Here is a 51,827-nt window from a genome sequence, read left to right on the forward strand (position 1 = left end):
CTTGGATTGTAATAATTGAAAGTCAATAGGGTTTAAGGTAATTTTATAAAATGGCAGGGCTAAGAAATTACATATATTATAAGTTATAGTGCTCTAGTTGTCAGGCTAATAGAAGTAGAACATCTGATGTCATTAAAGAATAGTATTGGTTGTCTTCACTTCCTCCCCCGGATCTTGGGCAGAAATAAGATTCAGGAGAGGGTGTGACAGCTCTATCGCTGAATAACGTTCCCAGAGTTAAACGATCATTTAGCAACCATCGTGAATTTTTTACTAAGCGATGAAGCCCGAGGTACGCGATCGCCTAACGCGCTCTACACAATGCACGCCTTACGCGATCGTCTAAATGATTTCACGATGCGACAAAGCCTCATCACTTAAATGATCGCTTAGTGGACGCCTTAGTATCGTATACCACGTGATCGTGTAAGTAGTAACTAAGCAATGAGGCTTGCTAACTACATGATCGTCTAGCGCATGCCTTTTACTAAACGATGAGCATTACATGCTCCTACTACAATCGTCTATCTCCAGCGCCTACGCGATCGGGCAACCAACGCTACGCGATAGAGTAAACGATTTACCCCATCGCTTAGCATTAGTTAAACTATCGTTTAGTAAATACTACAAAATCGTATAGAAAAATCTACACGATCTCTTAGATAAATCCCAACGATCGTTTACCTTAGGCTACATGATACGACCAACTCTTGATCTTCTTCCTCGTTGAGAATTGCATCTCCATGCTTCAAAACTTCATCACGAATGACTCAACTAACTCACTCTTTGAATTACAGACTCGATTGCAAGTTAATTACATCCAAAAAACACAGGGGCCCTTACAAATTAACACTTTGTAATAAAAGAAACCTTTAACCAAAGGCAATTAAACCCGAACACATTCATCAACTCCATCCACAAATGCATTTAACAATTAAACACAAATGCAGAAAACCCACCAAGAATGTAAAAGAAGTTCAAAATAGAATTGAAATTTGGAATATCAGAACAACCTAGTTCTGATACCAATTGAAGGAAATAGAACACGAGGATTTCCATGAGCAACAGAAAGATCATTCCAAATTACAATCATAAACAGAAATATATGGTTATGCATTAAATACAGAAATTACAGCATGTCATACATAAGATCAAGGACAAGAGTAACACACTTTTGTCAACTCATCATAAAGCTCCTTGATCACAAACGCCCAATCACAACAACATCTGAACGCTCGTCCAACACAACCGCTACATGCATGAACACCGCGCACTCGAACTAAGCGATCGCCAAGGTAACGAACACCCTAGATACCACGAATGGCCTCCACAGAACCTCGACAGTGTTGAGTTGAGTATGACATCACCAAGAGGGCTACCTTGGTATTCTCTGTGTGAGAATCCAGAAGGTGGGCTCTATGTGAACTTGGTTTGAGGCAGAAGACTGGAGGAAACATAATCGTGTAAACGATTGAGCAAGTGGGAGATAGAAGAACCTATCGTATAGATTAATGCCCAATTGTTTAGGAAAAACTAAGCAATCGTCTAGCAAAAACTATGCAATCATTTAGCTCATCGCTTAGCTGAGTGGCTGTCACCTACTAACACTCCACGATCATTTAACTAACTCCAAGTTGTTACTTAGTAAATCCTATTTACTTGACAACTTTTCGTGAGAATTTTTCGAGAGAGGAAATCTCAAAAACACAATTTTCAACCTTACTAAAATTAGGAAAACATTTTTCCTTTTATCTCATAGTTACCATGAAACTACAATAACCTCCCACTCAATTGGTTATTAGAGAAAAAGAGATAATTATCTAATAATTAATATTATTATAAATATAAATGATAACCAACTTATCATACTATATTTATAACCTATAGTTTTAATATTTCATCTCATGAAACATACAAACCATAGCTCTTTTTTCTATTACATGGCACTTAATGTAAATCACATTTACATTAATCCTCCATTAGATGTATCTCACACACCATACCGATCATATCATATATAATCGAATTACCTCTTTTCAATTTGAACATTTTAAATCAACACCAAGAACTGATCCTCAACTTGAATCCATTGATCTACCAAGGGGACCTTATGAGCCTGTATCTCGAATCTCTAACGATACGTGAATAACTGACTAACTCTTTAGTCAAGGAATCCACCATCCGTTAACTACCAGACACTCTACTAAAGATCGACGACTGAACTCTCCTTACCACATATATATTATGTGTCCATCTTAACCAATCAGCAGTGCGACAATCCTTCACAGATCGCTCGTAAGTACAGCTCGGCCAATAACCGTTATGCCCTGTAGTTACATCTAACTCCTTAAGTACCACTGAATCCTCTAATGAACATAAGTCATAGTTCTACTATAACTGAGTCCTTTCTTCCAAAGAGCAGTTGTGGCCACTATGTTCAAGCCCCAGAATCAGCCCTTAAGGGAGAAATTTGTCTACTTATCCCTGCTTCGGGAAATGAGTGAATTCCATCTTGTGTAATGAATTCCCAGTTCCTAGATTAGACAAGTCCCCAAAAAGGTAAGCATGTTGAGTTGGCAATTTGGCCACTCTCACCCATACTAATCAAAGGACCACCCTCAAAGGCTGAAGTTCCCAAAACACTCAGGATTAAGGTCGTGTCACTTATGGTCGTTTAGGTGAGATGTAAGTCTCAAGTATCAATGGCATTATATACAAAGTCTAGACATCTTGTGGTCCGATATTGTATAACTCTTTGTATAGGACACCCCTGCTCGCATGTCTCCACATAATGGTCAGGATCTACCATCTGTAGTAGTTTACAACACTTGCAAACCTCTATAAAGTGGGTCGTATCTATAATGTCACCAGGATCAAATATCTCACCTTAATCCTTATACTACAAACCTATTTAGGTTATCACTTAAGGCATGATTCACTTGTATATCACATATGCATGCTTAAGTTTACATAAGATAACCATGGAGCTTTGTTTATTGGATATGAGTAAATGTCAAAATACAGTTATTTTATTCATAAAACAATGTGTATCATTACAACGAGACTCTCGGAGAATTAGGATACCAATCCCAACAATCACCAAGGAGTGGGGAGAAAATTTGAGAGAGAGTCGAGTTTGAGAAGAGGGGATCAAGTTTTGGCCTTTTTCGAATGATAAAAACTGGTTTAAAATTGTGTTTCTATCTCATAGCGTCGCGACGCTACTTACACAACGTTGCGACGCTGTGGCCCCCCTTTTTTTTAAAATAGAAACAAAGACTATCCTAGGAACAAAGAAGTAGAAATCAAATCTACAACTAAAACTAATTCTAAAAAAAACGTGTTTTATTTTCTACGTCTGGCTACTTCTAGGAAGGGCAAATTTTTAACGTCGATTGCTCGACGCGACCCGTCTCTTATGCCTTTCAAGGTACATAAAAATTTTCATATTTCTCTGATCCTCTCTTGGATGAATCTATATAGCCGGGAAGGGCTATAAGAAAACTCATCCTCTCTCGAGAACCAAATAGGTCGAATTTGACTTTTCTAATATTTGGTAAAAAAAAAAAAAAAAAAAAAAAGAGAGAGAAAAGGAAAGAATTAAAAGACTTAAATGACCCAAAAGAGTCAAAAGAAAGAAAAGACTCAACAATAGATTCTGACTCTAAAGGAAAATACGAGCAATAATCGAAGATGCAAGAAATTCCAGGAAAAACTACGGTTCTAGGCTTGGAAGTCTCTAACTATTTTACTTGAGATTTCTTAAGATGTGGTGAGGGCTCATACTTATCCCTACTTACTTGTTCTAAAAATGACATGGAATAAACATCATCTGTACTGTCAATCCAAGGAAACTCCTCAATTAGATCGACTTCAGTGCCATAGACGATGGAAGGCTCTGAATGGTTTTCCAATGTAAGCATAGAGTGTGTAAGCTTAGGTGTTTGATGGACCTCAACTGGCATATGGGCTTGAGTTTCCGGGTGAAACTCAATTGAATCCTGCTCAAAATCAGAAAATCCATTAGCAAATTCATACATTACTAAATCCAATGTCTTACCTTGATAGGAATTTCGAAGAATCGACGACTCTACTGGATTATCGATGTGAATTCTTCCACCGCTTAACTCAGTATTCTTAGAAAATATATCTTCCCAAGACTCCTCGATTCTCCTAACCGAATAGGTAATCTGGGCGACGAGGTCACAAAGATTTTGAATGTTGGCTCTGATTTCGTGTCTAGAATAAAACCCATTCTACTAGAAACTTGTTGGTTCTTGAGAAAGATAAGAATGTTCCTGCACAAACTCACAAGAGTAGTTAGAAAGTTCATCAACTAAATTTTCTGAGAAATTACTTAAATTGGTAGAAAAATACGGCATTGATGATGGAGTTCGGTCGGACTCGTCCCAAGTCGGGTAGTACTCGTGTTCAGGACCACGCGAAACTTGTATCTGTTCAGCAAGCACAACTCAAACAAGAGAGGTTAGTTCATTTACTTCACTTTTAAGCTCACTAAATTCTCTTACCTCTTGTTCTCTTCAATGGGCTGTATACATCGCTTGAAGCACGTAATAGATGTTCATGTTCGCCATATTAAGATAAGTAGACACAAAAAGAAGAAAATATTTTTGGTGTTTTAAAGTTTGCTAGTTAAGTTTAGCTAAGAAAAAGATTAAATGGTTAGTCATTTCCCCGGCAACGACACCATTTTGTTCAATGTAAAGTAGGTGTCGTTAGTTCTACCTAACCTGAAACAAACAATATTTATAAAGCTCAAACAACAACCTAACTAACTTGTAGTTAAAGTGGAAGTAAGAGGTCGATCCGCAGGTAAATTTTATTTAATCTTTTCTTTGACCAAGATTAACTATGAAAACTATAAAACGGGGGTTTTTTTATTAAAACAAGAAACATGCTAAAAATCAAGAGATAAAGGATAGTTGTAATCAAGTTTAGAACAATCGTGCTTCTAATCCAAGTTAGACATTCATTATAATTCTTATCATTAAATTCTAAAAATTTAATTCACAATCGGATTAAGCACGCAACTACTTACTTAATCTAGATTAAACTAGTCTCTACAAAGGCAGACAAATAGCACAACCTGGTCAAGAAAGCGTCCTAATCAACGATTAAGGTAGGATAGCCCTAACCTTATTCTATCTACATGTTTCTAGCTCTATAGGGTTCTTTAGCGGTCAAATAGAAGAGAAAACACGTGTATTAAGTTCTAAGATTCAATTGCGTCAATTAATTGTTAAGATAGCTTTCTCAATTAACCAAATTTTCTCCAAATCTAATAATTAGTGCATCCTAGGTAAGTCAGCCATTAAACACACAATTATTATTGCCTCTTGGAGATCTTGGCTAGACATTCTATCGAACACATTAAAAACAAAGTATTCAATCATGAGTGAATGTGACAAAACCAAGCATCTAGGCTAAACATGCTCAAGATAGAGATCATTCAACATGTTTTAAGAATTAAAATCATATTCAAGAATGCTCAAACTCAGAATGCTAATGATAAAGAAAGTAGAAAAACTCAAAAGAATTTGCATGAACTCTTGAAATAGAAACAAGATTGAATTACTTCACAAATCTATAGAGAAATTCATGAAGAATTACAAGTTATTGATTACAATTAAAAAAAAAAATCAAAATCTAACCTAAATAGGAAAGAAAATTAACATAGAAACTAATTGATACAGAGAGAAATTCCAACCACCGTTGAAACTGTGCTCCCCCTCCTTTGCAAAAATGAAAGAGAAACAATTTATACTTGTAGGGTAGCATCATGACACTGAAGCAAGCGTTGCAATGCTAAATCGCAAAAATCCAAGAAACATTGTACTTGAGACATGACGTTGGTGCTTGACGTTGCATTACGTGAAGTGCGCTCGCGTATGATGAATCGCGCCAAAATTCAAAAATTGCAATGCTATGGGGAGCGTTGCAACGTAATGACATGCAGAAATGTATGTCATCTAACGCCTTTTTCTTAGAATTATGAAGGTCGTTAAGCAGAATATGCGACAATCATGATAGGAATTCACGAAAACATGAGCTTGCGGCGATCAGCATGTTGAATCTCAACTAACCCATTATTTTGCATTATTATGCGTTCAATGTTCTATTTTTATAGCTAAAACAAGAAGTGGACGCAAACGCGGAAACCAAACCACCGCATAGACGATTGCATGCAGAGAAACTCTCCATCACAAAGGCAAATGCGTCGATCAACGCATGGATGTTATGGTAATCAGTCGTATGCGTCCATCGCATGAGAGTTGCGTTCGTCAAGCGATTGCGGTCATCGTGTAGAATTGCGGTATTAAGCGAATGCGGTCATTGAATGATTGTGGCTATGCGATAACGCATACTAATGGGATCAATGCAAGGTTGGTGGAATGAACGCATCAATGCATCTACTTCGAGAAAATCAAAAGATGATGTTGACCTTTCACCTACCACGCCGTTAGCGGTAGAGGTTCAGAAAAAGACTAACGTGTCGAATGTCAGACTCAGAGTAGTCCATTAATGTCGATCCAAGCTTTACAAATAGAAGCCGATGAGCAGAAATTCAAGTTATCTGGGGATTTTCCTCGTGATCCAGACAAAATGTGTGAGAAGACGCTTGAGAGTTCTTCACCTCCTTCATCCAATCAGAGCCTTCGATCGAAGCTAGATCTCGGAAGATTCAGCTCCACTGCCCATCCACGGCACCACTGGCAGCCTTGACACACATCCGTTGGAAGCAAGTCTTTGCTTCCAGCCGGTCATTTCATTTTCTTTCTTTTTTTATATTGTATTGTATGACATTTTGTGATTAAGGAATTAATACAATTTGTTTTTCAATGCATTTCTCTGTTTCCTTCGACTCCATCTCCATCTTCTTTGCTTAGCATCTTTACTTTCATTGCAACACTTAGTGGGATTGCTTGGGTATTGCATACTTAGTCATGTGGATTAAGGATATGAAGCATGTAGCGACCCACCGAGAGGTGTGCGTTGTGTGAGTGTGTGAGTAACCTTATTTGCTTAGTGTGAAGCTGCGACAATGCCTGTCTATAGGCTAATGCATTGCTTGTCTATGAATAAAGTCAGCAACAACTAACTGCCCGGGAGGGTAAGTGGTTGATCGCATTAAGTAATGTATGCATTGTTCACTAGGGATAGGAACAATCTTAGGTCAGCAAAGTTCATGCGGTTACCTTGTCCTATGAGTGCTTCATTCATCATTTAGGCATACTTGGGAGAGTAGTCTAAAACATAAATCTAAGACTTGGGAGAGCGGATTGGAACGCATTAGCAAGAATGGGATCTTAGAGATAAGCTCTGTTTGCATCACACAGTGTATGCACCCTACAGATTAGATATTACATGCGTCCAAGAAGTAGGATAAGGGGTTATGCGGCAACCATGCTCATGCGGCGGGAGCTAGTGAGCTGGTTATGGAGGTCTAGGCAGGCATAGGCTTCTCGGCAATATCGCAGATACACTGCATATGTCCTAGAGTTAGGTTCGTGTGTGTGTAGCATGATTGCATGGCTTGCATTGACTAAGGTTGCCCTTGCGGTCATTCTTAAGGGTTGCAATGAAATCATCTCCACATTTTATCTATTTTCCCATTCATCTATTTCATGCCAAGAGTTGTCGTATCTCTACCTCTCATGCATATTCTCATTGCGTTGTCTGTTAGATAGGAGTAGGAGTAGGGTTAACTTAGCAACCTCCCTTCCATTCTTTTATTTAAACCGCCGCATGCACATCACCGCATACATATAGCTACAAGTCCCTATGTTCGACCTCGGATTACTCGAGAAACTTGCGTTCACGTTATACTTGGCATGAGAGCAAGAAAACTTGTGACAGGATGCATGGTCATCGCATACATTTGTTGGCGCATATTCATTCCAATGCATGACCATCGACGCATGACTAACAACGCATATCTTAAAAACGTCCATCGCATACCGAGTCCAAAGGATTTTAGTTGTCGAGTAAATTTGACTTCTAATTTCCCGTCACCACAACGATGCCCTGTTTTGCAACAGAAGTGAACGTTATGTCTTCAAGCGTTGCTCGACGCTTCTCCTAGGGTCGTGATGCTGAAACTCGATGGTGAAACTTGATACATGATAGCATTTTGGTAATTTTTTGATTCTTTTCAATTTGTTGATTTTGGTTGTCATTTTTTTATCCTTTTGGCCCAATTTTCTCTTAATGACTTCTAAACGCCTCGGGGACCGTTTTACCTACAAAATTAGCATTTAAAGCAAAAAATAACACTATTTTGGGAAAATTAACATAGAAAATATACATCCTTTAAAAACCTAACACTGTACTTACGAGCAATTTGTGAAGGGTCCATGTATTGTTGATTGATTATATCCAATGGACATAGAAATATATCTATAGTGCGAAAAGTGCAGCCGTTGATCTTTAGTAGAGTGATCAGCAGTTAATGAAGGTTGATTAGTTTAATTAAAGAGTTTAATTAATTAATCAAGTATCATTGGAGCTTCAATCTATAAGTCCATAAGGTCCCATTGTTAGCTCAATAAGAATTAATGAGAATCAAATTAATTTTCGATTAATTTGAATTGTTCAAATTAATTATATAAGATATAATATATATAATGTATATGATACATTATAAAATAAAGTTTTAAGGAGAGAAATAAATATTTGAATATGATTCAAATTATATAAATATGATTCATATGAAAACTATAGATTAAAATAATTATGAATATGATTCGTATTAATACTATAGGTTATATGAGAGAGTAATAAATTATAGATTATATTATATATCATATAATATAAATATAGGTTATATGTTATATATGATATATCATATAGTTTAATGTTTATATATATATTAAGTTAGTTAATATATATATTATGATTATGAAATTAAAATTCAAAATTTTGAAAAAATAAAAAGGGGAGGGAGTTATTTTTTAATAACTCCCTCAACCCCCCTCTATCATATACGTGAAACATAAATTGTAAAGAGATGAACTTCAACTGCTTCATCTTCATCCTTTATCTTTCTACAAGATTTCTTTCTGTATTTTTTTCTCTCAATTAAAATTTCCTCTGTCACAAAATTAAAATGCAAACCCACGTAACTCTATGTGGTTCTCACTTTGAGAATAACGAGGATGAACTTATGGTGGTACCTAAAGGAGATCTTATTGTGTTCGAGGACTTGCTACGAAGTTCCATTCGTGTTAGGGAGAAGAAGTTCAGTTCGTAATACTTAGTTGTGGCAAAGAAAAACAAAGAAGAAAAAATCTTCAAGGGTAACCCTCTCGATCGTTTTTCCCTCCCTGAATTTCACAACAAAAAAGCATGTTTAATGTAAAATATTCATTGTTGTTTTGCGTCATCTGTAATTTCATGTTCTGTAAATTGAAAACGGGACACTACGCATTCATTTGCTTCTGCTTTAGGGTATTCCAAACCCTTCATTATTAAATATAAAAAGTGATAATTTGAGGGGACACGTGGGCGGCCCCTATGTAATCAGTTGGTGCAAATACGGACTTCTTAACTTAGATAAAACCATTCAAATATGAACTTTACAAACATATGAACTCCAAACTTATAAACTCTCCCAAATAGACTTTCTACTTTCATATTTGAATAAAAAAAGGGTATACTTGGATACATCCCAATATGCACCTATCTCAATGCTTTCCCTTCCCATCACTCACACTAAAAATGTAATTAAAATGTTTTAAAAAATAAATAAGAATAGTTTGTCACATGTCACATAATGATAGGACAATTTAGTGGAAGGCACAAGATGCATTAATTATTTTCTGAAAAAAGAGTTTTAGATTTCATACTTTCAAAATTTCTCTTCATGTAGCTGGGCTCCACGCTCAAAATCTCTTACCACCAGCGGCGAAAACTTTAAACTTTCTATCGGAGAGTACCCACTGATTGTCGCAAAAGGGTATCACTTTTTTTCTTCACCATCGACGACAGCAAGTCATTTCAACGGGAAATTTGTACGAATGAGCCACAAATTGGGTCGAAAATGTCAAATGACCCGATTTTTGAAAAAAAAAGTTGAGTGACCCTTTGCTGACGTCAAATTCGGATGAAATTACCAAAATATACACGTGCATGTGGAAAAGAATTCGCTCTCGCCCACTCTCGCTCTCGCTCTCCCCCTCACTGATGATCCATTTACAAATATCCATGGAACAATGGATCGTCTTCTTCCCCCTTTCGTCGATCTCACTCTCGTCAGTCTTGCTCTCTCCGGTCTCACTGATGATTCATTTTTGAACATCCATGGAATAATAGGCCGTCTTCTTCTCTTTCTCACCAGTCTCGCTCTCGCCTATCTCGCTCTCGTCAGTCTCGCTTTCACCAGTCTCACTCTCGTCGGTATCGCTCTTTCTTTCCTCACTCACAAAATCAATCTTCTCTCTCGCTCTTATTGTTGTTCATCGAAGTTGGTCGCATTAGAGCTGTCATGTGAACTCGCCGTGTCGAAGAAGAAGAAGAAAATGCATAGAGGAAAGAGATCGAAGAAGAAGAGATAACGCGTAGAGAGAGAGAAATGAAAAGGAAACAAAAAAGAAAAGAAAAGGAAAAAAAAAAAAAGAAACCGGAGAAGAAAAAAGAAACAAAAAAATTCAAGAAAGGAAGGACCATATTGTAAATTCACATCATCATGACAAGAGGACATTTCACATTTTTTTTCTCGTTTGCCATTCTCGGCCTTTTAAATGGGAAAAATTAAATAATATGGTAGTTTTAAAAACAATTTATAAAAAATTATACTTTTGAAATTATTTAGAAAAATATTGTTGTTGTTTTTTTTAAATAGGTCGATGGTTCAAAATTCGACCTCCCTCGATCTTTGTTTTCTTTTTTCTTTTTTTTTTATCTTTTTTACTTTTTCAACGTTTGACCTTTGTGTTTCTTTTTTTTTTTTTTTTTGAATTTTCCATTTTATAAAATAATTTCTAAAAATATTTTATTATTTTATTATTTTATTTAAACTCTAAAAAGAATAAATTTAAAAAAATAATATCTCATCAAAATAAAAAAGTGTAAATTAAAATATCTCATTTATATAAAAATAATTACAAAAATCAATGTGTCCCACAAGATGGACGTCGTCGATTTTGAGCTGGTTTTCGTCATCGACTTCGAATTTGAGGTTACTCTGGTTCTTCTTGATGTTGCTCTGGTACCTCTGCAGACACTTCAAGATATAAATATTCATTATGCTCTCCACGACCCCGACCGTGTCCATGCATGTATGAAGACGAAGGACCAGCCTTTAAGTCATAATGTCCTGAACCAAATGTTGGCATCATCATCATCGAACTAACATAATCAGTTTGACTCTGCGTCTGCATCACAGGAGGCAACTCTTCCACATTATGGGCAACCTCATCAAACTCATCCTCTTCCCGTATAGGTCCTCTATGTCTAGGAGCTGGTGGAGGAACAATAGGTATATCGTACATATAATGTATCTCCTCCATATAGCTTTGGTTGTCACTACATATAGCAAGAACCTAGTTCAAATCATTCGCAACATCACGGAGTCTACTGTTGTTCGATCTCTGTGAATTATAAAACAATTAGATAATACTTAAAATAAATTTAAATTAAAAATAATTAGATAATATTCATTCATTTACCAGATGACCCATGTCTGCTCCCAGACGAGTGACATAGTGTCTTGTGATATTATTATACCAATGAATGTAGTCTTGAATGACATCCCTGTCAAACTGTTCAATAGAAACCTCCACTGCAATAAACCTTGCATGATAGTGCCATCGTACTACTAAATGTGCAACTTTTTCGGACCAATTTACAATCCTTAAATCGATATCATGCAGCAGGGGTTCAATATTACAAGGCGATGGGACATCTTGCTGAAAACCGAATTGTCTCATCACCTTGTCAGGAAGATGCCATTCACCAATGTGAAAACATATGAGAGGACTCATCGTCCGCCATATGTTTTGACCATTCGTACAGAAATGGAGCAAAGTATGCATAATAATTTTGTACGACTCCCAAATAACCTGAAACACAAAATATTATATTGGAGAACATTAAAGACAAATACAATAAAAATGTGTATAAAATAATCAATTGGGTTCAGTGTAATGTACCTGATTAGGTTGAAGCAGATCAAACATGTATCTGTACTGGCTGACTACATGTGTGGTTGTCCTAGTCATACAAAATTTGTCTCTCCACCTAAATTTTTAAATTGATAATTTAGAATCTAAATTAACTAGATCGGTAATATAAAAATTAAATTGAATTAAAACAACATATCGAGAACCGTAGGCTTGTTCAACTAACTGAGCGTCATTAACATGTTGTAGTTGTAGAGCCATTGTTGGAAATCGCTCCCAAGCCTATGTTGTAGTATATATGCCCGCGCATATCTTATGATGGTTTCCTCGTCTGCATCATCTGTAAGCTCACGGAATTGTGTTCCTAACCATATCAAACATAACCTCGATCCTTTAATTTTATCGGCAGGTGGGGTCACACCAAGATACAGTTGACAAACTTGTGACCAGTCATCATACATCATTCCGGTGACTGGCTCACCATCAACTGGTAACCCCAACAACACTTCTATGTCTTGTAGAGTGATAGTGCACACTCCAACAAATATATGAAATGTATGCGTCTCAGGCCTCCATCTCTCGATCAAGGTTGTGATCAAATGCCAGTCCAATTGAATAGATCCCAATATGGTAACCCCATAGAATCCAGATGTGTGCAGTAACGGTAGTATTCAAGGGTGGAGTGGGATAGTGCGCTGGAGAACTGCCTCTCGACGCCTGCAAGATATTTCTCCAATAGTACGATCTCGCCATACAATAGATGATCGATGAATGAACTGGTCGTACAAAACATCGGGATCAACAGGTCCTGGGTTTAAAGCCATGATCTGAAAGAAAAAAATATTTATTTCTCAATTAAAAAAAAATTATTTCTCAGTTAGAAGAATAATGTACAACTTAATTAACTTAATTAAATAATGTACAACTTAATTAAAAGAATAATGTACAACGTCTATTGTCTAGCACCCAATGTCTATCGTCTAGCATTCAACGTCTATCATCTAGTGCTCAACATCTATCATCTAGTACCCAACGTCCATCGTCTAATGCCCAACGTCTATCGTCTAGCTCAATCGTTTAGCAAATGATCTTGCTGATCTCGCTCTCAACAATCTCGCGCAAGCCTATCGCTTAGCTATTGTGAGCATCGTTTACCTCTGCGCAATTACTACACAATCACCCAGTGCCCGCCTACACGATCGCCTACCTCATCGTGTAGTGTCGTTCACTTACTAGACGATCACATACCCAATTGTAGAGTGCCGCTCATCTGCTACACGATCGTCTAGCGCCTTTGCTCGCACACACTTGAGGCTGCCGCAAGCCTTAGAGGAATGGACTCAAGCACATGATGGAGGATTCAGATATGGGTGGATGACGACAAATCTATCAGAGTGCATAAATGGAGTCCTCAAAGGAGCTCGAATGTTGTCTATAAATGCTCTTGCTCAGATAACATTCTTCAAAATGAGCGACACTATACGATTGAGTATGTGATAATGGACAGAAATGCACGTTATCATAGTGCTAAGTTCTTAAACAATGCTGGATTGTGTTGATGAAATATGTTAAATTGCGTCCATTAGGCATACATTCTATAATATTGTGGTCGCATGTGTTCAACGCATTAGAACTATTGATTTTTGTATTTTTTGTGCAGAATATGCGTTAACGTAATGCAAGATTGTGATCATAGGAAATTATCGGTCAAGTGCAACTTCACCGCAAGACTTTGTGTTGATTATGCTCGTAAACATTCGCCCAAGAAGGATCGCCGCAACTTGGTTAGTGCAACATGGTAGGCGCATCTAAGTGAAAGGCCAATTAAGAGCGATGAGATAGAAAGCTGATGACAGTCGAATCCAAATTAAGTTGACAGTCGATAACGATCACAAAGTACATTCAGCTTTATCGGCAACAATCATTCAGCACGTCAATCAAGAATTAAAGCTGTCCCATCTGTACAACCGGGAGAGATAAGCCACCTTTCACCATTGATGCCCTATAAATACCAAGTATATTCTTCAGAAAAGGGGTTGATTGGTTGATTGTTCACAATATAACCAGCTCACCGTCTTTTGTTCATAGTTTTTCTTTCATTTTTAAGGCGGAGCACGAGAAGAGTGGTGGCGCCAGAGATCGCCCAGGGCAACTCGAAAGAGAACTTTGGGGTGTAAGGGCAGAGAGCGGGCCGACTCTCACGAGAGCGAGAATATCTTTAGAGCACGAGTAGAAACAGTGTAAAACGCCTGGCAGCAAGAAATTGCTACCAGGCTCTTTATTATACTTGCATTGTTATTTGTACTTCATCTTCGTATCTCTTCAATGGAAGTCCTATTTCTACATCTGCTCACTCTCTTAATATGCATGAGTAGCTAAACCAGTTGATGGGTTGAGAAGAACTAAGCTAACATGACCTAGAAAGTTCATTGCTTGCGATTGTCTTGTTTTATGCTGTGCAAATTACCCTTTAGAGTTACTCGAGAGAGAGTCTAAAGAAAGAACCTAATGTCTCGAGAGAGCTAGGTTAGAATCTGGACTCGAAAGAGCAATATGGCTTGCATAAATAAGAGATAGGGACTTAGAGATAAGCTTTGTTTGTCAACTTGCATCGCATGCATCCCAGGAATGGAATGATATTATGTGGTCGCATATTTATGTGAATGTCATGTTGTCATCGCATAAATAGAGATGGAGGTTTATGTGTAAACCCTGTAGACTTATTGCATAATTATCGCATGCGTTCTAGCCTTAGAAGCTGTGGTATTCGCACCGAGAGGTGGTTTACTGTTGTATGCATATTACATGATCCAAAGCATGAACGCATTCTAGGGAGTGTTAGCCGAAATCTTTCTCAATCCATTCACCGCATATTCATCGCATTTCCCGTTTATCAACTCCTTTCAAACTGTGCCCCATTTGTTATTTCTTTTTAATCAACACAATCAAAAACCAAACACTTTATTTATTTTCCCGGTTACCGCAAAGTTTTCATAAAAAAAAATTATCAACGCAATCTATTTTCACAAGTTCCTGTGTTCGACCCTGGACTTACTAGGAAACTTAGAGGAATTTACACTTGAATTCCGCTGGGGAAACTTGAGTGCACAACGCAATCCATCAACGCATATCATCCATATTTCCACTTAATAAAATAACTCATCAATTTTTTGGGTATGCGATCATCTAGTAAGTGAACGACACTACATAATGAGGTAAGCGATCATGTAGGCGTGCGCTGGGCGATTGTGTAGTAATTGCGCGGAGGTAAACAATGCTCGCAGTAGCTAAGCGATAGGCTATGCGTGAGATCGTTGAGAGCGAGATCAGCAAGATCGCTGAGAAAGAGATCGTTGAGAGCAAAATCGACGAGATCGTTGAGAGCGAGATCAGCGAGATTGCTGAGAGCGAAATCGTTTGCTAGACGATAGACGTTGGGCACTAGACGATGGACGTTGGGTGCTAGACGATAGACGTTGGGCACTAGACGATGGACGTTGGGTGTTAGACGATAGACATTGGGAGCTAGACGATAGACGTTGAATGCTAGACGATAGACGCTGGAAGCTAGACGATAAGCGCTAATTTTTCAGAGGTCGAGAGTTGCAAATTTTCTCATCTTCCCTTACAGATCTTCTTTAGTTTTCGACAGGTCGAGGGTTGAACCCTTATCCTCTTCTCAGGTCGAGGGTCAAACTCTCGATCTCTTCTTTAATTTTTTATAGGTCGAGGGTTGAACCCTCGACAAAATATTTTAAACTAAATCCCTGCCTCGAAATCTCCAAAACAACCATAGATTTCTAAATAGTTTCAAAACCACTATATTTCCCTAAATAATTTTCCTAATCACGATATTAAAAAAAAGGTCCTTTTAAATGGGTCTTCTTTGTCCAATTTTCCTTCGTTTCAACGGCTGCTGATAAATTGGAAGTTCCATCTGACCCACATCAACGAACACCCGATCAACACAGAGATTGAATTCCTTTGTCACTCCCACACCGCGACGAGACGGTCTTTCGTTGCTCAGCTTGGATTAAGAGCTCCAATTTTGAGCACCACTGCGAAATTTTGCGAGCCTAATGGAGGAACCTAATCTTATAGGAGAAGAAGAAGAAAAGCCATGTTCAATGGAGAATCTATGCAGGAAGGAGAAGAGGAAAGCGTTGAAGAAGATTAAACGGAAGCAATTAAGAAAAGAGGTGGCACTGAAAATGCTACAGGAAGAGGAGGCGCGGTTGAACGATCCTGAAGAGCAGAGGAGGATTCGGTTGATGGAGTTGGAGGAGGAGGAGAGGTCGGAGAGGGAGAGGAAGCTATTCGAGGAAAGTGAAAGGGCGTGGATGGAGGCTATGGAGTTGAAGAAGAAGAAAATGGCTGAGGAGGAAGAAGAAGAGCAGCAAAGGAGAGCGCTGGAAGAAGAATCGACGGCGCGGCAGGTTTTTCTTTCCCTTCTAGTGATTCTGTGGTGGCTATCTGTTATTTTATTTTATTCCAATTTTGGCTTTGTTGTTGAACAGTACTCGTAGCCTGTTGATAGATTTCTAGTTAGCTTTCAGCTTTATAGTCTATGATTGATTACTGAGTCAGTTTCCTCCATACATAAAAAACATCATGAAATTCTTGTAACAGAAACTGCAATCGCTTTCTATTACTATGCCGTGGGTCACATGTCTCCTTGTCACTCCACCAGTTTGAAACCTTCTTTTGTAGGCTGAAAATGAAAATGAGTTTAATGAGGAAGATGGTTGGGAATACATTGAAGGGCCTGCAGAAGTAATCTGGAAAGGAGAAGAGATAATTTTGAAGAAGAAACTAATTAAGGTTCCTAAGAAGGGTGTTCAACCTGAGAAAAGCCTTGAGGTATTCATTCTGCAACTAGGCTATTATTGTTGTCTAGATCATCATTGTTTATGTTAACCTGGGACATGTTGGAAAGAAAATTCTTATGATCATAGATATTTATATATTATTATTTCTGTAGGATGCTCATAGGCCTACATCAAACCCTCTTCCTCCGCAATCTGAAGCTTTTACAGATTATATGAATGCACCAATTTCAACTAGACAAGTGATTGAGGATGTTGCAAGCCAAGTGCCAAACTTTGGAACTGAACAGGCATTTCTCCTTCTCTTCCTTTGTATACCTACTATCTGTACATACCTATTCCTTCTCTAGTAGTTTTATATCTATTCAATTGTCATCGTAATAAATAACCTTTACCTATTGTTATATTTTTGTTCCAACAGGATAAATCACATTGTCCATTCCATCTTAAAACTGGAGCTTGTCGATTTGGTCAACGTTGTAGCAGAATTCACTTCTATCCTGACAAATCGTGTACATTGCTTATCAAGAACATGTATAATGGTCCTGGCCTTGCTTGGGAGCAAGACGAGGGCCTGGAGGTCTGTTAATGATGCTCATACAATTATTGTATCCTCAAAATGACTTTGAAGTATTGCTATTGCATCAATTATCTCTGAAATTGTTTTGAAACATCTCTTTTAGGAGACACCTGAATTTTTACCTCTATATATGCCCATTTAGGTATAAATTCGTTGGCAAAAATCTATATAAATTATTTTTATGGTTTAATCAGTAAGCACTAATTATTAGAATTAGATTAACTTGTTTTGGTACATTTTATGACTAGAGAATTCATCAGACTAGATATAATGCTGTTATTTTTTGGTCTTCACACGTTCAGTTTGAGTGGAAGGGAAGAGAACATGAGACCTGAGCTATCATTGTTTTGCTGGTGTTCTTGGGTTAATATATTGTTCCTTTATCAAGACATTATGATTAAAGCTGTTAAAATTAAGAATGGATTTATCAGGTTATTGTAATTTCACCTTGCATCCTAAATGGATTATACTTTGGGTACAAGGGCTGATCTTTGACAAAATAATATATGAAGCTTAGTTCTTGCCAATCTGGCGACTGGAAAAAATTATCCTTAAGAGTCGATCTCTTCCTTAGATGCCTAATGCAACCATTATACTGAGATTCATTGTGTTGGGATTGTTGATGGTATTAATAATTAATATCCTGGATTTATTTTTATATTGAAGTTCTTGACCTACTTTATATCAGAGACTTACTGCAAGAATTGTGTCAAGTTGTCATGGAGGGTTACAGTATTGCTCTTGAGTCCCTTTGGAGTTGATAATACGAAAACAAATTTTGTATCCTACTTGCATTGTCTTTGCAACTATCATATAGTTTTTTACTTGCATGCTTGTTGTTAGTAATAGTATATTGCATTCTTTTTCCTATTTATCCCATTCTTTCTCTGTTGAAGGAGTGGTTTTCGTTATTTATTTTTATTATTTTTGTGAAATATATATTTATATATCTTTTCTGCATGCAGTCTGACATTTAATTGTAATAGCCGTTAATTTTTTTATTAACCATAACAAATTCCTACTTTAGTTTTTCTCCGTAGCACTTGTTTTGTTGAACCAAATTAAAAAGGAGCTCCCACCCATACTATGGCTATAATCTCTAATGTGGGGTGGCTAATGGCTTACTGGTGTAGAACCAATTCTTGGAGAATCATAGAAAATAGGAATTTTATTATATCTTTCAAATGACAGTCTTCCCTCTTTAAATAGATCCAAAGAGGAAGGGTTTGTTCACACCTAAACTGAAACTAATTTTAATCAAAACTTAATAAACTAAAAACAGTAGAAATAAGAATACAAAGGAAAGCATAAAAACATCTTATACAAATGGTAAACTAGCCGAAGGTCCCTACATCACTTACAATTTATTTATTATTTATTTATTTTTATTTTTGGAGCTGGTGTCAGCTGGTATCACTTTCAGAACTCTAAGGCTAGTACTAACCCATGGTTGTGTGGTCATTCTTCAAGAGGAAAGCTAAGTTTGGGTGTGCTGTAAGAGCCATCTTATGGGTTCTTTGGAAGGAATGAAAAGTTAGCGTTTTAAAGATGAACATAGTACCTTTGAGGGCATGTGGTCGTGGTATTCGTATTACATCTTGTTGGCCACTCCTGGCGTTCTTTAACCAGGTTGTTATGTAGGTTGTTACATCTTTAACCAGTCACTCCTGGCCAACTGAAGCAGTTATTATGTAAACTCCATAGGTGTGAGTTGGATGATGACTCATCTCCCCATCATTTGGACATTTTTGTGTTTGGTTCCGTGTTAGTTTCCTGAAAGAACAGCCTAGAAATAAAGCTCGACTGAAGTGGCAGTGGAGAACTCACTTTGAGATGAAAAGCTCATTGCATAATCCTTCTTTTTTTAAAAAAATGAAAACAACAAATTTCATTGAGAAAAAAAAGAAAAAAAGAAAAAGAAAGAATACACGGGCATATAAAAAACAAGCCCACAAAAGAGAGAACTCCCTTTTATCAAGGGAGGAAAGTGGGTGGATCCTCCGTTGTTCAATGGGAAATTTACTCTGGCCAACAGTAGAGCGTGAAGTAGGATCAACAGGTTCTAGTGTCTTTGGATTGGATTAAGATGTTTAGGGAGCTGCAATGGGTGGTAGGTCCGAGAGTTACCTTGGATCATTGGCCTTTAATCCTTACTTTGAGAAGTCAGAATTGGGGATCTCGTCCTTTTCGATTTGAGAATATGTAGCTCCAACATCCCTATTTAAAATCCCAGTTTCCCAGGTGGTGGAGTGAGCCTGTGCAGGGTAGATGGAAAGGCTTTTAGTTTATGGGTAAGTTGAGGGCTTTCCAAGGGAAGCTCAAGATTTGGAATAGAGAGGTTTTTGATGATGTTAAATTATAGAAACAGGAGATCTTGGCCAAGCATAAAGGGATTGATGAGTTGGATGTGGAGTTGGAGGGTCTTATGGATGGCTCTTTGAAGGCTGAAAGAATTCCCTTAAGACCCGGTTTGAGGAGGTTGGAGACAAAAAGTGAAGGTGGATTGGGCTAAGGATGGTGATTGCAATACCTCTTTCTTTCACAAGATGGCTAGTGGGCGAAAAAGCAAGAACTAATGAGGTTGAGGAGGTTATTAGAGATGAGAAGGGGATAGAGGAAGAGGTTATCTCATTCTTCTCGAGCCTTTACGGGCCGTAGTTGGTCACAAACCTTTTGTCGAAGGAATTGATTGGAATCCCATCGGGGGGGGGGGGGGGGGTAGTGACGGTTTATCTAAACCTTTTACTTTAGAGGAGATTAAATAGGCAGTCTTTGGGAGTGATAGGCCTAAGTCCCCGGCCGGGATGGGGTCTCTTTGGCATTTTATTAAGAAAATTGGACTTTGATCGAAGAGGATCTAGTTAAAGCTTTTTGGTAATTTTTTGAAAGGGGTATCTTAAATAACTCCATTTTTTATACGTTCATCTATTTGATTCCGAAGGAGTCCGTGACCAGACCGTTTAGTCTGATTACGAGTGTGTATAAAATTCTTGCTAAAGCGTTGGTTAATCGGCTGAAGAAAGTGCTCCTGTCAACTATTTCGAAGTTTCAAGGGGCTTTTGTAGCGGGTAGACAAATTTTGGATCAAGTCCTCGAGACAGATGAGGAATATAGATCTAGAAAGAAGGAAGGTGTCCTCCTTAAGATTGACTTTGAGAAAGCTTATGTCCATGCAGACTGGAATTTTTTGGACCAAGGTCTTGGAGAAGACGGGTTTTGGTTACAAATGGAGGATGTGGATGTGGGGTTATTTGTGAGACGTGAGTTACTCCTCCTTTATTAATGGGAGGCCAAGAGGAAAAGTGGTGGTGACTAGGGGTCTTAAGACAAGGAGACCCTCTTTCCTTGATTCCTTCTACCTAGCACCAAGACGCTCCACCTACCTAATTAAGAACAATCTTCCATTTCTTTCCTACCAAAGAGCCCATAGGAAAGCTCTACAAGCATTACCCACAAGATTCTTGGATTTCCTTTGAGCCACCATCTGGATAACCATTCAAAAAGGTCATGTTCCACTTTCTTAGGAGGGTACCAAACAAATTAAACCGTTTGATAATGTGCATCCAGCTTTTATAAGTAAACTTGCAGTGAAGGAAAAGGTGATTGTTGGATTCTTTGCTATTGTAACAAAAAAAGGCAGATGTTTGGATTCCTTCTTTGCTAGGAAACATGGACACCGACACGTGACATGGCGACAATGACATGATGGCACGTCGATTTTAAAAAAAGTAGGACCACGACACGTCGGGAACACATTATTTATTTATTTATTTTTAAATTAAGTATATGTCGTACATATAAACATATTGTGAAATATTCCATTTAAAAACATCAGGATAATAAGTTAACAACCATACAATTCATGAAAATGATGACAATAGATAAAATGACTAACGGTTCATTGTCATAAGTCATAACAAGTTTTAGTAATTAGTTCAACTCAACAAAAGTTACAAAACCACAAAATAGAATAAAAGAAGCCAAGCCTTCTACATATTTTCTTCATTCTTGTCCAATGTCCTCTTGGCAATTTTGAGCTTCATTCTCATCACCATCATCAGTAAAAACTATAGCTTTCAATTCTGGTTCATCCAAAGATAAACTAGCTACTTTAAGCATTCCCGCATCTTCAAATGAATCAAATGAATCTCCAGCAATGTCCCACATTTTCGTCTCTCCTTTGAAGTATTCAAGAGTTCTTGATAAAAAAATGGAGATTGCAGTGGATGTACACCAAGTCTTTTGCACATTGAGGTGTCATCTTGTTCCTTCTCATGGAGTATACAAATGAATATGTACTTCAATTTCTCTCCCAACTCAAGGAAGATGAAGGTTGAACAAGTAACTCCATAGCTAGTTACTATAAATTGGAGTAAAGGCACCATGGATGGCGCACCTAAATCTTCAGAGACATATTATATCTATTATGTATGGAATCATGTTCAACAAACTCTGTAGACATTGTAGGGAAATTGACAAATTCAATGTTCATTCTTGTTCCCTCATCCTCTGAACTAAAATATCTCTTGATACACTTCATCCTCTCTCTTGATACTTCTAAGTCTTTATGTGGTGGGACTCGAGTCTTGTCTTCTTCAAGCCATTGTGCGCTATAATACCTAAATAAAATTTTAAAATATACCTTGGATTTAGAGAATACACTTTATGTGGTGCTTAGGAATGTTCTTCAAAGTGAGAGTGTGAACTACACATGGCATCCAAACTATGGGAAACTATGATTCAATAATTTGTCTTGCACTTTTACAATTTGCAACATTGTCAGTGATTATTTGAATCACATTCTCATGTCGCACTCACTTATGACTTCTTTCATCATATTTACTATGAAGTATTTTCTTTATTCTCGCCTGAGAAATCTACAACTTTACATTGGTCCTCTTTCTGTGATTGTCATAAAGTTAATTAATGGTCTCCTCTACAAATCGCTCCATCCATCATTGACAATACTTGTCCCAGACAACCTACTTTTAATAGATTGCAACAATCTCTCTACATTTGCTTTTTCTTTTTGGAGAAGAGTTGCTCTCAACTTATTATACCCCGGAGGTAAATAACCTAACAAAGCATTATTTGCAACCAAAGTAAATGCGTTCACATAATGTGGATTCTAGCCAAATGAAAAGGCAAACCTGAGGAATAAAGCATTCCAACTATCTCTAAATCCACTTGATCACGAATTGCCAAGTTAAACGACTTCTCAAGTGCACAAACATTTCCTTTCCTTTTCTTTTGTTGAATAAGAATATGAATAGCTACCCATACTTGAGATTCAGTTTGTATATGTTGTGAAGGTGGTAAAGGAACTTCTTTAGGAGCATTCCTTGCAGTATGAGCTTTAGCTTCATCTTCTAACTTTTGTATGTCAGCCAGATCTTTAGGGGTGACCTTTTTACATACTCCAATCCCAAATCCTCCAAATTTTAGTAGGTGTGCCTTAACTCTTGTATAAGAACCTTTATATTTTTTTTACAAAAATTTCATTACCAAGCAATATTCAGGGTCCATTCAATCTTTCATTTTTGTCACATATTGCCATAATGGTTTCATTTCATCTTCGGTAGTCATTTTCTAATTAATTTCAGTATGACTTAAGATGACTCTGCCATACTAGTTTTTAAATAAAACAAAAAGAACAAAATAAAAATGGGATGTTCATAAAAGGGAGAAAAAAACAAAAAGAAAAAATAGATATGGGGGAGAAAGAAACCAAAGTGTTGTGAGGGTTGGTTGGGCTTTAAGTCGGCCTTTGAGAAAGGAGGGAGATCGTTCATGACTTCGTGGTGGACGTCTGTCTTTGAGAAACAAAAAAGGACGGACAATAACCCCAAAAACATATCATAAATTGTTGGGCTGGGTTTTTGGGCTTCAAATGCCCGTTTTAATTGTTTTTTTTTTTTTTTTTTTCAATTTTGCAGGCCCTGTGTCCCTTTACGTGTCTCAGCCATGTCCTTCTGGGCATGTCAGAAATTAAAATAATAATAATAAAATAATTGACATGCTAGCTGGTGTGTCCAACACGTGTCGGGGCATGTCGGTGTCCGACACGTGTCCAACACAGACATTTGGCCATCTTAGGAGTATTGGTGCTTTATAGCTTCTTTGAATTCTTTCCATAGTGTTTAGACGGCCATGCGGCAAGACACCATAGAAAAGTTTTTACTTTCTTGGGACTTTTACGTTCCATTTGCTAAAAAAAATCCCAGTCGACTCAGGAGCCTAACAGATTGTCTTTCTCTGAGTTTGGTTTTGTCCCTCAAGGACGTCGATGAACTTTTCCCATTCAGCCAATTCACAGTCAAAAAGCCCCCTTCTAATATCCAAATTCCACACTTCTCTCTGAGAGGACCAAACATTTTGGATCATATAATATCTGGAATTTGCTATGCAGTAAATGGCAGGGATTTTTAATGCAGAAAGGCCTCGAAGAATCCCATTTATCCTCCCAGAATTTGACCATATCACCAATCCCAACCTTATAAGTTTGCTCCTGTAAAAAAAATCTTTATTTTTTCAAATATTTTTCCGGGGGCTGCAAGTAATCTTTTAATTTCTAATGCAAGGAATCCATCGACTCTGAGTAGCCAAATTTGGTTTCTATCACCTTCTTCCAGAGGGTATTCTCAGGCTGAGAATATCTCGACACTCGCTTAGCTAGAAAAGCACTATTCTTCTTCAATCACCCACACCCAGGCCCCTGAGATTTGAAGCAGTGACCGTTTTCCAATTATCTAAGTGACTTCCTTTTTGTTCGCTCCTTTCCAGTCGAAGTCCCTGATAATTTTGTCAATGATGGAGCTCACTTTGCTAGGGATTCTGAAAACGGAGAGAAAGTAGCGATTGAAGCCATTAGCAACACTTGGTTTTTTACCATTATAAGGGAAAGTGAAAAATGATGAAAGAAGCCTACTTTGTTTTTTTTTTGGTTTGGTTTTGTTTTGTTTTTTTTGCATATATATTTTTTATTTGTTCCATTTCCTCCCACCGAGGAATTTAAACAATTCTGTTCATAGGAAAAGTCTTCAATAACTCTCGATTTGTCATGCCACTCTTGTTTCTCATTTTTATGAATAAAACTAAAGACATCCTATTTTTTTGAACAGTCTGGACGGACTGTTTAAATTTCTATTTCCCCTAGATATCTAAACTTTACGTTACCTTAATTACATCTAGACTTTACTAAGCTCAGGTAGTGGGACAGCATAATTTTGACCTATTTGGAGTGATCATGGATGGCACCTGGATTTGACATAGCATGTTTCGTTTGGAGTTGTAGGGGGTTCTGAAATGGAAATTGATGGACTAAGATTTGACCTTTTCCCTTTCAATTATCTAATTGGAATTTCTTATGGTGAAGTGCATTCTTGATTGATCTTCCTCTACCTTTTTTTCAGTTTACAGATGAGGAAATTGAACGCTGCTATGAAGAATTTTATGACGATGTGCATACTGAGTTTTTGAAGTACGGGGAAATTGTTAATTTCAAGGTCTCCTGCATTTGGTACCTTGTTTGTATGGTTTGTTTATGCTTTTGTTTTGTTGTCATTTCTTTATCTTAGCAGTGAGAAAATTCTTTTTAAGTTCCATTGCCATTTTAAGTTTTGGGTCCTTGCCGTTTTAAGTTTCAGATGTTTGGTTTTCTTCAATTAAATCCTCACTTGTTTAATTTTGTTTTGAGGAGTTTCAAAGAGTTTTCAAGTCAAGTCTTTTGAGTGAGAAGATCTCTTCAAAGTTGCTTGGATTATTGCTTACCCTTGGTGTTTTATGCTCATTGCACCTTCAGCATCCATGCTTTTTTTTAATTTGGTTATTTTAGAATGATTCTGTTCTTTCAGCCTTGTCATTAAGTCTTTTGTCTTGCATTTGACTTTTTCTTTGTATCTTGTGCATTAGTCTCCTTTTATTATTTCAATGAAAACTTCATTTCCTTTTCAAAAAAACTAGAAAAAAAAAGTGAGAAAATTCTTTCACTGGGTTTGGTTTTTGATATTTAACCTCAAAATTGCATTTGCTTACAGCGAAATATGGTATTTTTGTTCAGGTGTGTAGAAATGGCTCTTTCCACTTAAGGGGAAACCTTTACGTGCACTATAAGTCGGTGGACTCAGCTGTGCTTGCTTATAATGCCAACAATGGTCGTTTCTATGCAGGGAAACAGGTACTGATTTCTCCAATTATCCTCATTAGGACTAAGAGTAAGTGACTAGACGAAAGATATCTGTTCATCATCCTAAACCTCCTTGTGCTTATACAGAGCAAGATATTTTGAACTTTTGAATTTTGTTCATGTTATGAAGCTTCCCACTAACCTCAGTTTAGGTCATAACAAAGAAAGGAAGTTCTCTTGAGAGATTTGGACTCTTAAAAAGGAATGAGCTTGACTTCTCCCCTTCTCTTGCTGTTCTCAATCCAAAGCTTTTGCTAATTATTTCATTCAAGACATTTGTTTGAATTGGAATGCTTTTATTTCTTTAGTTTAGTTAATGTATTACTCTCTTTGTATCTTCCTTTGTTATGGTGTCTTGTATTTTTGAACATTAGACTCCTTTCATTATATCAATGAAAATTAATGAAAGGTTTTCTTTCTTAAATAAAAGAATGAACTCTAGAACCCATGGCTGTAATACCAAGAATAGAAAGAAAATATAGTCACGAGCTTAAATTGATCCAGATCCCCTATGATGTCATTGATTCAAAGAATTATGCCTTGAACGTGGGGTGCAATAAGCTTTATTTGGCCGAGAAGATTATTAAGCTTGGTCTGTCTTCTTAAGTGTATGCAAACTAAAATTTCATGTACAAATAAAGAAAACAATAATTTCCAATTCGTGTTTATGGTGCTCCCAAGGCCAAAATTATAAAAACTGTTCTTGCATGTATCATTTTTTTATGGTATTGCGCATAGCTCAGCTAGTAATTTCTCCTCCATACTTCTACAATCTACAATCTTTTTATTATGGTTATTATTATTTAATTTTAAGAATTCAGGAACTGTTGGTTTTTTGTTTGATTTCTTTCCTAAGTGCATTGCTCTCTCCGCTTCTCTCCCTTTTTTCCCCCTTGCTTGGCTTTGAATCATCTGTGGATTTTTTTTATGACAGGTAATATGTGAATTTGTAAATGTTACCAGATGGAAGATAGCTATATGTGGGGAATTTATGAAGACAAGGTACAAGGTATGGAACTACAACCTTTTCCTTTTATTTAAAACTAATTATCTTCATTGAAGTTCTTTCACCGTGCTGTTGTTGATGGTTTCCATTGCTTCCTTTCAGACGTGTTCTCATGGAACAGCTTGTAATTTCATTCATTGTTTTCGAAATCCTGGTGGGGACTACGAATGGGCCGACAGTGACAAACCTCCTCCACGATATTGGTTGAAAAAAATGGCTTTTCTGTTTGGTTATTTAGATGAATCCGAGAATGAAAAACATACTGAGCTTGACCACTGGGACAAGTTCGGAAAATCCAGCAAGTCAATGTCAACAGATGTCGACAGGTATTCATCTGGATTGACTATGATTTACAATGTCTCTTCTTTTCATTGCCCCTTTGTTTTCTTAATTCTCGATTTCTTAAAATCCCATCATTCGGTATCATTTATTTTGATAATGTTTGAATGACTAAGTTTTCGTATTAGCAAAAGTTTGTCCAGGCGATATCTTCCCTTATAGCTTGTTTGAACTTTAAAAGGGGATAGCTTTCTGGCCGTTCATTGTCTGAGCTAACTTTTATATGCGATCTAGTGTCTAGTTAATACCAGGGATGTCCTTTTTCTTCACAAGCTCAGACATTTTATATTAACTAGAATGCTTGAGTTTGGGATTGAGGATGAGCTGTCTTTGGCTGGACTTTATTCATATCCGTGGGATAAAAAATATAATGTACGTTTGTATTTCTAAATAGTTTGTCACCACCACCAATGATTTCATTTAGGAGCCGTTTGGTTTGCGGGTTTTCTGCATGGGAATTGCCTTAGGTATCCAATTCCTATGTTTGTTTCACAGTTTTCAACTCTTTAGCTATTCCCAAGCATCCTCATTTCCCACGGATAATGGTTTCTATTCCCTTCTAAATCTGTGGGTTCTCTTTTCCTCTATATATTTGTATTTCATTTTACATATATTTCACTTTGAATATAGTTAACCAATTAATTAATTAATATTAATTTAATAAAAATAGTATAAATATTTATTTTAATAAATCAATAATGATCTATTAAAATATTTACTTAACTTTTTTTATAATAAAAAATTATTAAATGAATGAAATTATTTTTTTGCATAAATTATTAATTTATTAACTAATAATAACTTAAATACATTTAATTAGTAAACTGAGATTAGTTAAATTTAGTTAGTATTTAATTTTATTTTTCAATAATAGTAATTTATTACTTTTTTTTTAATAATCAAGTAATTTATGAAGATTAATTTTGATTTGATCATTTATTATGAATATATAATCATCACTGATTATTTATAAGAAGTTAATTATTTATTGTGATTAATTTTTATTACTCCATTTATTAACATATCATATTTGCAAAACACGTTTTAGTAATTTTTTTTTTTTATTAATATATCATATTTTTATCTCATTTTCTTCACATTTTATATAATATATTATCCATTAAATATATTTTCTTATATTATTTAATCAAAAGTAAAATTACTTATGTTGAACTTAATTAATAATAAAAATGATTAAGTGTTAAATTATAATTAGTATGACATTCATTAAATGCATTAATTGGTTACTTTTAATTATAAATTACTCCATCTTCAAATATTTATAATTAAAATTATTATTGATTCATAATTAATTAACTTTTTATTAATATACTGAATATTATTTATTCTTTAAATTATTAGTCTATTGCAATTATAATAAGATTTTCATACTTAATTTCATAAATTAAACACAATTTTTGTTCACAAAATTGTGATAGCATTTCCATACACAACCAAACACGGTCATCTTTGATTCTTAGACATCTTATTCCCAAATATTTTATTCCCAATCAGACATTTAGAAAGTCTTAAACCAAACGACCCCGTAGAATACCATTATTGGATCCATCTCTTATCACTTCAATCTCTGATTCTTCATGATAGATATCGTTCAAGAAGATCTAAATCTAGAAGTCTGGACCATGGGTCTAGAAGAAGTAACAACAGTGAAAATGACTATAAATGGATCAGGCACTCTCGTGGGGAAAAAGTTTATGAGAAGCAGCAAAGTTTGGATGAAGAAGAATATGAGAAGGCAAAATATGACCAACGGAGAAAAAACAGATCTAATGATGCAGATTCTGACGAATCAGTGGATAAGTTTGAGGAGAGAAGCAAAGATAGAGATCGTGGTAGGAGATCAAGACAGCCTAGAAAACAGGATAGCAAATGGGGAACTGGTATTCGAGATGCAGATCGTGATGGCAATAAGGACACATCAAATGATACTGATGAAGGCTGGTCAAGTGGTGATGGGGACAAAGATGGGCATCAACACAAAAGAAGGAAAAGCAATGGGCGTGTTTCTGGGACTTTTAAATCCACAGATGGTTCTCCAAGCAAGAGCGTAATTAAGGATTATGATACACGCCGAATTTCTTCTTCTGATAGAAACAAGGAGAGGCGTCTAACATATGGTGGGAAACCCAAGAAAGCAAGAAGTCCAAGTGCAGGAAAATCGGGTAGTCATTACTTTGAGTCAAGTTCTAGGGACTTGAACACTGAGGATGGTTACAGCATCGATTCCTTACATAATGATGTCCTATCAGATGACAGTTGGGAGGCATCTATTTCAGATCGATATGTTGAGAGATTCAAACCACTGGATCTCGACAAAGAATATTGTAGCAACGAGCGAATCGACAAGAAAAACCGATGGGATCCTGAAAGAAGTTACGATGAATTTGAGAAATGTAGGGAGACTACAAGTGCTATGTGCTGTGAATCGGGAAGCCCTGTTTGCGAAGGTGAAAGAAGTAAATCAGATGTTCTAGATACAGTGGACTGCCACGGTTACAAAGTTAACAAGCGAAATCATAGGGAACTCGAAAGTAGTAACTCATATAAACCCCGAAGGTCTCAAAAGAAATCTTCTCGGCATGATGATGATCAGTATTTCAGTGATTTGAAATCAGAGAATACGAATTCTGATGGCTATTATCTTAGTAAACGTCCTAGGAGCACCAGTCATTCTAGGACAAAGAAGCACAAACATAGCTAAGAGAAGGAAACCACCAGGAAAAATCCCAGACGATCAATTTGGAACTTTCATATCATACAACTTATGCTTACAAAGAAGTCAATTTTAACCCGCACGAGGCTCAAAAAAGAATTTAACTTGAAGTGCTATGCATATTATCTATATGCTTATTGTAAAGAAGAGAACTTGCTTCTGCATTTCCTTGAAAAGAAATGAAAAATTCTAGGGATATGTTCACTTTTGAAATTTTATTTTAAGGAATGGTTGATGCCAATGACATAGAAAAGGATGACATGAAGAGAATGCGGATTTGCTGCTAGGAACTTGAACCAACCTTTTGTTTGCCCCTTTCATATTGTCAAGTATTTGTCGAAAGTCTATTTTTGCCCTATGTACATTCTTTGTTAGGCTCGGGTTTGCAATGCTTTTGGGTCGGATTTTAAGCATTTATAAGCATAGTTCTAGTTTCAAAACGTTCGATAAAATCTAATTGATTGGAATTTTTTCTTACTTACCTTAGAAGGGTAAAAAAAAAAAAAAACCTAAAATGTTATGACACATGGAAGTTTCATACATCAAATTTCCATACAACTTTGACCATTGGAGATGTAGGTGATAGAAAGTGATAGACTATTAAGGGTGTTCATGGGTTGAGTTTGGTTGGGTTGAGTTGAAGGACTTTTTGGACCTAACCCAATTGTTCGGGTTATAAATTTTTTTAACCCAAATAACTCTCACTAAAAAATGAACCCAACCCAACCATGAAATATTTGGGTTGGGTTGGGTTGGATTACTCGGGTCATTTATTTAAAATTCTTTTATAAAAGTAAATAAAATGTTAATATGTAAAAATTCAACTTAACTATTTTCATATATGAATTAAGATTAACAACTCAATTTCAATTTATAAAATATACAATTTTTTTCAAAGTGCAAAAAAAAACTATTTTTAAGAATTGTTGAAGAATAAATTATCAAAAAAATCGATAAAATTAAAAAAAAAACTAAAATAAATATATGTATATCTAATTGTACATAGGCAAAAAAAAAAAAATATTATATTTTAAAGTTAATAAGTTTGGGTTGGTGCGGGTTGATTTGGGTTATTTTAGGTGACCCATAAACCAACTCAACCCAAAAAAATTTTATTTATTTGAACCCAACCCAACCAAAAAAAAAAATTCATAACCAAACCCTAACCAAATGGGACCAAATGGGTTGGGTTGGGGATTGATTTTTTCGGGTCATTGGATTTTTTAAACACCCCTAGATTATTATCTGTGTCTATCATGACATAGATACATACAAACGGTAGTATATCGCGGTCTATCATACATAGATTGTGATATATGTTATATTTGTAAATATTTTCAGCAGTTTTGTCATTTAAAATAATTTTTCTATAATATAAATAATAATAGGACAAATTGTTTTAAATGGTAAAGCTGCTAAAAATATTTTTAAATATAGCTAAATCAGTGATAGAACTTAGACATCCATCAGTGAGTGATGGATGATAGAAAGTGACATTTCATTATATTTGTAAATATTTTGATTTATTTTTTTATATTTTTCTTCTCCTTTATCGTCGTTGGTCCTTTTTTTTTTTTTTTTTTTTTTTTTTACATAAATATCCCTAAAAACATATTTAAAAATTACAAAATGTCTATTTATTAATTTAAATTTATTTATTGATTTTTTTTTTGTAATTTTTTCAAATATATTAATCGACATCAAAATTTTATCTATATTTATATTGACATTTCCATAAAATTAAGATCTCAATATATCTGTTGACATTGACATTTTACACCTTGCCTAAATCAAATCGATTGAAAATGACTTAAAAGGAAATTAGTCATCATGGTCCTTTTTTAAAAATTTTAAATTAAATTTGATGGATGTATGTAGCTTAAAAGAGGGCCTTACTAGGCATTAGCTTCAAACCAAAACTTACAATATTTTGTTTATCTATGAACATTTCTAGCATTCAATTTACACTCTACTTGAGTTTGAGAGACCAAAGCTATTGTAAGCTAAATTCTTGCACATAGGCTTAAAAGTATGTATGTGTATGTGTGTGAAATCGTATGCTCATATATTACATGTTTTAGAAAGTCAAATTTTAGGAATTGGGTAAAAGGGTCTTTATAGCAAGTAATCTTGAGAGGGACAAACCATTTTCAAAGCAAAAATAGAGCTATTCCATGAGGAATAATAACCCAATAGAAAAGTGATGTGAGTTTTATGAAAAAAAAAAAAGAAAAAAAGAAAAGAGGACTAATTTGGCCTCATTTCATGGGCTATAATAATAGAGCCAAGTTTTTGGCAGTCATTTCAAAGGGTCAATTTACCCAAATTAGTGTTATCAAATCCCAAAATTCTAAAGGAGAATGTATAATAATTCAATGGTTTTGTCTAAAAGACGAAAACAAAAAAAGGAAAAGAAAGAAGAAGAAAAAAGCATTGGCAGAGCGTAGTTTGGGCTAAGAGGGATTGATGATTAAACCTTAAAAAAGAAAAAGAATTAAAAGGTCAATTTATTTGAAAAGTTTGAGAGAGTGGTGCGTGGGCAATGGCATACGTTATCAACCACCAACTCATTCCCTTCCTTTCACTAACTTAAAACAACTCTCAATCATTTTAAATTTCGGTGCGTTGTACGAATCTCACCTCCTCTTTCATCATTGTTTCGTTTCTAGAAATTTTATTTTTGTTTTTTCGCTCTCTTTACAAACTAAGTATTTGAATTCATAGATAAATTCAAACAATTGAAATATACTTTTTGAAACTACGTTTTAGTTTTCAAAACTGACCAGAAAACAAAGAAATCAAAGGGTAGAATTTTCAAAAAATGAAAAAAAATTTAAAACCAAATAGTTATCTAAGTAACTCTAATACAATTTCTTTTCATTGTAAGTTGCATAGCACGTAAGGGGCGTTTGGGTCCCTAACTTCAAGTGGGTGGAGTGCGCTCATTCCATATTTGGGGTTTCAATTATAAAAGTTGGTGTTTTCAACTATTGTAACCTTAAAGTTAAGTACAATATTACTATTTTACATCTCTCTTTATTACTGTATTTATTATTTGTTATAATATATACTATTTTCTACTAATCTTTTTTTTTTCCTCTATGTTACCACGTTTACTTTCTTTTAGACTAAAATAATATGCATCCAAAACACGAGACTCAAGTAGTTTGCATCCCAAACAAAGACTATTATAACCTACATATTATAATAACCAATTTAGTACCTTAAACACCTCAATAATGTTTATTATTGATGTCTTTCTTGAAATTCATATGACGTGATTGAGACGCCTTGGTTCATATCAAGAAAGTTTCATGAAAGTTCATTGAATCATCTTTTTTTATCAACTCAAACCCTTAAACCATTAGCCAATTTAACTTTTGTATACTTTCCACCGATTGCCAAACACAACACATCTTTTTGTCATGTAGGTAAGAAATGTGTTATCTAAGGTTCCATGTTCAAGATTCGAATTTGACACATGAAAATTCCAACATCCGTGCGATCTACTAATCCCATCCTTACTTATATTGAACTGTTTTTTAGAGTGAGACTATCCCACAAACCAACCGTGAGTTCTTTCAGCACGCTTTATCCTCTCTTGAACCTTTTTTAACCCTCTTTGTTCACATTATCATGATTCCTCTCATTTGGATATAATATCGGTTCATTCATATATCCCTTTTAAACTCGAACGTTACTACCACATAAGAAAAATGTTAATATCTACAAATTAACACTTATTTAGCCCATGAAATGGGGTAGGAAGATTCAAACCTCTTACTTCTTGATTGAAAAGAAATACTTTAATTAGTGGCATCTACGAATTAATATAACTCGAACATTTTGAAACATTGACCTAAATTATAAGAACTATAATGAAATGACAACATATAATCAATAGAAATAAAACAAAAAAGAACAAAGTAGCTTTTAAATTAGTTCATAATCTCTCATTATCTTTTCTCTAAGGTTGAAATTTGTGAAATGAAAAATGGAAATCCAAGTGTATACTTTGTCTATTATTGAAGACTCTCAAATCTCTCACCCATGTGTATGTGCATGGATGATGATGATGATGAGGCCATATCTTTAGGAAAATGGTCATATGGAAGGAATTGAAGAGCATATAATAGCACTAGGAAGCCCTGGGCTATTGTAACCATTCAAGTAGCCCAATGTGGACATGTCATCTCCACCATATATAAAACACACACACACACACAAAATAAAACATAAAACCCTATTTGAAACCATCTTTATTTGTTCACAAAAGACCTATTCATTACTCACACTCACTATTCAAGTATAGGCCAACAATCCTACTAGACCTTGTGAGCTATAATTGGAGAAGATTGATTTTGAAGCTTTTAACATTTTTTTATTTATTTATTTTAATGTTTGAATTTGTCCTAACATCTAAACTTGGTTTTTTGGATCATTAAAATTGATTTTGAATGGTTAAAAACCATATTTTGGAGTGATTTTACAAATGATAAAAATGATTTTAATTATTTCAACGTTACTCCAAATATATGTTCAAAAAGTGCTTACTTAAATTACAAATCTAGTTTTCAGCTAATCTTGGTATGATTGTATTTAATATAATATCTAAATTTTAAAATGTTTTGATCGCATTTCTTACCGTTTAACTTGTGGTTCTATTTAGCTAAGGTTATTAGTTAAACAATGATAATGCGACATATTTATAAGATAAATGCTAATAAATTTGATGTAACATCATGTGGTAGAGATATAACAATAAAAGCTTATTAGTAGATCTATACGCCATTATCGAAACTGATATAGTGTTGCTTGTTTTTTTTAAAGGAAAAAAAAGTCATTGATCATTAAATTATTATCATATCAACATATCTAAACATATAAATTTGTCATCTGAATGCTACTTAGAATACATTAAATTGAACTCATTCATCCTCAAAATTCGATTCACCCATCAACATAATTAACTAAGTTACATGTCCAAATTAGTATCTTTGCTGAAAAGCACTTAAAAGTGCTTTCTATACCTTTAATCAAAGATGATTATCTGAAAAATGATATGGATTGATGTCTTTTATCAGTAAATTTTAGGAATCAAGTCGGAGAGAGAATTAAAGCTTAATGATATAAAATTTATCGAAATATGCATAACAATGGTCTCTAAGGTCATTTCTATAAATAAAGGAGGAATAAAATGTCATTATACTAAAGTGAGAGCATTGTAAGGCTCTGATCATAATGATAATAACGATGAAAACTCGAGAGGATAATTAAGAGTAGCGTCATGATGCTAATCGCTATAGCCTGCTAAGTTATAATCACTATTTTTTTTTCGTCTCTATAAAATCAAAGTCTTTTTTTCATCTCCATTTCTTTTATCCTATAAACAAATTAAATTGCTAGAAAATTTATTTTTTATCTTATAAAAAACAAAGAACGTTTGATATTTTAGTATTTCATTCATGTATTTCTAAAACTATATCAATAAAAATAATTACTATTATTATTTAAGATATGTGGACAATTTCTAACCTCAAAGTCGATAAGACAAATTTTATATCCGTTAAAAATGTTAACTTTTAACACTAAAGATACAAAATTATAATCCATTCCATTGGTAAAGTCATCCATTTAGTTTGAACCTAAAATTTGAAAACTCATCACCAAACTATTGAATAGCTTATAATTTGAGCTAAGAATAAATATTTGAAAATGAAACAAAAGAGTTTAGGTATTAGTCACCAATTCTTCAAAAGTGGTCTATTTGGGGCTTAGTAAAGTAGATCTTGGAATAGTCCACATCCAATCAAATATATCTATTTCATTATTCCTAGTAGATCTCAATGTCTCACTCCAATCCCTCATTCTCTCTCACATTCAATTCCCTATAACTTGGTACAATATAATTTTTATTATTATTTATTTCTGTGTTGTCTACATCAACAAAATATTTTAAATAGTTTCCTATGCCTATGGGAAAGATTTCATAAATGGCTCTCTCTTACCCTTTGTTTTTATTTATTTACATTCATTTTTCTATGGGTAAATATTTTAAAATTTCACACATTGAAGACCCACTTGGATTCACTAGACTGGAAAATATTTTTTTAAAAAAACCTATTTTTATTTAAACATTTTTGATAAAACGTATTTAAACTATATTTTGAATATATTTCGTGAGTGATTGTCAAACACTCAAATTTATTCCAAAATGATTTTTTAAAATTAAACATTTGAAAACATACTACAAACACACCATAAATAAGATTTTAATAGATCTCTCTCTTTTCATTATTTATTTATTGATAGTGTTCTATTTTCTCTTTCTATATATATATATATATGTTTTGAAATTTAAAATCTAATATTTCATCTAATCACACATGAGATTCTTTCATAAGCTAAACTTTAATTTGGCAAAATAATATGCACACGATTGTATAAACTCACACATAACGAACCACACTTATAACTTAGGATTGTCAAATCCTTTTATATGATGGTTATTGGTCGACATACAATAATACTTTCTTTATCTCATATATTTTCTTCAATGAACGATGTACAAACATTAAGTCATGCATGAATCATATTTGGTGGCCTTTCCACTCATTTGATTGTTCTCCTAGATAGATAAGATTGACATGTCTCATGAAAATCTAAACAAAATTCATCTCAATCTTTTAATATTGGATGACATGCATATACAAACAAACATATGTATTTTATTTTATAGGCATACATTCACTTATGTATATGTATGTATTTATGTTCGAGTATAGTCCAGGCTGCATTTAATCCACGCTTTCATTTTCTTTACCTACACAAAAAAGAATTTAAAAATTATTTTTTAAAAAATAAAAATATTTGCCACATAGCAATTTTTTAAGAATAAGTTAGGCAACACTTACATTTTTCTTTATGTTCAAATACCTCTCGAGTTAGAATAGGATTGGATGTCCCGTTTTGATCATTATGTGAATATCTCTATTAGCTATCGAATTAGAGTAGGAGGTAAGCATAATATAATAGATAGTACTTCAAAAGACAAAAAAGAAGCAAAATGGGGTTGCTCAAAGAAATCTATAGAAGGTAGACTACAAAGGAGAATGTTTACTTTCCTCTTTTGCCTACATTTTGAGTATTTTACCTTTCAATATTTGGAACACAAAATTTTTAAGTTTAAGTATCCATTGAGAGATGTTAGAATAATAAAAGTGCAATTTTTGAATCTGGGACATGACTTTGGGGTACAGGTAGTTACAGATTGAATCAGTCCATACGTTCATGTATGGATACAATCTATGTATAAAAATGTGACTTTTTAAATTTAGGTGTACGTTGATGCCCTTCACTTTTTGGGACACGACACTTAAATTTGTACCGATGGGACATGACTATTTGTATGTAGCTAGTTGTACACATGAGTGCTTTCTTTTATGTATGGATGAGTTCTTTATATAAAAAAACGGCTTTTCAAGTTAAGGAGAAAGATGAATTAAAGAAAAATAAAATTTCCAACATTTAAATTTGTGATTAATAGAAAACATTGCCAAAATAAATTAGCATGATCCGATCCACAATTAAAGAAAAATAAAACTTTTGTAAAGAGAGATAATAAATAATTTATCTCAAGGGTTATTGAAAAATATTTTTAGACTGCATTGCTCATTTAAATTTCTTTTAATTACATTTATGTCCTTTTTATAGAAATTTTACCAAATTTATTTGGTCTAAAATATAGTCTTTTTTTTAAAAAAAAAAAATGAATGTAGATTACCGTTTACTTACTATTATTATCTAATATTATTACTATTATTATTAATAATATTAAATTTTTTACATTGGTTAATAATTAATTAAACATCAAAATTTGTAACTCCTACCTTCTACTACTATACCACTCCTTTTCACCAATCCCTCTAAACTTTTTTCTCTTTTTAGAAACTCTAAACTTCATTATATCTTCAATTTTTTTTTCATCATTTTAAAAGTCATCTTAATCTTCAAGATATCTCAAAGATATGATATACATTCGTCCGTAAAGAAAGATATAAGTGTCATATTTAGCTATATCGTAAACTGTAGGCTTGTAGTTTTTTTTATTACGATATGGCGGTGAGGGATTCATATTTTTTGTTGTAACATATAATTTATGTTTGTCAATTAAACTATCTTGCTTTATCCTAACTTTTTGATGTTACAATTCAACTTTGATGAAATTGAATAAGATTTCTTCTCATCCTTTGTTCTATGAACAATTTTGTTTGTAGGAATAATATGAGTGTATAACTACAGTTATTTTTTTTTCTTTTATAATCAATGTATTTTTTTTATAATATTTTTTGACAGAATATAAAATTTAATGATCTATTATAAATTTATGTTCTTCATTGAGAAAATAATTTTCTAACCTAGTATTTCACAAAATTTTTAATATTTAATTACCAATTCTTAGATTATGGAGAATTTCATTGAACACTACTAAAAATTATTTATGACAAATGTACACTTTCCTCTTACCAATTTGTGCATACTCTTTTTTTTTTTTTTTTAAGAAACAAGAAAATTTTAATTCAACATTAAAAACTTTGAAGAATCCTATCAACTATAAAATATTAGTTAAAGAAATAACTTTAATTGAAAAAAATGTAACTTATAATAGAAGCACACAATAAAAAAGAAAAGTAGTGAGTTAATAAATATAACCACAAAATATGATTAGTTGTTTATATTAATTAATTTTGAAATTAATATTTTATTTATATTAATTTATGTGGTGATATAAGTTAATGGCTCATATTTGTTCTTTCTAATTCTTTTATACTTTTTTTTGATTAATTTTAATTTTTTCAAAAAAGTACAATTGAGACAATTTTTGCCTTTCCATTTACTAAAATAATATACTTAAAACTTGTTTTTAATTATAATTACTTATATAACTTTAATGATTTAAAATTTCAAGAGTTTTTGTAACTTCATCACCCCAACTATAAAATTTGGGTTCTTTTTCACCATTTTTATCACTTGCTAAAAGAGTTTTTCAAGAGTTTTTTTTTTCCTTTCATTTTTTCAACTATAAAATGCTCATTTAATGTTGGGGTGAAAGTGTAACTAATTTATTACTTTGTAATTTTAAAATTTAACACATTTGTTTATTATTAGAAAATGGTCATAATTTTAATGTTTAAAATTTATTAACTTTGTAAGTTTGAACGTTGGTAATTATTAGCCAATGGTTTACAATTTTAGTTTTTAAAGATCACCAACATCCACATGTAATAGGTGAGATAACTAACAATAAAGAAAAATTGAGTTAAAGGTGTTGGTGGAAAAAATAATAATAATAATAATAATAATGGACTAAAAGAATTACTAATTAATTATTTGAAAATCTAAAAGTTCTTAAATTATATTATTCATTAATATTAGTAAAATAATACATGTTTAGAAATGAAATTACAAAAGATTAATGTAATTCAACATAAAAAAATTTGACGAAGCCAATCAAAAGTTTGTAAGTCTAAAATTCAACACATTTGTTAATTATTAGGAATGGGTTATAAATTTAATGTTTAAAATATACTATTTTTTAAGTTTCAACATTGGTAATTATTAGAAAATTAGTAAATTAGTAAATGATTGCAAATTTAGTTTTTAAAGATCATCAACATCCATATGTAGTAGTGAGATAACTAACAACAAAGTAAAATTGAGTTCAAGGTGTTGGTGGAAAAATAGTGAAAGAAAACATTTTTTTTTAGTAATAATAGAATATTAAAAAGATACAAATGATCAAATTCTAAAAGTTACTAAATTATATTATTCACTAAAATTAGTGAAATCATACAATTTTAGAAATTAAATAACAATATCTTTTCATAGTCCAACTTTTTAAAATTTATTCATCTTATTACAGTTAATATCAATTCATTAATCATTTAAAATTGAATTATTTTAAAATAAAATATATATTACACGTGATAATACATAAGTAAATTTTCAAAACTACTTCTCAAAAAACAGTTTTGCACCTCAAATCTATAATTGAGTAGTAACATAATCTATTAAATCAACACTATATATTAAAAGATAAAATAATACTCATACATAAGTTTAATATACAACATACAATAATAATAATAACAATACATTTATAATGAATGGAAAAATAGCAATTATTATAATTATTATAATAATAACTATTATTGTTATTATTATATTCAAAACACATTATTTTTCCATTTATTGTATATGTTTAACATAAACTATTATAACATAAATATATATAAAAACCAATCTTAATTAAAATTTAAAAATAACTTACTTTTACTTTAAAAAAGTATACTTAATTTTACATAATTTGTATAATACTTAATTTTTTTCTTTTTCTTCTTTTAAAAAAAGAATACATGTGCATTTGCGCATGGTAAGACACTAATTTTTAAAAAATAGTAAATAATCACTATAGGCGCTAAATTATACAAAATACCTCTAAACTTTGTACTTTGTGTCTTACTTTTAAATTTTTATAAGTTTCAAAAATAAACTTAGACTTCCAAAATGAGTTTAAAAATACCCTTATGATTAGTTTTGAATAGAAATCGTTCGTTAGTATTTTGTATAAAAAATAGTTTTAAATTTTCAAAAGTTTAGAAAATACTCTTAAACTAAAAAAAGTTTAAAATATTGTTATTGTTATATGAATAAAAACCGTTAATATCATCTTATTTCTCTATCTTTTACATTTTTTCCTCTCATCTTTTCTTTGATATCTTCAGGTATTACTTCAAGTATTCATTAATTAATGTATAATATACTCATGTCTTAAATCTGATGTAAAATGAAGAATGCATACTTTGTATCAAAATAAGTTATTGATTGAATGTTGATTACTGTCAGATATATTATTAATCATTTTTTGATTGTCGTGTCGTTTAATACACTCATGTCCATGTATCTGAGACCTCAATAATGTTGTTCATAGTAATAATGTTCTTCATTTGGCATCATCTCCGTTGGGGAAAAATAAGGAAGAGGTTGATCTCTATAAAAAGTTTCAAGATTTTCTCTGTTGGGTTACCGACACAGGATTTTCCTACGTTGTTCCTTATAGTAATAATGAGCGAAGTTCGGGTGTTTGATCGTTGTCGGGAAGGGGCTCGGCAAGGCTATCTTATGAATGGTCAAAACGCTGTCGTCGTGTGTCAAATCGCCAGCGAGTTCTCTGTCGTCGTTGACCGCTAACATTAAACCATAATTCCCAAGTGACCCAATTATTAACCAAGTTTAAAATGTAGATGTGTATGAAAATATTGGATGCCTTAATTCTACCTAGGACATGTTTATGGGTTGGGTTGGGTTGGGTTGAAGGACTTTTCAGACCCAATTCAATTGTTCGAATTGTAAATTTTTTCAATCTAAATAATCCTTATTAAAAAATGAACCCAACCCAATCCAACTATGAAATATTTGGGTTGGATTAGTTCGAGTTAATTGAGTCATTTATTTAAATTTTTTTTTTCTAAAAAGAAGCAAAACGTAAATATATAAAGATCTAATTTAATTATTTTCATATATTGAATTAAGATTAACAACTCAATTTCAATTTATATAGTGAAAATTTTCTTTTTTAAAGTGCATAGAAACTAATTTTGAGAGTTGTTGAAGAATAAATTATTCAAAAAATATTGGAATTAAATAAAATTAAAATCAATATATGTATAAATAATTGTGTTACGAGTAATAAATAACATATTTTAAAGTTAATAATAAATTCGGGTTGGTTGGTTTGGGTTGTATTAGGTAAACCCATTAACCAACCCAACCCATAAAATTTTCATTTACTTGAACCTAAACCAACCCAAACCGCACGGGTTGGGTTGCGTTGATCGGTTTTTTCGGGTCATCGGGTTTTTTTAACATCCCCATTCTACACAAATTTCAATAAAATATCGTTAAAATGTTGATTTCAACAAATATTTCTGAAAAATTTTAAAAAATTTAAATGAGTAAATAAACCTTTTATTGTTTTCAAATAAGTTAACATGTGTATTATTTCTATTATATTTATGTTAGTGACATTTTGGTGTTTATAGATTTTTTCTACATTATAGTGGAAATTTTAATTCATTGCTCATTGGATGTTGAATCCATGAAAACATAAAAATATTGATAGAAATATCGACAAGTCGATGGAAATTTAATACTATGATTATCAATCACTAAAAAAAGAAAAATAATTAAAATAGTTAAACAAGAATGGAAAAAATAACCTCAAATTAGAAAATAACGACCTGTCTAGTAGGCAAATCTGAAGATTTTTTTTTTTTTTTTAAAATAATGGATTCAATAAAAACAGAGTTGTATTTCATGTTTTTATATATGTGTTTGGTAGTAGATTTAGAAATGAAATTCTAATTTAAAAAATTTTTAAAAATGCGTTTGATAATATATTTATAAATAATAAAATTAATTATAATTATACTCATTATATATTAGGTTGAGTATAAACTATTACTAATTATTTTATTAACTTGTTTTATGTTATATTTTTTGTATATTTATTATTTTATAATATCACATAATATATAACACATATTTTAATTTAATAAAAATAATTGAGTTTATAGCATGGAATATTATATTTGTTATTATTTTTATCTATTATTTATATATATAATTTTACATTTTAAAATTTTAAATTCATAATTTGGATACATTACAACTATAAAAAATGTTATTATTAGAATTTGCACTATTCGGATTACATAAACAAAAAATAACTTTTGAGCATAGAATCAAAGTTGTCTATCAAATATAAATTTGTTGAACTCAACAAATTTAAAAGACATAAAATATAATCCAAATTGTGAGCCTAAAAGAAATCAATTGGATTCCAAACCATGGGAAGCATCAAATTCTTTTCACATATCCAAAAACATACCTTGAATAAAAAAAGAATAAGAACAACCTAACTGAACTGATGATATAGGAAAATTTTGGAATAAAGAATAAATGAAATTTTATATTAAATTTAAATACTATTTTAAAATTGTCATCCATGCTAAATTTTCTAAATTATTTAGCATTTATTTAACTACCATTTTGATTAATAATTAATCAATTTTTTTTTATAAAGATTAATAACCATTTTTACTTAATCAGAAATTATCTACAAAATTAGCTAGGTTTTTTTGGGGGGATTTGGAAGTACACAATCAAATTAACCTAAACTTAATAATTGAATTTTTTTAGTGTTAAATAAATATTTTAATATAGCTAACAAATGGGTAGAGTTTCTTCCACTAACCACTAACCTAACGTGACACTTTTATATTAGAAACTGAGAAGAAATGACCCCAACTTCTTAGATCTTAGAAAATTTAGGGTAAATCTCCTTTTGTATTATTGACATTTGGGTGTCGTGTCAATTTAATTCTTAGATTTGATAATAGAAAAAGATCAAGTTTTCAACCATTTAAAAAATGCTCGGTCTATAAATATATAACATAAACTTTTTCGTGATATTAAAATGAGCACAAATATATAATGATAATTGACACGTATTACTTTCTTTAAGGTCGCATGTTCAAATCATACTCCATTTACTATATTATAAAAAAGAAAGTTGTAACAACTTTTAATATTTTAACCAAAAATAACAACAATAATAATATTGGGGAAAAAATGAATAACCGAAAAAAATAACTCTAAAACGTTTTCATCTTTCACAATATCACCCTGTTGGAGAATTCGTTCAAATAAAATTTTCTCGATCCTTTCCGATCGAGATCGACTCGAGATTTGAATAAACTTTTTTTTTTTTTTTTTTTTTTTATCGTACATCCAAACTATCAATTTTTTAGACTTTCTTAGTGGAATCTAGAGTAGGATGAAAACCAAGATTATACGTAATTTTTTTCAAAGTCATGTAATCTTTTGTGTAATTTAATTCATCATAAGTATTTGATATGTCTTTCCTAAATCATGTCGTTTTTGTAATCTATTGGAAATCTTTAGTGAGTCCGTCTGAAGATTTGATTCATTATAAATATTAAAAATATTGTATTTTTTAATGAAAATTTGATTCGTTACAAATATTAAAATCAATCATTAAAAATTCAATAGATATTACATAAGATTTGGGAAAGATGACCTCCAATTCCGATCTTTGTCCTAGTCGAGATACCATCCAAAAAGTTCAAATCGAGCAATAGTTTGGATGTACGATGAAATGAGATCATTTTTTATTTGAATCTTAGAGTCAATCTCATTTGAAAAGGATCGAGAAAAACTATTATAACAAATTGCGAAGAAAATTTTGGAGGTTAATTTCGGTCAATTTTTCAAACAAAATCTCTCCTCCTTCAACCCTCATTTGACGAAGTCACTGCCACCTTCATCTCCTACCATGATTGGTGAGGACATCACACTCACAATCTCCTCTTTCCTTTCTCCATTTCCTTCTATAATTTTTAAATGATAATAATTTGTATTTTTATTTATTGAGCTAGTTCGAATGACAAAGTATATATAATAATAATAATGATAATATATGATTTTCTAAAATCTATTATAACAACATACAATAATATATATTCTCTCTATTCAAATTGGTATTACTAACTTCACAAGGAATTAGTTTAAAGTTATTTATTTCCTTTGAATTTCAACATCTTGAGAGTGTTGTATATATGTAGTCCTTCAATTTAAAGACTTTCAATGACATCTTTAGGTATTCTCAATCATGTTTGTCTCAAAAGTCCATTGTTAGCACTAAATTGATATACAAAATACATTTCTAGACTTTTTAATCTCTTAAATTTTGGACGAGGTGAATTTATCATCTAAAATGAATTAGAAAGAATGAGAAAAAAATAATTTTACTTTCACATAGGTAAGAAATTTGTAGAGGAAGAGGGTATTCCATATCCTATCAAATTAAAATTATATGATAATACAATTTAAAATTAGAGCGATTTAAATACCACTTTGGTCCTTATGATTCATTTTAGTCCCTATACTCATATGTAAAAGTTGAAAGTATGTAACCAAATTAAATATCTTAAAAATACATGGACCAAAATAAACTGAACTCATCCCTACATAAACCAAAATAATATTTAAACTTTAAATTTTTTTTAATCAAATATAAACTATGCAAACCCTAGAATTTCAAAATAATATATATTTCTTTCTAAGTGGAGAAACAAACAAAATAATTAACAAAATAAATCTAATTTTGGGTCCGTCGGCAATAAAGTTGAATGATGTTATTTTTCCTAATCTTAGCAAAAAAATAAAAATAAAATAAAATGTCATTGTCTTCTCTAATATTATAAAATATATAATAAGCTTTTAGATCTTCCACTTCAATTCCGTCTCCCATTTTCACTATATATATATATAAAGCTTAATTTTGGCAAAATTTTGTACATTTAGATCATCTCAATGTCAAAGCCTTTGACTTTTTTCTTCATCAGCAATGTAAAACTCAGTCAAATTGTAATAATGTTTCCTTTTTTTCCTCCTCTTTCTCCATTTTCCACAATGCAAATAATAATAATAATAATAATAATACAAAGTAAGTTGACAAAGCACTAATGCATTACAAGCTCTAGGTAAATGGGTTACATGTGTGTAGTACAATAAATTAAAGCCAACAATTACTCAATATAATGATGTCAATTATATATGCTAGCTAGTAATTGTTAAATTTTAATTTTGACTTTAAAATTTTAATTTCATCGTTAGAACTATCTGATAGACATCAAAGTCTATCCTTGATAGTTTTAAAATTTTGCTATATTTTGTAAGTATTTTTAACAATTTTACCATTTAAAATAATTTTTCAAAGAATATTGTCAATTAATTAATTTCCAGTTTTTGGCTTCCAAAATATTTGTTGATAGTTACAAGCATTTCTTTTGGTGGCATGGACAAGACTAACATGGGTGGGCTATTTATTCTAGTTGTGTTGAGTGTGTTGAATTTATCATACCTCAAAAAAAAAAAAAAAAAAAAAAAAATTGAAGTTAGGACCATTTCATGTGAGTACGATCACATTTATTCTAAATAAAAATATATATATTTTTCAATCAAAATTCATATTTAATATAGTTTAAGACAATTAAGAAAGTTTTGCGTTATCAAATTTGTTTCATTTTAAATTAGTAGTCTACATGTTAGACTCATAAAAATGTATTTAATTATGATTTTGTTTGTGCGCATGCATATATATATACACAATGTAGACTACTAATAAACATTAAAAGCATTAAATTTATACCTTAATCTAATGGCTAAATCCCAGGGGTAATTAAAACATAATCCTCCCTGTCCTTAGGTTTAATTTGAGGCTCTGTTTGGTAATAATTTCATTTTTTTGTTTTTGGTTTTCGAAAATTAAATCTATCGACACTATTTCTACCTTCAAATTTCTTTCTTTGTTATCTACATTTTACCAATGGTTTAAAAAACTAAGCTAAATTTTGAAAATTAAAAAAATTAGCTCTTAAAAACTTATTTTTATTTTTGGAATTTGGCTAAGAATTCAATCATTGTACTTATTATTGTAAAAAAATAGAAGAAAATAGACTTAATTTTTAAAAATAAAAAACAAAAATGAAATAGTTACCGAATCGAGCGAAATAAGTTAATTAAATCCAACTAAAAACACACACATGTATAAGAATGAGATAAAGATGAGGCAATTAACTAGTGTGGGGATAGTGTTGGAATTGGACCTAAGTTTTTCAACAAATGCTTGGAAAAAGAGAGTGGAGAGAGAAGGCAAAGTGGAGAAGTGAAATTAAAAGCAAGCCAAGGAAAAAGAAGTGGATAACAAAACAGGTAGAAAAAATGAAGAAGAAAATATATATATATATGTAGGCTTAGGATACCTCAACCATACCAACCCATTCCCTGTCCTTTTTGACCTAATTTTGATCAAACAGTAGTAAGTTTAGAACTTATGGATTTCAAAATGGGTTGGCTTTATAATTCTTTGAATCCAAATAAATAATAATAAAAAGAAAGATAGAAAGAAATAAAGAAAAACATGGTGCCTTTTTATTTATTTATTTATTTATTTTAATGTTATGGATTATCATCAATGTGTCCAAGTTCAATTTATGTAGATGGGAAGTCTTTATTTTCTTCAATGGGTTGACCTTAAATTTTTCATTTTTGTATGTGTTGGAAAGCCACAAGTTTTCAAAAGTAAGGGAGAAAGAGGGAACATATAAGAGATAGAAAAGAGAGAGAAAGGAGTTTTTCTTTTCTTTTCTTTTTTTAGGCCAAATTCCTTTAATATAATGTATATATCTTAAATCCAATAAAAGAGAAAGAGAGAGAAAAGATTTGTACTTTAAACCCTTAAGTTTTCAATAATTCAATTAAAAGTCTCATCATATTCTAAAGCAATTGGATTCCTTTCATGAATATTAGGCCATTTTTCTATGTAATCTAATGTACTTGAAGGGTTGTGCTTTGAACCCATTTGAAGTAATACTTGAAAGCTGAATTTTTATGTCATATTTGATATTATTTATATTGGGGTTAAAGTTTAGGCTACATATTACGAAAAGTACCCCTTAGCTTTGTCGTATGTTTTAAAAATACCTATATTCTTATCAAAATTGTAATAATATATCTTTGATCTCTCATAAATGAACCTCTGGAGGAGAAGTCTGATAAAATGTTAGATGAAAATTACAACTTGAAATGTGTGTGGCATGATCTAGCTAAGATGACGTGATGGTGTTTGCTTCTCAATTTTGTTCCAAGTCGCCACCACAATCCTATTTTAAATTTCAATTTTCATTCAACATTTTAATGAATTATTTTGCTTTAAGATTAGTTATAGAAACATTTATGAAAGGTTAGTCATAACATTACAACTCTAGTAAGAATATATGAGTATTTTACAAACAAATAGCAAAGCATTGAGGAGTTTTTTTTGTTTGTTTGTAATTTAGCCAAAAAAATCCTTTTTGAAATTCTCACGTTTATATTTTATAGAGATAGTTGCAAATATAACAATTAGACTCAAAGTATTAGTAGATATAACATAGTGTAAAAAAAATTATAAATATGACAAAATTTAGATAGTCTATCAGTAATAGACCATATGGTTGGTAGGAGACTATTAGTGATAGACCATATCGCTGGGTTGATAGAAGTCTATCGCTGATAGATTTTACTATATTTGCAATTTTTTTAAAATGGTGTTATACACTTGGTTATTATCCCTAAAAATACTACCAATTGCAATTCCCCTATTTTAATATTAAGATTATCAAATGCTCTATTTTTATTGATGAAAATTTTCAAAATATTAAGAATGATAATAAGAGAGAGGAAAAAAATGATAAAGTGATCTCTAAACCTTATATCATGATATTCAACAAAATTTGGAATTCAAAGTCTCGTATTGAATTCATCTCTATTCACTTATCTCACACATATATGTAACCCATAATAATAATAATAACGACGACGATGTTGAGATTTATCCAAGACAAGACTCAAAGCCACATACAAATTTAAGCCCATAAAATATCAAAAGGAAGCATGGGAGAACACACATCCCAAAAGAAAAATATCAATACCTCAAGTTTTGGACCGATCAACCAAGCTGGTGAATATATATCAATCGAAAAATAACCAAGTCGGATCTGGACTGACACCTTGCAATCTTGAGAGCCAAAAATATCCCTTAGCATTGCCATCATTACATGTAACTAGAGGTATGGTGTTCAAGGATAGACTTATAAATAGTCTCATTCGACCACTCCAAAGAGGAGGATAAGTAATATCTAAAGAAGAGATCCAACCTTACTTCTTTTGTGCTTAACTGAATTAGCAACCCTTTGTACTAACTTAAAATTAGAGTGATATAGGCTTGACACCATACCGGTGTAAGGATCTCTTTTGCAGGTTAGCTTGGAATATCTAGAGTTTTGAAGAATATGTATGTTTGGTCCTTGAGTTTTTGAAACATAGCTTTTTAGTCTCCAAGTTTTTTTAGAGTATAGGTGCATTTGGTTCTTTCATACTTTTTTAGTCCCTAAATTCTTTAAAATAAGTTTAAAAGGTCCCTTCAATAATTTATTATTATTATAAATTAGAAAAATAGTTATAAAAAGTACCTCTTCTCTCTAGAACTATTTTGTATACTTATATTTTTGTAACTCAAAATGTCATATAATTATATAAAATAGTAAAAAAAACTTAAGAGACTTTTTAAACCTATTCTTAAAAATTCGAGATCTAGAAATGTACATTTTGAATACTTAGGTACAAAAAGCACTTATTCTAGAAAAAAAAAAACTAACTAAGGAGTTAAAAAAGTATGTTTTGAAAACTCAGAGACTAAACACATATATTCTTCAATTCTCAGCGACCCTCTATCACCCTTTATATTTGTCCTTGTGATGATTACTTAAAGTAGACTCATGGAAGAACTTGAGAAAAAAACCCTCATAAAAGGAGTGTGCTTAACGTATAGTTGTCACCTTTCGCACCTCCTCTTCATAAATGTTATTCTCTTATTTGTGGAATACAATAACACTTTTCTTACGATCAAAGTTTTTAAAGCTGCAAGCCTCAACATTACTCTAAACAAGTCAATTATTGCTGGTATTAATGTTGACAACAACGAATATTAGAGATTGTAGATTAAATAGACTGACTAAGAAGGATTGAATCAGTGAGTATTGGACCATCTAGAATGAAAGAAACAAACAAGTTTTTAGCCTCAACATTAATCTAAACAAGTCTTTAGTCTTTTTGTAAATGTTTTCCCTATTATTGTTGATTGCCGGTGAAGGGAAACGAAATATGATAAGGATGTTAGGAATGTGTTAATCTAGTTGGAATATTTTATTGTACCGATTGATCCATATTATGTATGGAAAAAAGAGAGAGAGAGATTCCTAGAAATTATGTTTGAAAGAGAAAATCACATGTATGTTGTATTGTAAGGTTTATAGAAAGAGAGAGAGAGAGAGAAAAAAAAAGATCCAATTAGGACTAAAATGTTATGTCTCCACTTTGTCTCCCACATTACATCAGTATATTTTTATATATTTATTATTATTATTATTATTTACTTTGTACTTTACAAAATTTCAAACCCAAAATGTACCAATTGTTGACTCTGTCTGCCGACAACCCAATACTTTATTGCCACGTGTCAACATCAGGGTCTACTAAAACCTAAGTTAGTGACTTAGCCTTTTCTCTCTCCAATGAGAGAGAGAGAAAAAAAAATCCTTTTTAAGTTAATTGTTTCTTTTATAATTCTCATGTTTATAAGTGGAAACTTTTCTTTATAATTTTTCCATTTTCAAATTAATTGCATTTAGAAGAGAAATGTTTGGAGGATGGAAAAGTATGACATTTGTTTTTAGGGTTTAGTTGGTTTAAATTATAATTTATTCATTGTTACTTCAATTGTTTTTTCAAGATGTAATTATTTTGTCATTTTCAATAACTTCTATTGATCTAATTTACCAATTTTGCTAAAAAAAAAAAAAATCAAGTAGCTAGGTTAGTTAATGGGCTAATTAAAATTAGAAAAATGATTTTAACATTGATTTAGGCCAATATCAACCTAAATCCACCAACTTACTCTCTTATGTCATTCACTTGAGATAAATACACACATTTAAAAGTTCAATTATATCAAAATTTAATTCATTTTAAGTTTCTATTAATATTTGAATTATTCATTTCTACATATTAATCTAAAAATAAAAGTTATATATCTTTACTAGTGTAGTGTCTAAATTTATATCTTTGTTTTCATTTAGTCATGAACTTGAAAAGGTGTAATAAATCTATAAGATATTGTTCGCTAACGATTTTATTTTATTTTATTTTTTTTAATCTAGCTTATAATTAATACTTCTCCAACATATAAGTTTTTTTTTTTTCTTTTATTGTTATTCACGTCGACTCATATTTTAAAACACAAAGTTAAGTTTTTGAAAAGAAAAAATAGTTTTAAAAATTTTGTATTTGATTTTTAAATTTGACTAAGAGAATGTTTATATTTCTTTAAAAGATATCAATATCATGGCAAAGAAAATTGGAAGATAACAAGCATAAACATCAAAGATAGAGAACTAAGAACGAAATCGTTATCCAACAAGACCTAAACTATTAATTTTTGTGTCCAATAAGTCTTTAAACTTAATTGTTTAATAGATCCTTAAACTTTCAATTTTTTAGTCCATACTTTCTGTTTGAGTTTTGTGTCTAGTTAAGTCATAGACTCATAATCAACATTTAAAAAAAAAAAAAAAATTTTTTTAGACAAATTAAAGATCTTAGGGTCTCTTTAGCAAACAATTAATTTTTAAAATTTTTTAATTTGTCAAGAACCTATTGAAAGCAAAATTGAAAGTTGAGGGACACACTAGATATTTTAAAGTTAAGGAATGATCGAGCAGGGGTGAGTATCGGTCAGTCGGAGTCGGTTTTTCGACCAAGTAGCCACCGAACTAACTATGTTCAAACTGACCTCGATCGACAAGGAGTAAAAGTCGGTCGGTCGATTTGGTCGTTTTGAATTTATTTTGTTTACTTTTTCGATTTGAAAATTTTCCAAATCGACATCAACCAACCCCTCTCCTTCTTTCACCGGCCAACTTCGAGTTAGTCGATCAGCTCGATTTTTTGGCCCATCATGCTTATTCCTACGACTGAATAAGACACAATCATCTTTCCAATGTGAAATTCTCAACATGATACCTCTTTCAATTGTTCATCAATCTTGGATCAAATCTCCTTCGATCATTTACTTTTACTTTTATTTTTTTAGTTTAATATACATAGGAAATAAAACCAAATCATATAATTTAAAAGAAAATTAATAAGTGGTTTGATCTACTACCACGTTTAGATTGTCCATAAAATAAGATTGCTATATTAAAATATAAGCCCAAAATCAAATTGGATATAAAAGGAAATACAAAACATAACCTTTAATTTAAATAAAAATGA

General features: G+C 32.3%; 1 protein-coding gene and 1 pseudogene across 1 annotated transcript; one reads left to right on the plus strand and one right to left on the minus strand.

Annotated features, from left to right (window-relative positions):
* Positions 1 to 11,129: 11,129 nt before the first annotated feature.
* Positions 11,130 to 12,416, minus strand: LOC150032551 (uncharacterized; annotated as a pseudogene).
* Positions 12,417 to 15,995: 3,579 nt separating this feature from the next.
* Positions 15,996 to 30,023, plus strand: LOC120091880 (Zinc finger C-x8-C-x5-C-x3-H type family protein). Its single transcript, XM_039050030.2, has 9 exons — positions 15,996 to 16,576; positions 16,851 to 17,000; positions 17,122 to 17,256; positions 17,388 to 17,546; positions 24,959 to 25,051; positions 25,606 to 25,722; positions 26,666 to 26,740; positions 26,840 to 27,063; positions 28,682 to 30,023. Exons 1-9 carry the CDS (start codon positions 16,220 to 16,222, stop codon positions 29,796 to 29,798), a joined length of 2,427 nt encoding a protein of 808 aa, XP_038905958.2. The 5' UTR covers positions 15,996 to 16,219; the 3' UTR covers positions 29,799 to 30,023.
* Positions 30,024 to 51,827: the final 21,804 nt, after the last annotated feature.

Source organism: Benincasa hispida, chromosome 11 (genome assembly GCF_027475165.1).
Source record: "Benincasa hispida cultivar pf3 chromosome 11, pf3_genome.v1.1, whole genome shotgun sequence".
NCBI classification, from domain to species: domain Eukaryota; kingdom Viridiplantae; phylum Streptophyta; class Magnoliopsida; order Cucurbitales; family Cucurbitaceae; genus Benincasa; species Benincasa hispida.

Bases quoted from the DNA above. Each gene is read 5' to 3' on its own strand.
- LOC120091880 (XM_039050030.2), top strand. From the start codon at position 16,220: ATGGAGGAACCTAATCTTATAGGAGAAGAAGAAGAAAAGCCATGTTCA. The intron at 16,577-16,850 runs GTTTTTCTTTCC...CTTCTTTTGTAG, and splicing joins AAGAATCGACGGCGCGGCAG to GCTGAAAATGAAAATGAGTT. The intron at 17,001-17,121 runs GTATTCATTCTG...TTATTTCTGTAG, and splicing joins AACCTGAGAAAAGCCTTGAG to GATGCTCATAGGCCTACATC.